This window comes from Besnoitia besnoiti (genome assembly GCF_002563875.1).
Source record: "Besnoitia besnoiti strain Bb-Ger1 chromosome Unknown contig00015, whole genome shotgun sequence".
Classification (NCBI taxonomy): domain Eukaryota; phylum Apicomplexa; class Conoidasida; order Eucoccidiorida; family Sarcocystidae; genus Besnoitia; species Besnoitia besnoiti.
In genome coordinates this window covers 809924-878208 of record NW_021703917.1, presented here as the reverse complement: position 1 = coordinate 878208, position 68285 = coordinate 809924, and the positions used below count along the sequence as shown (strand labels likewise).

The following is a 68285-nucleotide window of genomic DNA, read 5'->3' as shown; positions in this document are numbered from 1 at the left end:
CGGATTGGACGACAGTCCCAGGGCACGGCAATATCCAGCTGCATTGTACACGTCGGCTGTGTCTTTCACCCTTTCAGGCTCCGGCGGCTGCCTTGCCTTCATGCTTTCCACGCTGAATGCGTCGAGCGCTGGCTGAGCGTAAGTCAAAATCGCACCGTAAGAACTGCAGGACGCGATCTGTTGAGTCCTTGTGCATCCCTCCGATATCGTCTTTTTCCTTTCCGTAGATATTCGTTTTTTGTGGCTTTTATGTGTGGTCCAATTTTTTTTTTGTTTCCGAGGCCGCCATTCTTCCCATTCGCATTCAGCTCGAATCTCTCGCTGTTCGTTTTTCTATCTTCCGCTCACAGTTAGTAGCCTTCTGATGGAGCACGAGTGCTGAGGCACCCTCTGACGCAGTAGCCCCTCCAGTTTCCCAGCCCACGGGCCGCAGTGGGCTCGAGTCCTCTACTTTCTTGTTGCCTTTACTTCGGTTTTTCTGTTCAAGTGTTCTGTCGAGGGCATCGTTGATGTGACGTCGTGGCTGCCTTGCCCTTTCCTTTTCTCAGGACCACACAAGTTGCCCTCTGTGCCGCTTCGAGGTGATGAATGGTCTTCGGTGGGACTTGGCGTCTCCTCCGTCGGGCTCTTCGCGTCTCCGCACGGGCTCGACGCCCGCGAACCTCTCTTCGTTCTGCACCGTGTCTCAGACGCCTCAGCTTGTTTCACCCTCCGCCTGCAGTCATCCCTCGTCTCCTTCGTGCTTCTCGGCGGGTTCGTCGAGCTCGACCTCCGCGAACGCAGAGGGAGCAGGCAGCAGCGGGCGAGCCCGCCGCGCCGAGGCTTCATCTGCGGCGTCTGAGGCACACGCCGCAGTCCCCTCGGCGCCCTCGGGGCCCCCGCGACCCCTGCCGTCTTGGTTCCCCTCGTCGGCTCCCTCTGCGCCTTCCTCTTCCCTCCTCTACTACATGGGGTCGCCCTCTGCGCAGCTCGCCCCGGCCTCTTCTCCGTTCCGCGACCCGCAAGCCCAGAACGAAGAAGGAGAGGGTTTCTTCTCGCCCTTCTTCGCTTCCCCGTTGACTCAACCTGCCCCTTCGTTGTCATCATCATCAGCGGCATCTTCTGCCTCCCCGCCCCCCGCTGTCCCGCCGTCGTCGCCTGTCGAGGTCGCCTCCACGTCTGCGGCTTCGGCTGCTTCTCATCTTCTCCTCTCCTCTCAATCCGCCGCTTCCTCCGCGACTGCGTGTTCTTCAGAAGCCTCCCCTGCGGCCTCCGCCGCTCCTCCATCTGCCTCCCGCCCTGCCGCTCCATCTGGCGCCTCCGTTTCTCCGGCCGCTGCCTCGAACGTGTTTCTGCGCGCCTGCCCATCTCCGCCGCTCCCCTCTGCGGCGCACGCCGCCATGCGAGCGAGCTGGGTCGTCCGAGATCCTGCGTTTGCTTCCTCGTCCGCTTCGCCTGCATCTGCATCTGTCTGCCTGGCGCGGCAGCCGCCCAGCAGAAGCGAAGAGAGAGTCGCTCGGGGCGCCGCGCAAAGCTCGGCGTTTTCCTCCTCGTCTGCCAGACACTCCGCTGCGAGTCTCCACCAGGCGCGCGCCGTTCGAGAGGCTCACCCGGAGGCGGGCAGCGAGGAGACGAGGGAAGGAGCCCAGCCGGCAAACAACGGGGCTGCAAGGACCGAAGAAGAGCCGGCGGGGAGTCCGGTGCAGGGGACAAGCGCCCACAGCGGACGCGCATCGGCGCACTCCGTGGGATCTGTAGATGCTTCGCCTATCGCGGAGGACGCTTTCGGAAGAGATCTCGCCCTCGCGTCTTACGCCGGCGAGGTGTCCTCTTGCCCCTCGGTCGCCACCGAGCACGTCTCGCTGGCTGTCGCCGCCGCAGAGAACTCGCCGTCTCGTCGCCCTGCCGTGTCGACGCAGCGCAAGACGAGCTGCTTCCAGGCCGCGCAGCAGCGTGTCGAGGCAGCCTCCGCCTCCCCTTCTCGCGAGGGAAATGGAAAGGCGAGCCTGAGAGGGCGCGTGGAGAGCGAGGCGGAGCCGCGCGGAGAGCGACGCCGAGTCGTCGAGGGCGGTTCCGGAGCGCAGGCGAATCGCAGCGGACAGGAAGAGACCGAAATCCCTCTCTCTCTGTTTGCCGTCGCGGCCGCTTCGTCTTCGCTTCTCGCCTCGCCAGAAGGGCGCCCGTCTGAGGCGGAGGCATGCTCACTCTCGTCTCGCTTCGCTGGCGGGCAGCTGCCGGAGAGTGGAGAGTCGACCCCTCCACGAGGCGACTCGCGCAACGAGGAGCTTGTTCTTCAGCGGGCGCCGCGCCTGCGAGTGCTGCCTCACGGACTCACCCGTTCTCAGCCCTTCCCGCCGGCTGCTGTCCTCTTGTCGCCGCGCGAGGAGGCCGCCGTCGAAAGCCAAGCCTCTCAGCACAAGCGCGAGGTCGCGACCGCCCAGCTGCGCGGGGCAGCAGAGGGCGAGGCTCGCCGCGAGGGGGCGGCGGAGACTCGAGCCCAAAGAAGCACGGATGGCGACGCAGCGCCGGCCGTCGATGCGGCGGCGTCGGCGAGAGGCGCCGGAGGGCGGGGCGGGGAGCTTCTCTCGCATGCGATGGAAGAGGAAAGGAGGAGCTCGTCTTGTCGTCTCGTGTCGCGGGAGAATGCAAGCGTGCATGCACTTCTTGCTAACTCGCTGCAGCGGGACGCTGGAGCAAGCGGCGGAGGCGGCAGCGAGGACAGACCACCGCAGGGGCTGGCTGCCTCGTCGTCGCTCTCCTCGATCCCTCTTCTGCGAGGAGTAGACGAGGCGACGGCGGGCTTTTGCGCGGAGGGCTCAGGATCGGTGTCGCACAGACCAGATGCTGCGGCAGCCGAGCGCCTTCGGGCGGCCGAGAAGGCAGAGGCGCGGCGTGAAGGCGAAAGAAGCGCCCCTGCGGCTTCGTGGGGCGACGGCGGCGACGCGCATGCGCTCGTGGCGCGGACGGAATGCCGCTTGGAGACAAGGAAAGTCGCGAGCGAGTGCGACATTTTTCTTGGCGACTCATGCTCGAAAAGCCCTCAACAAAGCGGCACCGCGAGGCTCCTTCCGTCGCCTCGCAGATGCGAGGACGCTTGAAGGAGCACGAGGCAGAAGCAGAGCTCGCTGCAGATCCGAGGCAGAAGGCCGAGAAGAGAAAAAAGAACGAAGAAGGCCCTGCTCTGGTTGCAACGGGCGACCGCTTCGTGCCGTGTGACTCCACGCACGCAGCGATGCATCCGTCGAGCTGTACCGATGAGCCAGTTGCCAAAAAGGCAAAGGACAGAGGGAGGACTCCGCGGCCTCGACGCGCCGGACAACAAAGAGGAACGAAACGCCTCAGAGCAGTTCGCGTACGGAAGGAAGTCACTCGAAAAGGGGGAAGGTGGGGATGTCACCGCTTTTTAGGTCTGGAGACACCGATGCTCCGATGTTTTTGGCAGGAAAAGAACGTGGGCGACGAGTGAGGGAAATACATGTGCCTTGCTGAGGGTGGATGCGTCGCAGTGACCCAACTCATCCCGTTCTTCCGTCTACAAGAATTTGGGGAATGACGCTCGTAATTTTGCCGTCGCTAGAATTGTCCCCACAAAACTCGACGTCACAAAGGCTAAATTACAATGACTTCACGCCCATATTCAGGGTTCTCGACTTCGTATGTTGACACATAACTCTATCTCTATGGATACAGACGCATATATACTAATACCTCTCAGTGCCTTGCCGCGCACGGGCTGCCTTTCCTCCCGTCGTCATGTGATCTTTCTAGATCGGAAACAGAGGCAATGCAAGACATACGTTTTTATGAATAAAAAGATACTTTTATCTATTTGCGCTGCATGGGATTAGCGCATGCCCTGATTAATCTTAACAGGCTGCTTCTCACATGCGGATATTCCGTGAGCTTCCCAGACACGCTGAAATGGCGCTTCATGGAGACTGGCGCAAATTTTATTTTTCGGCGAGCTGGAGTCCCTCACTGCGAATCACTCGCCTCTGCGGTCGCCCCTACCGTTGCATTCAGAAGCTTTCGCCCGGCTCAGAGCGCCGCTCAACACGCGTCTTTCTGCCGGCACCGATCTCAGCAGAACGCCACCGAGAATGCAGCTTCCTAGAATGCCTCCTCCTCCGCACAGCTGCCATGGAACACAAAATCTCCGCGCAGAAGGGAGTCCCCACGATCGGTGCCTCTGACGGCCAGAAACCCGTCGCGCCCCCAGCAGGCGACAGCGAACACGCACGCCCCACAGATGAATCTTATTTGAATTTTATGTAATTTATACGTGCTCACCCGTTCGCTTGTTTCATCTCGACGCGACTCTACCACTACAAACGCAGATGCGCCATCCAAAGAGGAGCTCACTGGTCTACGCTCGACAGTACTACCCTCCCAATACGTAGCAATAAAAGGCTTTCACGGCCTTCCTACTGGAGAGAGCTAAATTAGGGGGGAGGACATCCAATCTGCTGCAGAGCTGCCCAAGCTCTTGCTCCACCTCTGAACCCCGTCGTGAGCGGCACGCCGGCGATGAGATACAGGCAACCAAGCTCTTCGTGGCTGCAGTAAACCATCACCCGCTGGACTGCTTGCGACGGCTAAAATTGTTTGATTTCGGCTGCGAATGCCTACTAAGAAGCGGACAGCCTCGCACTAAGACTACCCGAAACCTCGTGCCTCACGAGCCCACGAGGCGCTGCAGCTGCGCGCCTTCAACTCGCGTCGTGTCCCTCTTGAGGCGTGGTTGTTTCATATCTAACATATATAAATCTGTACCTATCCATGCCTATATCTATATCATTCTTGTCCATGTCTACATCTATGTATCTCTACCTACCTGCCCAGATCTATACCTATGTGTCAATGTATATCTACCTATCAACATTTATCTATCTACACGGTACAGTCTGCTTTTTCGTGGAGCAGCATGTCCGCTCGCGTCGACCGCGTGCGGCCTCCCTACGCGGGAGCAGAGCGTGAGGGTGAGCCACGAGATTGCGAATCGGATCTGGACGAGAGACGGGCGCCAGTCGAGCGGCAGAGAAGAACAAAGATACAGCAGCGAAGCGAAGAAGGAAAGAAGGCGCCCACTCTGCGCAGCAGCAGTTCGAGGACCCTTTTTCTCGGCGGAGAATGTTCAGGACGAGAGGCAGCGCGACCAGGCATACGAAAACGGATGCATGTAATGCACAACGCGGGATGGAACACGAAGAGGGTCTTCGGTCACAAGCCTTTTCCGGATTCCGGTGAAGTCGGCGCCCGCAGGCCGAGAGAAAGGAACAGAGGAAGCGCCTATAAAACGCCACCGTTTCCACCGCGTTCGCTCTAACTGCGCGAACGCGACCCTCGACGCTCACTCAACGCAGCGCCCCGGGTCTTCCCGACGTGGACCCTCGAGAAAAAATTGGAGACGTAGGTCTGCGGGCTCAAGAGGGCGGACACGAGAAAACGAGTCAAAAAACCTATGGATTGCTGTCAAGACGAACGAAAAAACCTCAGAATTTGCCGTCGAAGCCCTGGAAACCCGTGAGAAGGAACGCAGGGAAGAAAGGCTTCTTCTCAATCGTTGAACACCAGTTCCACGCCGAAGTCAACCGCCCGTCAATGCAGCTGCCTGCGTCAAAGAAATTGTCTCCTCCGCTGCCGTCAAACGCGTGGCGGAAGAAGTCGCACAGAATCCGTTTGCTGCACGGAAGAAAAACAACGCACACACAGACGCACACTCGCCTGCGCTGTCTCTCGAGCCCGCGAGGAGGTTGGATGTCCCCCTCTTCTTCTAGCTCCGCGCCGAGCACGTCGCTCGCCCCGCCGTCTGAAACCCCGAAGACGCCGGCTGGCGACAGCCTGGCGCGCAACTTTTCCCGTGCGCGCCTCCCCGTGCCCGCGGCAGCTCTCAGCTTCTCTCCGCACGCGAACGCTTCTCACCGAAGCGCATGCAGACCGCCAAATTGGTTGTCGAAGTAGTTGCGCATCGCCTGCTTGGACTCGTAGACTTCCGGCAGCTTCTCCAGGCACAGGACCAGGGGCCCCAGGATCCGCGGCACCTGCAGCGAAGCAAACGCAACTGCAGACGCAGAATGAGTCTCCGCGGCCTCTGTGAGGGTGGGGAGGGGGAGGGGGGCGGAGGGGGCGCTGCAGAGAGGCTGCTGGGGCCCTCCGGAATACGTACCTGCGTGTATTTGTCGATGAACATCAACGCGTTTGGCACGTTGTGGTCGCCGAGGTGAACGACGGAGGAGCCCACCCACTGCGTCGTGAAACGCTGCACGCGCTCCAGGATCGCCTGCATCGCGTTGCTCACGCGCGGGCAGTCCTGCACGCTGAAAACGAACAGTCCCAGCGGTGGCGGAAAAAAGTGTAAAAAACGAGTACAATGCATGCATGCATGCCAGGCGCTTTCAACAACGAAAAAAGCCCGCATCCACGCGCCTCCCGGGATGAAAAAAGGGCCGTCAAAATAAACAAGGAAACAACGGAGCCGAGACAAGAGCGAGGACCGGACACACCCACAGAGAAAAACACCCGCCGCAAACAAACCCCTGGAGTACTAGACACCTACGTATATATGTATATATTATACGTGCATGCGTGCTTGTATGCGGTTGATATCTGACGAGCTTCCATTTGAGCACACGCATGTGACGCGACAGAGGCTAGCCGGACTCCTGCCCAAGTGTTTCCCTTCACACGCAGCGACGGGCGTCCATCTGGAAGTCCCTTCCTGTCTCTCAGCGTATACCTATATAAGATATAGATAGACATGGCATGGATCGGGCACGAAGTTGCATGCCTTTGCCTTTTTCTCCGCTACGAGGGCCCCTGAATATACAATCTGGTCTGGTGAGCGAAGAAAATAGCGCCAGATACACGAATATGCGTACCCATGCATGCAGATGCCACTACTTTCTCGCTGCGTGGCGCGCACTCTGGACACCTGTTCTCACCGGTTAAGGCCTTGACCAGTGTCTCTGAGGCGGTAGTAGTTTCCGCTGTGAAGCATGTCGGCCTCTGCCATCTGCCACAGAACGAACATCTCGCTGCAGACCTCCCGCCACAGCGTCAGGGACTGGAGCACGTAGACGTACTGCCGACTGCCGCGCAAAAGAAAGAAAAACAGTGGGCGATAAAGACACAGACTTCGGGACAGACACGCTTCCCGAGAAAGCCTTCTGAAAAAGCCGACCCCACAGTCGGGAAACAAACGCCGACAGCCCGACGCAGAGCGAGTCGCGCTTTCTGCATCGAAGCGCCTCCGGAGCTGTGACAATAAGCCCGCAGCAGACCCTAAACAGTGAGAAAGATGCTTCTGTTTTCCATTTGTAGACAGCACACTCGCAGAAAAGCCGCGGCTGGTCACCCGCAGTGAGGTCGTGGTTTCTGGCTCGAAGCCAGATATACCTAGAATGTATACAACGAAAACTGAGCACAGTAAGCGCGCGGGAAAAAGACAGGATCTCACGAGCACATCCCACCTACGCCGTCGTTTGCGCGTCTCCTTTCAGGTTCGGACGCCCTCGCACCGCAGACCAGACACGAGCGCGTGCCCAAACTCCACGCATCCGACTGAGACCGGCCTGGGGGGCTGGCGCAGCGAAATCTCCCCACAGCCTACCTGTGAGAGTGCGTGAGGCGCGCGCCGCCTGCGCCAGACGAAATCGCGAGGGAGTACCCGTCTTCGGGCTCCGAAGGATCGAAGTACTCCCGCAGAAAGCTACAAACAGCAGAGAGAAGACAAGGAGGCCGACGCTCCTTTTCAGGTTCGGGTGCCCGCTGCGGGAGTCTCGCGAATTCAAGCACGCCAAGCCATCCACAGGAGCTCCCATCGGGGAGGGGGAGGGGGAGGGGGGGGGGAATGGGGGGAGGGAAGCATCTGCCAGCGTGGAACAGGAGAGACGAATGCGGAGACAGAGAGAGACGAGCGCGGCACATAAGGGGGGATACGCCACAGAAGACGGGGATCAATAACGAATGGCGACGAGAGAGGAAGCTAAAACAGAAAAAGAAGCCGCGCAAATGAGAGCGAGCGCAGCAGCGGACAGCAGGGACGCAAACACATCAGCACTGTAGAGAATCACACCAGAGAGCAAAACAGATGTGCGCAGGGGGAGAAGAGGAGGCGGACCTAATCATTCTGTCGCAGGGCTCGCGGTTGAAACGCAGATACGTGTTGTGATCTCCGAGAGAATAGAGGCATTGCTCAATCTCGTCGGGTGTCAGCAAGTCGCTCCGGTCGTCTGCATCTCCGCGTCCGCCGTCGTCGCTGCCGCAACTGTCAGACCGCTGGAAGAAAGAAAGCCCTGCGACAAAGAAAAAAAAGAAAGAGAGAAAACCGCTGTCAAGTTTGCCGTATTCCTCTCACGTCAAAAAGCCACTCTGAACACAATGATAACGAGATCTGCATGGGCACTGACGCATGCATGCATGTATCTGCGTCTATGTCGGACTCTATCCTCCCTGCAGGGAGTCCAGGAGGGCAGATACATGCATATTCCTCTCAAAATACATAGTAATCGAGCTTCAATTTTTTTAGATATGGATCCTACTTTGAAAACATTATTCAGATTCTTTTTCAATTTAGAAAATCAGCCATATGCAGCCCGAACGTACGCAGTCCGAAGAATCCAGGCGAGTTCTTTTGGACGTCTCTGCCTGCGTATTTCTTCGCCAGCGTTTTGATTGCGTTCTGTTTCTCCTTGATTTCGCGTTGAATTTGAGCCCTGCTTTTTCCCTCTGGCATAATTTCTGAAAAGAAAGGCGCCGACATGCAAAACGGAAGAAATGTTTACACGCTGCGAGCTCAGCGCCACATCCCCACTCTCGAAAGAGCGCAGCTGCGCGCGGTAGACCCAGAGAGTCGAAACGAGAACTCCAAAGGAACTCGACGCACGCCCGGCGGCGCGAAGATGCGCACAGATCTTTCTTAACGTACCTTTAGGTTTGCTAAAAATTGTAACTTTGGAGGCAAGTAAGTAACTAAAAATCTGTAGACGCCTTGAGTGTAGACTACAAGGATAGCTCCAACAGTAAAGTGACTGAAATGCATACTAGTTAGACGGAAAATCTTTCCACACTCCGCTGCGGAGGAGCTTACCCATGGTGGCGACTCGAACGAGCGGGTCCTTGAGCAGCTCGAGCCCGTTCTTCTTGCCCGCCAGCAAAGAGAAAACCGTGTTGACTGAAAGAAAAAAAACCTGACGCGCTGTCTAGAGACCAATCCATATCTTGCGTGGGGACGAATCGACAGAGTATGCCCCCCATGCGAGGACCGAAAACTTTTCAGGGTTTAAAAACACAGCCACACGCAAGGACGACGGGTGAGCGCCTGCTGCTGCGCAGACATGCGGGTGTGCCGCGAGGTACGCGAGCGCCTAACAGCTGCGACGTCCTCCTCTTCCTCTAGGTACGAGCTTATGTGATGAAACTGGACTGACCACAGCATGCAGGGGCGGCAGATACGCCGCAGAGTCGGTGACCTCTGTAAGGGAGAAGATAGATACAGCAATCAATGCGCGCAATCCGACGCTCCTCGACACGCTCTACGGCAGGCCGGTAGGCAGCCACACGCCTGCGGGCGAAAGCCTCGGTGACCCGGGTTGCGCAGCCTACCAGGAATGACGCAGTCGAACTGGAGGAGCTGCAAAACTTCCGGCTTCTTCGCGTCCATGAGGAGGTAGATGAGCTTGCCGTACGCACTCCGCATCCGCTCAGGATTCAAAATCTTGTACCGGCGACCAATCTCGAACACCGTCTGAAAGAAAGCCCGGTTCGAGACAAAGTCGTGGTCGCGCACCAGGCGCTGACCCTCCTCTGTCGAGTCGCAGACACACAGACACAACGTGAGTGGCGCAAGCCCCGGATTTTTCTTTCGCAAGCCTGTGTGAATCAACACGGGCGGGGTGCCCACGCAGACTGCCTCGGGCATCGGCGACGGCTGAAGACTCTGGCGGCGAGGCGAGGCTGCACGCGCGACCCTAACTCTTCGCCGCCCCCCGCCCGACACGCACCAGTGCAGACCGAGTGATACACTGAGAGTCTAGAAACGCACAGAGAAAAACGATAACGCCTGCAGCTGCGAGCGGGGGCCCAAGCGGGGGAAGGGCGGGGGAGGCGACTCGCGAAACTGCCTCGGCCGCGCGCTCGAGCTGAGAAGCCCCATCTGCGAAACCAGGAACTGGCAACGCACCGTAGTTGTGCGCGAGAGTCAGACCGGAGAGGATGGCGCAAACTTGCCGAATCTCACGGGCCATCCGCCGTGCCTTGCTCCCCCCGCAGAGAATGTCGATTTTGTCTGTGTACTCCGACACCTCCAGCGTGCTTTCCAGCAGACGGAGGAAGACACGTTCTGAGAAAAAGAGACACAACAGAGGCCCCGCAGACGACTCACGCAAGTGCGCGCCTCCACGTCGCAAACACGCATGCGGCAACCCAAGAGCTTCACTGCATTTCTCCGCGGAGGACAGGGGAGGCGTGTCCACGAAGCGCTGGAAGTTGCTTCAGCTGATTGCGATGCTGTTCGCCACTTCCCAGATAAGGAACGAAGACGCCCACTACCTTCCGCGCGCTCACGACGAGCACTCCCCGCCTCCAACTCCTTTCGCGGAGAAGACAAGCTGCAGGACCCTGCCCTGTGACGCACCTTCGAATGTAAGCCGAAGCGGCACAAACCGGGCAATATGAAGGAAATAGTCAGGCGACGAGGAGGGGTCAGACACACTTTTGGTCATCGAATTCGAGGCGGCGAGAGCCGCGACTCTTTCGTCGTCCAGCGGGGCTTCCGCGTCTGCTTGGCGCTGCTGCTCAGCGACCTGCGAGAAGAAAACGAGACAAAAGGCTTTGAACAAAATGTGCTGACTGGGAGGACAGTAACCGAGCCTGTGAGGGCGACACACAACCCACGAATCAGTGAGTGGGCGGATGCCTCCTCCACATCCCACATCAATCATGCATCCACAGAAACGACGAACTGCCCCCCTTGAGACAGTCGTATTCCATACATCTGTAAGCACGAATAAAGACTGACCGACAGTACAGGCCAAATTTGCGAAAGAAGACCTTACCGGCGTCGCTTGATGACTCGTATCTATCTATCTATATGTATCTGTCTATCTATCTAATCTATTCTATCTATCTATAAAGAGAGAGAGGCTGGCAGTTGTAAACGCATACGAATGAAGCGCTGCGAATCTAGACAGGGCTGAGTAGCCAGAAACACTACATATACATATATATAGTAACTATATATTCATAAATATGAAAAGACGTGAGCACATGTTGCTAACCGGCATCCTCGCAGGATCGCAGCGAGAGAAGAGGCCGTAGGCTCCAGACTGACCTTGCGCACACTCGCAGCGACGTCGGCGGCGACCGTGTCGAGGACTGCGTCGAGGGGATGCTGGCGTTCGCAGATTTGGTCAACAACTGAAAATACAGAAAGGCAATGCAGGCTCGCGCGACCAGAGTTTAGGGGCGGAAGCACGGAGGCCCCACCCCACGAGACACGCGTGGAGATCGAGCCTGAGCGCATTCGACGAAATCTCTCCCGCGCTTGGCGCGGCTAGAACCCATTTAGAGCTTCGCCGCTCTCTACCAATGGAGAGAAAACCCGACGCGCATGAAGGCTAGCCAGCGACGCAACGCCTCGCGCGAGGCCTCAACCCCTAAACGGAATCCTGGAACAGCCATAAGGAAACCGCAAACACCCGCCCCTACGCCAACCAACCGGCCTCGGCAGTCGCCCCGTTATATGAATTAGACTCAGCATCTCTCCCAGTAGAAATACATCTACATAGATATACATATATACACATCCGTACACACATGTATATGAGTACGGGTGTATATTATATATATGTATATATATATATATATATATTCCGGCAGGTCAAGAGCTGCACTCTAGCACTCCGACGCCCGGTCGCGAACGCCACCCTATGCGGGCGCAGAGAACACACTCCGCGTGACATTGGAGAGACACTGGTAGTCGACAGATGGAAACGGAGAAGGTTGCCAGCGTCGCGCCGGCTGGCAGCGGAGACCGGCGCTCTGAAAAGGCCTTTTTTCCTAGTTACCCGCGTCGCATGCCGCAAGCAGCAGGCCTCTCCCCTTCAGGTTCCTCTAAACCCAAGCACGCAGTTCCCTAGCTTTCGCTGCTCACCTTTGAGGAGCTGGTTTTGATTGAGGTTACTCAAGATCGCAATGTGCTCCTCCGATAAGTGGAGGAATCGCCGCCGAGAGGCGTCGTCCGCCACGTCCACGAGATCGTCGTCCTCTTCTTCCGCTCCACGGAAGGGCGCGGACTCCGCCGCAGCTTCAGCCGCCTCCAAAGGGCCATCTAGCAGCCGCGAAAGACGGTCAGAGCGCGGATTCGCGGATGAGGACGCCAGGGACGGCGACCCTCGACACCCATCCATGGCGTCTCCTGGCGGCGCGTAGACTGCCATTAAGACGAAATGGGGCCTTCCCTGCGTCCACACACAGCAGACGCGAGTCGCCGCGGCCAAAGCTGAAGATGTCTCTGTCGTGGGACGAAGCGAAAAAGAAGAGGGAGCGACCCAGAAAAGAGCCGCGCAGCCGCCCAGGGGTTTATTCGTACCCTGGTGAGTGGAGTCGCCGCTTGTCGCTGTGTTCAGGAACAAAGGCTAGAGACACGCGGAAAAGTTCGTGCGCCTCGCGTGGGGAAGGAAACGGAGAAGGACCGCAAGCAAAAAAGCTTGCGGCAGCTTGCGAAAGAAGAAGAGCGAAACGGTGAGAAGCGGAACGCGTAAGATGCAATGGATTTGGTAGGAAGAAAAAACGCCGCGGTGTCCTGCAGAGGGGTGGGAGGTCCCGAAGGCCGAACATGGCAAACAGAATCAAAAAACCCCAAGCAAAATCCACCTCGCTGGGGACTGCGTGGCACCGTGTACGAAAAAGAGGAAGCAAGGGTTCTGTAAAGAAAGCAATTGCGTGCACTTTTTGCTATGTGCATGCTGGCAGAAACGCATCACAGCGAGGCGAGGGTGGAGGGCAGCTAAGAAGAGACGGCCAAGGCATACGGTAAAAATTCGGCGGAGCGACAGGAAAAGACCGCGAACCGTAAATTCTGCGAGAATGTAGATGGAAACCGAAATGCAAACGCGCTCAAGCGGCTTCTGTTTGTGTCGACAAGACTACAACGACGCGCTCGTACGAGCAAAAACGCCAGGGGGGCAAAGAAGCCCCGACTCCTTCTCGAGAGTGAACTTGCCTGTGGAACGCATTGGGGACTGACTTCACCCCTGGCGTACTGACGTCTTGTTGAACTGCAGGCACGGACAACCCGGCTAGGGGCCGCCTCCAGTGGAATGGAAACGCTTGCGACGGCATGGTGAACTGACCAAGCACATTCATTCCTTTCTCATCCTCTGGGGTGGCAAACCCGCGTCACGGGATGGCAGCCGCTAATCGCTAAGACCGAACTGGGGCGTGACTACGCCCCGTCCGCGGCAGAACGGCCTTACCATTCGCAGGGCTCCGGTACAACGGATGTGCTTGTGCGTTCACAGCTGCGCTGCGTGATATCTTGACGCTTAGAGAAAGATTTTCGATTTACTCTCCACGGGGAGGTCAGAGCGACCGATCTTGTGCATTGACCCCCGCAGGGGTACAGTGAAGGCCATCTCACACAACACAAAAAGTGGACACAAGCTCGTGTCTGAGTATCGCTCTCGTTAAGTAGTTACGAGGCTATCGCATAGCCTCTTCAGGTGGAACACACTGTGCCTCACGCCGGCTGCAAACTCGAACCATCTCCCCACCGTCACCGAGGACGGTTGACCGGAGGTAACAACGGGAAGTGCCCCCCCTCCGCTGCCTAAGTACCACGAGGTAGCGTCACTATTTGGATCCAACATCGGCATCAGTCAGATTGAAGTGTATGGAGGCGATGATGCGAACAAGAGCGTGAATGAAGGAAATACAGTATTGACGTTACGGAACCTGGATGCATCTGCTTGTACGATATGCAGCTCTGTCGAGGTCCTACCGCGTGCTCGATGTGCTGTTTTTGAAGTGAAGCAGACGATTTCAGTGAATGGTCTAACAATATCGCTCGACGGCGTTTGTAAAGTACCACTGGACAACTTATGAAAAAAACCGGACCCATTTCTCAATATCCGCCACCGTTATGCGGCCTGTCCTTCCGGGTTACTCTAGGATGTACGCGGTAGCCATCAATACCTGTTCATGCTCACTGCATTGCTCGCGTATACTTTGGTATGCCTGAGTCCTTCTGCTGACATAGCCTATTTTTGAGAATACACGATGTGCCCGAAGAAGTTGTCTGACGGCATTCCCGTGTGGCAAGAAGGATTCCTGGAGCGGCAGCTATTATGTTGCGTTCTCGCAAATGCAAAAGTTGTTCCAAATGAAAAACATTCATTCACACCGCTTCTCTTAGAATACGTCGCTAACTCTAGCTCGCAAGGGGCCGGCGGTGGGCTAGCACATGTCGAGAGCGATTGTGCGGGATGTTCGGGAGAGGGAGCGCCAGGCTTCGAATGACTGCGTGTTTCTTCGTTAACAGCCATATGTGTTTCTAGCGTGTATAATGCAAACGTCCGCGAGCGGCGGTGCGCTTTTCCTTAAAACTCATTGTGCCACATGGACCCCGAGAGCTACGATCCGCTCATGAGCAACAAACAGCCGCGTTCGTCGTGATGGTGTCTTGTAAACGAAGACCCAACTCAAAACCGCTAGGGTACTCTGGGCAGGGCCATCTGCGTCTCTCTGTCTTCTCATATGAATCCATCTTTTCGGTTGACTGTCTACATCACACGTCCACTGTGATGCCCGATGCGGCACGCACACACGACACTGTGCTGTATAACACCTACAGCATGTGCAGTCAGAGCGCCGTTGGTCTCGCGTGGCTGAAGGAAGCCGACGTCGTCCCGAGTGTGGACATTCTGCCGCTACACAGTGACCAAACTCGAGCACGCTGTGGTGTAATAAGAAAGAATCGCTCACCAAAAAGGAGACACCTACCGTTTCCGCGGGAGTCTGTCAGAACAGCTGTATATTGTTCATGTGGAGCACATTGCCGAATATCTTGAAAGTCAACTCCAGTCGCGTGTGGTACCCAGAAGTAGCAAACTCCGACTCCGTATCGCAGTTGAGCGTATGCAAACTCTATTAGTGTGAAGAAAATAGGCATGTCATACAGCCAAATCACGCCACTCAAATGGAATGACGGTTCAAGTACACATCGGCAAGCGAGAACTTGAGAGGATGCTTTCATTCCACACCCTCATGGGTAACGTGTTCTCACGGACCCAGAAATTGGCGTGCTGGGCCTGTGCAACCGCCTTATCCTTAGCAGCATCGGGGTCCTTGTTGCGGTGTGTCGGCGGGAAACGGGCGTGAAACTCCACAGGGTGTTCGAACATGCCGCACCCCTTCGCCCGCACAGCATTCATCAGGGCCGCTTTTCCGGTGTTCCAGGCCCATCGAGGGCTATGAGATATTGAGTCACTCATACGGAAAAAAAGCCGACCTGCAAAGCGTAGGTTGCTACGAGCCCGCGGACGGAAGGCCAGAAAAGAACCGATTGTCACTGATGGCGTACAGACCATCAGCTGCCGACAACCTGCAGGGCAGCGGAGAAACGAGCCGTGGCTACTCCTTTGACTCAGCCGAGCGGCCACACGAAATACACAAACAAAAAATGACGTCGTTCGCTTGATGGCAGCGGAGACGTCCCCAACACACCAATTACTACAGTCGCCGCAAGCGGCCCCTCAAGTACGCGAACTGGGCTGGAGGCCACAGGTGTCGGTGATGAGGAGCGAAGGAAGGTGAGGGCACGCTCGAGACGGGTCGACTACCACAAGAGTCGATTGCAGGGGTGCCGGCGTTCTGTATATTCGAGATGGCGGCGGGGGCCCCTAATCGGCGTCACCATACTCCTCGTACCGGCCTGGCTACAGAATGACGATGCGCTTGTCACCGCCGGTCTTCTCTCTCCGCTTCCTTGACCCCGTCGACGACTCGGCGCAGCACGTGGACGACAAGCGTGTCTGACGCTTGCTGATGCATCTGCCTGTTCTGCTCTTGAGCACCTGTGTCGGAAACGGTCTGTGCGCCAGCCATCCAATACCGCTGCCATGCAATGCCTGCGCCACTACTGCGAGCGTGAAAACCCCCATGGATTGCAGCTAAAGACTTGCCCATGCCTCGCTTGAGGAAGGTGACCCTACTGTCTGCTGCGTTGATCTCCTGCGTCTCTGCTCGTTGTCCAGCACAAGAGGAAATCGCTCGCGTTGGCGTGGCATTCACCGTGGTTTCCTTTCCATATCTGCAGCAGCTGGGCGCTGGGCGGCTGTGGCTCCTGTCCCCCTACGCAGGCCATACGCTCCAGGCGCGTCAAAGTGACCGCTGCCACAAGCCGCGGATCCCCCTTCGGTATGCCCTCCAGGTATATGCTGCTTCGTTTGGCACTGCTCCGCTGACTGTTGCCCGCGGAGTTTCGCTTCTGGCAACCTTGTCTGTCTTCAGATGAAAGTGGGGAGGTATATTTGTTTCCCGCCGTGTTGGAGAGGAAACCTTTCTTCCATCTTCATGTCGAACCGTTGCAGTAGAGCGCGTGAGCATTGAACCAGTTCACTAGGTAGGGATGGCGGGGGGGGGGGGGATGGGAGCGGGGGAGGACAAACCGTCCAGATCTTGGCTGCTGCGCGGAGACAGGAGGCAAGCAGCGACGCACGGTTTATTGAGCTGGGAAGGGTCATTGGAACCTTAGCTTCGGTGCCTGCCTCGCGCTTGGCGGAAAGACGCTTGAGTGAGGCATTCTGGACGTAGTTCATCTCTTGTAGCCGATGGCTGCACCGTCCGCCTGCCGGCTCGCAAAACGTCGACAGACAACATGATGGTGCATTTGACCCCTGCTCATTTCCTTCGAGAAAACACAACACAGGTCGTATCTGCGTTCTGAGTCCTCCCCACCGCCTCACTAGTTTTGAAATGTTCTGAGGACCCGGCTCCTGGCTGCTGCATAAGTGAGTATGCTAACACGTGAAAAGGCGATTCACTGTTTCATCTCAAGGACGTTTCTTGCCGTACCGGTCTTCGAGGCGGGTGTGCCACAACTTGTTTGCTCAGGAGTCCGGTCAGGAGACCGCTAAGGCCGCCTCTCTGGCGGGAGTTCTTTTCGTACGTGAGTTTCTGGGGTGCTACAGTCACTACTAATCTCCTTTCTCCAACACCATACATAGTACCTTGGTTACTCGATGGATGTTCCACCCTGTACTTTAAATTCCAGTAGACTCATGTCCTTGTCGTCTGTGTAAATGTATTAATGCTTGTCAAGTTCCCTGTATCTAGTTAGCTCATTTCGTACTGGGCACTCCATTGTGTTGAACACGACTGCCCCAGGAGGGAGTTTCTCCTTGCACAACTACGGCGGGAACTTTATTGGGCATTCAGTGCTTCGCGCTACTTGTAGAACAGGCCACTCCGGTGTGAGCGTGCCCGTCGGCAGGCCAGAGGAGAGACAGTTGACGCGGCACCTGCTTGCAAGGAAGATGCACGAGAGGGCTTTTTGAGGAAAGACCATATCTCGTTGGATGAACAGGAGTAGAGCGTGGAGCGGGGGACCGAGACGAACGCGTTGTGCGCTCGCTTTTATTCTGTTTTGGCTGCCGGCAGTGCTCGCAGGCCACGAGCCACCGGATAAGACCGATTGCCTTCCGTCAGCACTCGTGCGTGTGCGTTGTCAGACTTTCTTCACTGCGGACCGTATGCGAATGACCGTCATTTACCGGTGGCCATGCACAAGCCGTTTCTCCCTTTCAACGGATGCGGGGGCTGGAGCGCCACCATGGCCGGTGCGTTCCAATTTGTGGAGTTTAGAAGACCCCGTGCGATCCGCAGCCGGTGGGCGGCTGAATGAGGAAACCGTGTCGAGAGCCAAACAGCTGAGCTCGGCTTGGACACCGAATCCATTTTGACGAAGCTGCGAAGCCTCGAGGGACAGTGAAATGGATTAGGGATACGTCCAGTCCAGTACTGCAGCGCACTCATTTTTTGTTGCAGAAAACTGAGGATCTCGGCTTGACGAACAGTGTGTTAGATAGACCCCGCTGGAGCACCGGGCGCAGCGTCGCAGCGCGAGGGATGAATGGATTTCTGTGTTGAGTCTGTCTCTCGTCGCTCAAGCAACGCTTCTCTAGAGAGACGGAATGAGGCAAGGCAAAGGCAAGCCCAAGTAAGGTGTAGGAAATTGCAGGCTTCTGAGTTGAAGCTTTTGCTGTCGACTGCAAAGGGCACGACAACACAGAAACGTTCACTGGTGTCCAATGCAGACAACCAGGAAACACCACCAGCTGACGCAAGAGTACGGGGCCAACCAGTTCGTTTCAGAGTGGATGACGACAGGAGTTGAGGGTTGATGCACGTGGTCTGACTTACTGGCGGAGCTGACGACGAGGCGAAACGGCACCGGAACCCGGTAGGATGCAAGGGAGCACTCCAGAAGGCGTAAATCATGACAGATTTGGAACTAGATCAGAACATTCGTCCGAGCGTTCGAGTATAGATAACGAAGGAGAAGGCTCAAAGAGAGACAACAGCTGCAGGCCCAGTGAATGACTTGGCCCCAAACATTCCAATGACGCGGGGAGTCACATCGATAGAAACTTGTGAAACTACGTCTGTGTGTTGGAGGGTGTGCTCAGGACCAGCGAAACGGAAGACACACTACGGGGCAGCGATCCGCAAAGAGACTGAGTCATAAGGAGAGTCGGGAGGCCAGCGACTGGCGCGTTGTTTTGGTTTCATGCACGCGTTGAGCTGGGGGTTGCGTATGCAGAAAATGACTCATCAAAAAACCAGAGTTCTGGTTCAGTCGCAGAAGAGCATTGCATGAGCCCAGATGCCGACACGGTCACCGAGCTAGCTTCTTCCTGGCCGCCACCGGCCGCGATGCCGAAGGGGGAGCCGCTCAGGGAGCTACCAGCGAGCAAGAATGAGTGAGCAGTTAAGTACTGATGATGGCAGCTGAAACTTGTCTAGCTAGCTTTGTCCATCCCTGCAGGTGTTGCAGCACGTCTGTCTTGGTGGCCTCAGACGGTAGTACCCCTGTCGCTCTTGACGGTAACTAGTCTGCCGTACTCTGTTCGAAGATGGAAGATGAGCACGCGACGCGAGGACTACCGAAGCACAAGATGTAGATAAAGATGTTAGATGTAATAGGCATATAAAGAAAATAAGTACATTTCGGAGATATGAGCTTCGTTTGCCACGCAAGGAAAATGACCACTGGCCCCAGGTTGCCGGACGGTCGTCCGGCAGTATTGGATGCGATGCATATTTGCTTCCAGTTCTTCGAAATGAACTTGGGCGATGCATGAACGGAGATGACTCGCTCGGTCGCAGCCAGCATGTCGGCTACCTTGCTTATTTTGCGCGCGTGTGCGTCCTTCCAGAAGGTTCCCACTGAGTGCTGCTTCAAATACTTTATCCAGGACAGACACCGCACCTGCCTGCACACGTTCCGCCCAACTAGCAGTCTCATGTTCGCCAGAAGGCTTAACATTCTTGTAGCAACTTAAAAGACTCTCGCGCTCTGACGTGTGAATCCTGGGGCCAGCGGTCATTTTCCTTGCGCAGCAAACGAAGCTCACATCGCCGAGATGTACTTATTTTCTATCGAAGTGAGAATCATGGAGATGTCCACCGGATGAAGCCCTGTGATACGCGTTTTCGTGATGCACCATCAGGAGGGTCAATAGCTTCACATCCGGACGGCACCATCAACTTGAAACTAGTTTTTCTTCTCGGTCAGGCATGCTAAACAATCCGCAGGCCACGGCATTTGGGAACACTTCCGAAATTTTGGTATCAACTGAATCATCAAAGATTGTTGTGCGTGTGCAATGACGCGACGCACAATAGCGAACAGCCAGCCGTTGGTTTTAGGGGGACTGCTCACAAGCCGGGTCGGTCTTCGGCATGAACATGCTTGAAATAGACGCATATTTTCTCACTCGCGGAATTCCCATGGCAGTTTATCAAATACTGGCGCACCACGAACCTAGCCGCGTGAGGCTCCTCCCTTAAGACTATTGGCTGCCAGGAGACACGTACGTACGCGACGCAGCTCTGTCTGAATCCGTCACTATAGGTGTCGATCTGGATTCGGGATCAGGCATGAGACAGCCGCTCAGCTCTGCCTGCTGGGTTACGCAGGGTTCTCTAGAGATGAGTCATTGTGCGAGGCTGCTTCGTGCTAGCGCCTGCCCACCAAGATGCGTCGGGAGCGAGCGAATAGTGGCACATTTCCGTATGGCGAGCGATTCTCCGAGGGATGTGGGATTCCGGAGCGGAATGAGATGGAGTTGGGGGGATGAGCCCGGGTTGTTTAAACATACTTCCTCTCTGTCGTAGTGGCGAAGATGCGTATATATGTACATATCTGTTGTACCGTGCTGTTAATCTGGCTTTCCTGTCATTGTGGGCCGTTTCTCCGGCCTGATCGCTAGATTTTTGGCGGGCCTCACGAGAGTGCCTGCAGGCCACAACCTCTTGCAGGCACTTTCATGGGGAGGGGTGGTGATAGGCGAAGATAAGAGGATCTGGAGGGCACCCCGCGGTGTCGAAAGCTGCGCAGGCGAGTAGGCGCCGTACTCTCGTCTGCCGGCTCCGCCGGATGCGTTGGAGCTTTCGACACTGTCGTAGCCGAAGTGAATCGACTCTGCACATATGGGCAAACACGCAGTACTTCTTCAATATCGACAGTGGCCCCAGGAAAGCAGTCGTCCATGATGCCGTCCAGATCCACTAGCGAAACAGCATCACGCGGAGTCTCCACGGACTGCGGAGCCACCGCTTCCGCCCGCTGTTTCGAACGCTTCTGAACCCTCTCGAAACTATATCCACGGTGGACGCATTTCTTCATTGCTGTCTCGCGCAACCTAGTGCGCCGATTGTGCACTACAAGCTCGTCCAACTTCGGTTCTGATGAGACTCGCCCTGTTTGCTTGGAGGCGGATTTCCCGTCTCGACCCTCACTCGCACAGTGCCGCTGGGGACAGCACCCGAGCGCGAAGGCAGCCCGCATGCGAAGGATTCAGCCATGCAGCTAAGCGACCTTCGAGCAGATTTCCGTACTTGTATTAAACGATTTTCAATAGTCGCAGAAATTGTTTTTTTCCGGTTCCGCAGCGAGCGCCTCTAGGCGGCGTATGCGAGGCAGCGTGCAGGCCTTGCCCGGTTTTCCTCCCCGCTGCGCTGGCGCCGCCGACGATATGATCTTTTTTGCAGACTTCGGGGATGAGCCTTCCCCTTTTTTCGTCCTCATCCGTCAACTCACTTGAAGAACAAACTTGTAAATGATTCTGAGTTGAATGGTAGGGAAACTCTCGGGGAGCCGGCCTCAGTTCCTTCGGATACATGCAGGTCTGGGGTCTCTGGTGAGCGACTGCCAGACACATTTTCTCAGTTGAGCGAGCTCTACGGGGCGAGAAAGTACGGGTGGGAGGCCTTCGTTTCTCTTCTCCATCCTCCACGGGTGCCTCCGTGAGGCACAGGGACGACAAACACGAGAACGAAGACCGGCGCTTGAGTGTCTCGGGCGTGGAGTCGGTCGACCCAGCCGACAGGAGCGAGCGCTTCGGGGCTTGCTCGTGGCTGTTTTCTTCGGCTGCCGCGCCCCTCGATGAGCAGAATTGTTCTGCAGGATACAGGTAAGAAGATGGAGTTTCTGTTCGCTCTGGCACAACTCTGCGGACTGCACGCCTTGCCAACCCCCGGCGTTTGCGCCATGCTGCCCATGCATCACGCAGTTTTCAGTCGCGCACGTCGGCGCCCGTTGCCTGAGCAAGTATGCGTAGTCTTGCGATTCGTCCAGAATGTGCGTGTGACTGCACTCCCCCAACCCCGTCCTCCCCCCCTGCCCCTTCACCCCCTACACCTACATCCGGAGCAGTCATCAAGCTCTCTCGACTTCTCCTGGTTGCGCTTGGTTTTCAGGAGACACGAATGCAGAAAAAATGCCGTCACGACGCATCTTCGAAGAGGCGAAAAAAGCGCTAAGGGCCGCCAATGCGGGTATGGTGTTCCCTTCGTTGTCCTGGGGGACTTCCGAGCCAGAAAACTGCTAGTCACACGCTCTCGGCACAGCTCACACGCTCTCGGCACAGCGCTTCATCATATATATATATATATATGCATGGATGTATATGCTCATGGACCTAGAGGCCTTGCGCTGCAAAGTGACGCAGTGACGCTGGTCATGTGTAGCGCTCTTGGCATTGATCTTGGAGGTGTTGCGCTTCCCTCATCTTCCCGCTTGCCCGGCGGGGTTGAGCGAGGAAGCCTGTCTTTTTCACGCGCGTCCTTCACGTCCAAGTGCCCAGCCGTGAGACCCCATTGTGAAAATGCGCTTCCGAAACCCGCTGAGCAAAGGCTTGGTAGGTTTTCTCTGCAGAGCGACCCGGGAGCTAGAGGAAAACCGTTTCGCTCAGCTTGTGTCCCGTCTTCTTCCAGCGCGTCGGCAGCCGCTGACCAGAGGCCGAAGAGGAGGAAGGGACCCCCGTGTGGCTGTTCGAGACCTTGTGCGAAACCGAGGCGCTCGGCCGCGCCGCATGGAGAGCTCAAGCGGAGCGCGATAGAGTGCAAGATGAAGTGCTTTTGCCTGTCTTCTTTAGTCGGACAGTTGGTTCGGCGTTGCACTTGACCCGAACCCTAGAGTCTTAACTCTACTTAGCGCACGCGTTTGTGTGGAGTTCTGCCTCGCCTCCTGCCTCAGTAGTCGTTTTTGTGCGCGTGTTTGTCTCCCGCTTGCTTTGTCCTGCCGTGACCCTCGTTTGCTGTTCGTCAGGCTCGACGCGCGAGTCTTCGCACCGCGAAGATAAGTCAGAGCGAGAGAAACGGAGAGAACGTGACAAGAAAGGTGACAAAGGCTCGGCGCCAACGTCGGGACCTCCGGCGGCTCGCTCTGCGAGCGCCGCTGGCAAGAAGATAGATTCTGCCTCGCGCGAGCGAGCCGGCGGCGACCGAATGAAAAAGGTGGCGAAGCTCCCGTGCCTGGCGACCGTCGCCGGAACAGTGTCCGCCACGGACCGGAACCACTTGAAGAGCCTCTCTCGAGTCGTCGGCAAGCGGGGCGAGCCTCTCGTGTGGTTCAAAAAATCAGGGTCGCCCTGGTGGGCTGCCCTGGTCTGCAACCCCGCCGACCCGTACCTGAATCCCCCCTTGGAGGCCAAGGCGCGTGCGGTGCGCCCGAATCGCGTCCTGGTACGCGGGGTTGTCTCCGCCCAGCGTCCAGACAGGAGAGAGACAGGGCCGCACGTTTCCCGCGAAGCGCGCGTGCATGTGTGGGTCCCGAAACCCAACTCGTGCCAGGGGCAAGAGGCCGCCTCGGAAGCAGACTCTCGCCTCCGGACTTCCCAAGCCGCGGCCGGCCGCAGGCGAGCGGACCCGAGAATAGCTGCTAGGGAGCGGTACCCTCATCTCGGCGCTGAGGAAATCTGGCCTCCGAGGGAAGATGGCGGGGCGCTGCCTGCGTGCAGCGGCAGCAGTTCGAGGGCTGGGGCCTTCCCCGTGTCGCTCCTTTTTCGATTCACCGGTCGGCGCCAGCTGATTTGCGTCTTCTGCGTTTCTTTCTTCCTCCGCGCAGGTGCTCGCCTTGGGAATCAACACGTACTACTGGGCGCAGCCGTCGAATATTCGCGACTTCCGTCTGGCTTACGACGAATTCGCCCCGACGTGAGTTCCTTCCTGACATGCCTGCTCGAGTGCGAGAAATCCAGGGCGTACGTGTGTATGTTTGGCGTGCATGACTGGCGCATGCGCACGTGGGTCTGCCAAAGTTTTTTCTTATATACAGTTCCATCCCTCTGTGAGAGTCACCAACTTCTCGTCCCTCGTTCTTCCGACCCAAACGTGCACCCCTCTCTGCCTCGGTTTCACCGCGCTCTGCTTTTTTGTGGGTCTCTGCACTCCGTCGCGCGGGCGCGGCGACGAAGATCCGTTTGCGCCTTTTTTTTCTACTTTGCCTTCTCCGCCGGCACGCTCTCACTGTGTCTGCTGCCCGTGGCTGGTGTCTCAGAGCAAAGAAGCTGAACAAGGCGGCTCGCGTGGCGCTTCAGACAGCGCTGGAGGAATGCAACTGGCGCGACAACCCGGACTGGACTTCGATGACCATTCTGCTGAGTCAGGGCGACCAGCTCTCGGACGACGAAGACTGGCTCACTGACCACGACGAGAGTTCGGATGGAGAGGCCACGTCTGCAGCTCTGTCGCCCGCGGCGCCGACGCCGCCGCCTCTCGCCTTCACCGGTCCCCATCCGTTCCCGCCCGCCTCGCGCCGCTCCCGCCCGAATGGCGACGCGCCCGAGGGCAGCAGGGGCCGGGGCGGCGAGACGCGGAAGCACCGCAGGGACGATAAGAAGCAGGGCGAGCGTGACGAAAGGCGGGCGGAGAGAGGCGAGACCGCTGCGAAACGTGGCAGAAACAAGTCGCGGAAAAAGGAGCGGAGACGCGGCCGCGAGGCCAGACGCAGCGACAGGAGCTCAAAATCGGCGAAACCTACCGAAATAGTGAAGACAGCCCAAGACGCCGCATCCTCCCACTCGTCTTCACACCGACACCGGAACTCCAGTCGAACAGAAAAGAAGAATCGCGAGCGAGACGAAAAAGCTAAAACTGAAACTGCCTCGGTTCCCTCGTCCCGGTCGCGTGCCTCTTCGCGCTCTTCGTCACCCCGCTCTCGCTCTTCCGCCTCCTCCTCGGGCTCCTCGGGCTCCTCTCGCGCTTCAGGGGGGCACAGCAAGTCTTCTGGTGGACGCCAGTCTCGGTCGAACAGAGAAGACAGCGAGTCCAACGGGTCGTCTGCGACGCGTGGGAGATCTCGAACGCACTCGGCGAGCAGAGGAAGCTCAAGCAGCAGTGAAAGCCGGTGCAGCTCGCGCTCTGCTTCGTCCCGGTCTTCAGCCTCATCGGGCAGCTCGTCACGATCGCGCTCCCGCAGCTCTCGCTCTGCGTCCTCCTCCTCCGCCTCTCGATCTAGTTCCTCGTCAGCGCCTCGCCGTTCGCAGGACGGAAATGCGGAGAAGGACATCAAGAGGCGGCGGGAAGACAAGAGGAAGGAACGCAGAAAAGTTAAGCAACGAGAGAAGACCAACTCGCGGAAGAGAAAAGAAGTGAACAGGAGGGAGAGGGAAGGCGACAGGAAGAAAGGACAAGAACCCGAGAAAAAGGGGAAAAAAGAGGCTCAGAAATATAAGGACGAAGAGAAGAAGGAATCGCCAGACAGATCCAGATCCGCGAGCGCGAACTCAAAAGATGAGAAGAGCGACAGCAGCGCGTCGCGGTCTTCGTCTCGCTCTCCTCGCTCGTCATCGTCTTCCGCTGGAACAGGGTTGACGGCGCGGAGCAACGCCTCCCCTCGACGTCGTTCGGCCGCCGCGGAGTCCGCGGTCTGGAAGAAAGCAGAGGAAGAAGTGATGCAATGCGGGAGGGAAGGCGCGGAACTGGAGTCCTCGTGCTCGTCGTGTGCAGAGAGAGAGGAGGGCTGTAAACCGGGTGACGAGGCGGATAAAGAGAAGGCGGCAAAAGTGGCACGCGAAGAGGGAGAGAAGAGCTCGCAGCCCGGGTCGCAGTCGGTAGCCTCTTCTGCGTCGCAGAGGAAAAAGTCGGCGGACGGCGAGGAAGAAAGCGAGAAAGAACCCGATGCTTCTGCGTCTCGGTCTGTCTCCGCCTCGCGCTCATGCGAGAAGAACTCCGAGGGAGGATCTTCGCAGAGCGAGAGTGGCAGCGAGAAGGGTAGCGACAGCGAAGGCGGAGACGGAGAAAAAGAAGGGCGCAAAGCGAGCGACGCGAGCTCCTCGTCGTCCTCACGCGCGTCTTCGCGAGCCTCCTCGTCGTCCTCACGCGCATCTTCGCGAGCCTCTTCGCCGTCGGCACGCCCGTCTTCAGATGAAGAAGGCGGCAGCGGAGAGGAAGAGGATAAATCCGGAGAGAAGGATGCGGAGGAGGCGACTTCGGTCCGAGGCTCCTCCGAGGCATCTAGAAGCCACCGCAGCTCTGTCGCCAGCCAGGCCGTCGGCGAATCGCCGAGCACGAGCCGCAGCTCCTCTCCAGCGAACAGTGAGCAGGGGGAGGAGAACGAGGAAGCGATGGAAGAAGAAGCCACGATGGATGCCGCCCACGAGGGAGCCCGCGAGACGAGCAGCTCGATCTCGCGGAGCCGTGGCGGAGACCCACCCGCGTCTGGGATGGAACAAGCCGCGGACGAGGGCAACCCCGGTGCAGAAGTTGAGGAAGTGCTGGACGATGACAGTGAGAAGAAAGATGATCCAGGCGAGGCAGTGAAGCCGAAAGAGAGCGCTTCCGAGAAGGAAAGCCGCCGACGTGACAGCAGACGCTACAGCAGCAGCAGGAGGAAGAGAGACGGGAGCAGAAAAGAGAAGCAAAGCTCGACGAGCGGAGATAAAGAAAAGGAGAAAGCGGATGCCAAGAGCAACTCTTCGTCAAAGAGAGACTGGGAGAAAGAGAGGAAAGAAAAGGAGAGCGAAAGGAAGCGCGACAGGAAGACGTCGCGCCACGAGGGGACGAAGGACGACAAAGAAAAATCGAGCTCGAAACGGAAGGAGGAGAAGAATAGAGACGGAAAATCGGCCGAGGCTGAGAAAGACAAGGAACGATCGAGAAGAAAAGGCAGAGGAGACCGCAGAATACAAGAGGAGGCACAGTTTACACGCGGGAAGCGGGAGAGAGACAAGGGCGAAAAAGAACGAAGAAGCAAGAGAACAAAGGGAGACCAGAAAGACTCCAACACAGCGAGACAACGCGAGAAGAGGAAAGAAGAGGATAGCAAACACGAGAGAAGAAGAAAGCTGCGGAGAAAGTCGCCTTCCAGACGCAGCCGATCGCCTTCTGTAAAATCGGTTCATAGCAGCTGTCCGTCGAGAGTAGGTTTCACTCAAAACACAGCTTCTCCCCTAACTCCTTAGCTAGCAGTTAGCTCAGGATCAGATGAAGGAAAGTGCCGCGGAGGAAACAAAGACGGGAATCCTAGGGCGGGCGGACCACAGACCAGAGGAGGGGGATCGCCTCCTCGACAAGCCGTGGCTCTCTCTAGCTGAAGACGAGCTTCGTTTTGCGGTGCTTTTTTCCATCGTCTTCCCGCCCGCGTTTCTGGCTTTCGCGTTGCGTCTGCTGCCCATGAGTCTGCTGGACTGTCTACTAGCGAGTCGAGCCTGACCGGTGATAGATAAATCTATCTCGGAGGATTGTGCGGAGGATGTGGTAACGTCTCTGTACGGCTACTTATTGGTGCAGCTTCCGTCGAAGCTCGTCTTTTTTGGGTCGCCCCTGGTTTGCTTCTCCTCCGTCCTGTGTGCCTCTCGCAGTCGGCGGTCTGCCTGTGTTGACAAGTTTTTTTTCTTTTTTTTTTTCGGTTTTTTTGCAGCAGGGCGCCAGCCGCTCTGCGTCTGGCTCGGCGGGTCGTCGCGCGGAGCCGAGCGGATTTCGGCAGATTCGCTCGCGTCGGCCTTCCGGACGTCGGCTGCCGTCGTCGTCCTCGCTGTCGCGCTCACCGCGGTCCGTCTCGCCGGTGCGCGCGCGGCGGTGGGTTTCCTCGTCGCGGTCGCTGTCACGGCCGCCCGCCTCGGTCCCTTGGTGGGAGGCGATGGCAATGAAGCGGACTGAAGCGCGCGGCGCGAGTGCGGCTCGCCCCTGGTGGGAGTCGATGACGGAGGAGGAGCGAGCGCGGAAGGAGGAGAGAGACCGGGAGCGCCACGAAATGAACCGTTGCGCGCCGTGCATCTTTTTCTTCTCGCGGGCTGGCTGTCGCTATTCAGGCACCTGCAACTTCTGCCACGACGAGGCTCACCGCCCCGAGATGGAGGCGTCGCGCGGCTTCGCCACGCATCGGCGGAGCTTCTTCCCGCCGCCGTGGCGCAGCGGGGGCGGGCGCGGGCGCGGCCGCTACTACAGCCGCTCCCCTCGAGGCCGCCGGAGCTCCAGAGGGCGCAGCTTCCGCCGCCCGAGTCGCAGCGGGGGCTCCTCGTCCTCCTCGAGCTGGGGTCACTACTCGTCCCGCTCCCAGTCGTTCTCCTCGCTCGGCTCCGCCTCGCGGTCGCGGAGTCCGTGGAGCTTCCGCTCGCCGTCCAAGCGGCACCGCAGCTGGACGCGCTCGGTCTCCTTCTAGTCGCGGTCGCAGTCCATCTCGCGGTCCGCAGAGACGACTACGGCGGCAGCTGGTGGTCGCGGCGCGCTCTCACGGAGACCGGCGCACGCCGCCTCAGGTCTTCTCGCAGTACCGACACAACGAAGGCAGATGCCGGCCCTGTATATTCATCTTCACCCACATTGGCTGCAAGAAGGCGGAGGAGTGCGAGTTCTGCCATGACGCGTCGCACAACATCGAAGACTTCTATCCCTTCGAACACCGTTCCAACATGCCTTTGAGGAATATCATCTGAAGAGGACGGTCGGGGCGAGAAGAATCAACGCAGGCGGCGGAGAGCGACGCTGATGCCCAGGCGACAGACGCTCGCTGCGCTGTCACGACAAGGCGAAGCACGAAGGGGTTTTCCCGTGAGATATGAGCAGAGGTTCTTGAACGGAGCGAGACCCCGTGGGGTCTACGAAACTCGTGAGAAGATATCAGCAAAGCTCTGACTCACCCCACTGTAGTCCGTGTGTTTGTGAACCAGTTGTAGGAAGTGTTTTTTCTCGTCCACCGCCGAAGCGACAAGGCGCGCCCTCCTGGGAGATTTCGCGCGCGCGCCGCCGAGGCAAGTAAAAAGCAAAAGGCCGTTGCTTGCATGGACGACGAACCGCATGCCGAGCTGTTGTCAACTCCGTCTTTAATCATTTTTAAGCATCCGCTCTGAGGTTCTCTATCATTTGTCAACCTACGAGGCGAGGATTTACCGCGCAGACGCAGTCTCGCAGCGCCTTGAGTTCTTTTTTTCATTGGCTTCTCTTCATAGCTACCACTTGCGAGCTTTCGTACGCGAAATGTGAACACGTAGCTGGATACGCGACTCGGGCAAAAAACCTAGAGGGAGGCGGCCTCTGGACTCACGCAGAGCCCTGTATCAGGCTGCCCTATGCATATAGATACATGTATATATGGATATATGGATGTTCAGATATATGCATGTATATATAGATATGTATTTAATTCGTGGGACTAGGGCGTGGGAGAGGGCAGGTCGAGCCCAGGCGGCGCTCACGTCTCTGGGCGTCTGTCCCGTGCGCGTTTCGCAGTCTGTCTGCGTGTGCGGTGTGCCGAATATACCGCAGTCGTGGAGAACTTGTTGTCTGTATCTCGTAACAGGAGTTCCGCGTGAAAGCGTTGCTTGTGTGTAGGTAGGAGCGTCCCCCCGCGTAGTTTTCCTTGAGCAGGTAGAAAGGGACTTCGCCGATGCGCGACCCTCCTGCGGTGGCTTCTGTATCGCTTTCGTCACTTCGTGCGTCCTTATCGATCGGTGGCTCGTCGATTCTGCCATTTCGCAGCTCTCGTCGTCGCGTCGGCCGCTCTCGTGGCCTGCGTGGGCGCGGGGCTGATACACGCCCCTGTTGCTGCCGTTTCGCGCATGCGTTTGATCTGCGACGCGTCGTCGAGTTGTGTAGAACCAAAGTGTCTTCGCTCAATCGGCGGTCTAGAGTCCCTCCCTCGTTTCGCTTCCGTTCGCTGTGTGTGCTGGAAGTGGATAGGCGCGCGGTCGCCCATCGCCCGAAGGGCAGGACACACGCAGACGAATCTTTTGTTGACACGTGCATATTTGTGAAATATGGTGCACGTGCAATCCTGCGCAACGTGTGTGGCGTCTGAGCACCGAGCGAGGGCGATGTGCGGATCCGAATGCGAGAGAAGCGAAGCAACGCTCCCGGGCGCCGGCTGACACAAGCGCTGCCTCGGCGTGCGAGCAGCGCGCAGGATTTGAAGCTGCGTAGCAATCCATTTTCTCTGTTTCCGCTGCCACCCCCTCGCGGGGCAGTTTGTGAGGCTCTTGCCGCAACGATTGTCTCCGACCCGAAACGCGTGTCTTGTTGTGGTCGCTGGCTGGAACAAAGCCCCCAGCGCGGAACCGCACAGCGAGAGAGAGGAAGAGAAAGCGACTGCCAACGCTGGTGCAAGAAATCACTTTCTCACCTGTGGGCTATCGTCTTCACTGCTCCTACGTTAGCCTTTGCTCTATGTTTTCTCCGGTGGACTAGTCATGATCCTTCTTCATCTACGCGGAAGCACTGAGTTTCAAGATTCTATGATTCTGGGCGTGATAGCGCACTGTATCGACATGTATTCTGGTTGCTGGGACGTCCTCAGGTACACCTTCTATTCTGCCTGCTGTCGTCTAGTATCTGAGACACTATCTGTGTATGCTTCTCGCTGTCTTCCTCGGCGCACAGTCTAGCAGTCCAGACAGATCTAGCTCGAGAGAGCGACTCACGCTCCTTTCGTCGCCGCGCCTGCAAGCAAGAGACCCCGCGGCAGCCTGCATGATTCTGCCGATATTTGGCGCGTGCGCCGCTTAGCTCAGACTCCCTCGCCTCCCGATACCAAAACTGTGAAAACACGCAGCTCTGGTTCGCGAGAGCTGGACACAGGGACTGCCTTCACCACTGGAAAGAGAAGGCCGGCGTGCGTGTTGCGTGTGAAGCCGCGCCGAGCTCTGCTTGCAGGCGGCAGGGGACACGCACTGCGGTCGCTAAATCCGTATTTATCAAAGCAAGAAAATCTCCTTGCGGGTTCTGTGTGACCCGCCTTCACTAGAGTGGGGTGAAAAACGAAACGAGGAGCCATTAGACGGTGAACAGGATCCACTGCTTGCCAAAAAAAATCGCCGAGCCGCGGGCGGGCAGCGATGGCCGGCATGAGCAGCTCGAGGAGACTTGAACGCAGCCAGCCGCCCTCCCTATTTTCGCTTCGACTGTGGAGTCGCTCCCTTGTTTAGGAGAAAGCACCTATCAGCTGCATCGGCGTTACACAACAAGGCGGAAAACCAGGACGACATGCAACCGCTGCTCGCTGACAAAAGGTCAAAGAACTGTTCAACTCAGAGAAAGAATTCCTACAGAGAAGTCACACCAAACTTGCAACAGATTCGCTCCTCGTCTCCGCTCCTGAGCGCTCGCACAGCACACGCCGCTCTCGACACTGGTTGCCATAATACGACTTACACGCAGGAAGCGCCCTTCGCTCTTCGCAAGAGGTTAGACAGATATTGTTTCTGTTTCGCAGACGCATCTCGGATTCGTGGTGCCGCTTTCCCGTCGCACTGCCCGCAGAAAAGCCTCGAAAAAACGCGCGGAGACTCCCGCAGCTTGCTTTCTGTCCGCGTGCTACGTATGATCCCTCCTGCGTCTCGCTCTATCCAACACCTGTTAGAGAAAAACTGACTATGGACACAACCACCGCCCCCCACTCCCTGCCTCTGGCGTCCTGACCCCTGCGTGCTGCTTTCTCAAAGAAAAACCGCGCGGAGCCGCGCCGGCGAGAGGCGCAGAGTCGACCTGCGCCTCTCGCCGGCGCGGCTCCGCTACTCGGCGGGGGGCGGCGTTTCGCGGCTCGCGCAGACTTTTTTGAGTTTTTCACCGTTTGTCCACAGCAGATTGCGGACGCTCTCGACGAGGGCGTCAAGCGGCACGTCCGCGTGCATGCTCGCCTGCATATGAAGGAGGGCACTTTGCTCGAGAAGCTGGATCGCAGTCACAGTTCGCCCCTCAAAAGGGCCTGTCGAGGGCGTGGCACATGCGGCCGCTGCGGAGACCGACGCAGCGGCGGACTCCCCGTGGGCGGCCGACTCTGGGGAGGAGGCAGGCAGCGAAGCGGGGGACGAGTCGGCGGCAGCGCGCGGGTAGGGCGAAGGCCCAGCAGGCGATGAGGAAATTGCGCGATGCGTTGACTCGGGAGACGAGGCACGCAGAGTCGAGGAAGCCGCGAGCTGAGGGGGAGGGTACTTGATCAGGTTCGCGAGGTAATGGACCTCCCTCTCGAAGCGCGCGAGCTCCTGTCCCATGATCGCGAAGAAGCCGTGGACTAGATGCCGCGTCGTGGCGTCGTGTGCCCGCGGGGCTGCGCCCAGCCCTGTGATGTCGGCGAGCGACCAAGGAGAAGACGCGCCCAAAGGCGAGGTCGTGGAGAGAAGAGAAGACACCTCCTCGCCCGCGGAGGAATGGCGACCCGCAGACGAATCCGCTGCGTCGGCTCGGGGCCTGAAAGACGACGAGCAGAGAGAGTCAGCAGCCATCGCGGAGACGGCGAAGCCGAGGGACAGAAAAAAGAGAATAAGGACTCCACGGAGGGCCCCTAGCTCTGGGAGTCCTGGGAGCAGGCTCTCGAGGAAAGAAAATGGCAAGACGAACTGAAGTGGGGTTTTCCCCTGGGGGTCTGTCGCCTGGGGCGTGGAGAGTAGAGGGGAGAGACGAAGATGAGCCCGCAGGAGGGTCATTCCTCAGAACACCGGATTCGATGCTGGGTTTTGCTCCCTGCGCTATGTGGCCGATGGAGGGGAAGAACGGGAAATGAAGGAGAAGGTTAAATCGCCCCCATTTTCTCACTCTCGCTTGTCCCCCGGGTACCAGAGACAGGCGGCAGGGGCCTGAGGAGAGGGAAAGCGCGTACGAGTCCAGATTCGCGCGTTTTCTTACATTGGTGACTCCTCCGCAGCTCCTCTCAAGGAGGTGTGGAGGGCAAAAGAGATGGATAAAGCCATAAAGGCTGACAAGAAAAGGCTCAGGTCTTCGCAAGTGCGCCGGAAGCCGCTAGGCCACCATTGGGTGTAGATACACCCTGGAGTCACCACCGCTTCCGTGCATACACGCGAAAAAAAAGGAAGAGAGAGACTCTCTACTGCTACACCCTCCACAGAAGACTCTGGGCGTAATTTTGACAGCTTAATTTCGATTTTGTGGGCGCCGAGGATCCGCGTGGCTGCCGCTCGAGGCTCCGAGTCGCAAGACAAAGTTTTCTCGATGAACGGGCATGGGGCACGTGCAACAACCGCCCGCCAGCGTGGTCTCTTGTTCGGTTCTCGGTGAGACACACACGACATACGGTCCCCAGAGTGAATGCCTCTTTTCGCGCTTGCGGCGACTGCATTTCTGCAGACGCACCGCGACACAGAGAACGAGTCACCGGGAGACGGAGGACGCGACGGTTTCTGTTTTCTTGAGAAAAATCGCGTTCCTTTCTACACACCTCGCGCGACTGTGCGCGTACGCGAGCTCCGCGATGCAACTGCGGCTGAAATCTCGCTCCCTTTACTCCTATGTTGTCTCTTTTGCGCCATTGTTCGCTTCTTGCCGCCTCTCTTCGTTTACGGCGAAGCCGTCTCACAGACGAATGGATCTGTCTAGAGAAAAACTGCTTTTTGGCGTGTTGAACGCACCAACACCCCGTTCAGCTTCTTCCATCACCGAGCCGCACCAAATGCGGCTCAGTGATTCCCTCCGCCTCCGCAACAATGCCGGCGAAGGTCTGCGTCTCGCTCTGCGATCGTCATGCACTCGAAATCGTAAGGTTTTAAAGCTTTTTCGGGTCACTTTTTTTCCGCGGAATTCCGCATACTCGCAGCCGCGCTTCTCCTTCTTTTCGCAGATAGAAGCGAGTGGCTGTGTGCCGCGGCCTCGCCCCGCTGCTGCGTTTTCCTTCCGCTTTCCCTGACTTTTCTCTCGTCTCAAGGCATCGAAGGCCACAGAGGGTTGTGTGGAAAACTGCGCCGAGAGCGTTTCGCCCTATGCACATGTGCGCACACGTGCGAGTTTTTCTGCTTTTCGGCCTCCATCCGCGAAACTGCGGCGGCGCCTGGAGGAGGGCGTCCGTGCCGGTCAAGCGACCTCGGTTGCGATCTCGCGGCTACATCGAATCAAGGACCAATTATTCTCCAACACACCTTGACATTTGTGATAGGCGTCCTCTGCGTGTTTCGCCCGAAATGCCTTGCCTCAGGGGGCTGTTCACAGTCAAAGGCGCGGCAGTCAAAAAGGAATTCATGCGTCATTCAGTCAGCGCTCTGCTGCCCGAGCTACGGCGGTTTGTCAGCCTCGAAAAGGGCGCCGCATAGGGGATGACGTTTCAAGCAGGAGAATTCATTTTCTGTTGCCTGATGCAGTTGCTTGTTTCTTCCTGATCTTTGGCGGCATATTCCCCGTCATCTGAAATGACGCTCAGCGCGTTCAGGCGCGACCCTCCCACGGCATCGTGACTACGGGCGCGTATCACGCAGGCCTCGACTACCCTACAAGGGCGGCGGTTGATTGTCAGAAAGGCTGGGTCGAAAATAACGAAAATCGACATCTTCTTGCGGCTAGTCATGCCGCGAGGGGTTTGTCAGGCGGGCCTCCGAGTACAGATATCTGAGACGGAGGCAGAGAGAATGCGTTCAGCCGAGCACGAGATAGCCTCAATCCGATCTGGCGGGCTTTGTTTTTCGCTTTCTAGCAGGGGTTCGAGGAAAAAGCTAGTTTCACGAGGCATCGCTTCATCGTATGCGGTCATTTCGAACTCGCCTTCATCCTCCGTCAACACTGCATAGACTCATCCCGGCTGAAGCCCTACTTTCGCGCCCTCGCAAATCCAGTCAGTCTTTCCCGCTTTTCTTCAGTCTTTTCTCGCTGCGGCGCTGCAAGCGCCTCTATTCTTCGTCCGACCATTGGTCCCCAGCTCCTCTTGCAGCTCTCTTTCTGCGTCTGCCGCTCCACCAAATTTGTCGCTACAGCTTGACGTCTCCACCGCTCGTTGTCTGCAGAATTTCGGAGTTCTTTTTCAGTTTTTTCACAGGCCTACCAATTCGCTTCTGTCTACTCTGTTTCGTCGTGTAGTTCTCCGGTTGTCTGGGCGCCTCCGTCTCGCGCAGGCAGGTATCGAGCCTGCTGTTGCGTCGATCCCAGTCGTCGGTGTTGAAGCATGGCGAGATTTGCCGGAAGCGTCTGTTGTCGATTTTTCGCTTGAGAAGCTGGGCTTTCGCCCCACTTTTTCGTGCTTTCTCTTAGCAGGGAGGACCGTCCTACTTCCCTTCACGCGGAGCCAAGGTCGGAAGCGCCACTGCAGGCTGATCGGGCAGACTGCTTGCGAGGGAGCGCGCCGTCTGCATCATTCGACAGTCCATCCTGGAGTCGTCCACTCTTCTCTGTTAATTTGTCATTCGTTTCGACTCGATATAAGCTGTGCCTTTATGTTCGCACCCCGGGGGGCTCGCGTTCCACGCAGCCGTCATATTTCTTCAGGGTGTATTCCATCTGCACTGCTGAGGCCATTTTCAGCCACTCGTTTTTGTGTTTTTTCTCTTCTATCGGTCGTCTCACCCTCTCCTCTTGTCTGTCTGGCTCATCCATACTGCGACGCCTCGTCTTTCTCTCTGTCCTCTCTTTTTCTCGCTTTCGTTCTCTCTTCCGGATGGCGAATCAAATCACGATTTTCACAGAGGCGCAGTGCGCCGCGTGCCGCGAGGCGAAGCGGCTCCTGCAGGCGCTGCTGCTCAAGATTCAGGGCGACGACGGCTTGGCGCGGCTGTCGCCGTCCAGTCTCTCCAACGTCGGCTTTTCTCTGGCTTCGCTGCGCTACGCGGCGTGCCTTTGGTCTTCCTCTTCGCCGTCGGGCTCTCACTTTGCGCTTCCCGCGCCGGGGTACTGCGAACGCCACCGGCGCAGCGCCCCTGCCGCCTGCGTTGCGTCGACGCTTGCGACGCTGCGCGAGGGCGAAGAAGGCGACGCCGAGAATCCGCGCGTCCTGCGCGCTGCCTCGAGTTCGCAGCGGCTCGCCGCGGAGGCGGCGGGCGCGGCGGAGGACGGTGCAGAGGACGTCGCGGCGCGCGCAGCCGCAGAGGGCGCGCGAGAGCCCAGCGCACGCAGGCGCCGGACGGCGGTCGATGAGGGCCTCGAGGAGGAGGCGCAGAGGTGGAGGCTCGTGGAGATCTCGCTCACGCAGTATCCCGAGCGGCGCAGTGAACTAATGCAGCTCTCCAACAGCTTCGCAGTGCCGCAGGTCTTCTTCAACAACTACCTAGTCGGTGGACTGCAGGCGCTGCAGCAGCTCGAAGCCGCGGGTGCCCTCGAGCCCCTCCTCACGCAGTGCCGCGACAATTACGCGTATCGAACTCTGCCCGCGGTCTCCAGGGCCCTCTGGAAGGAACGCGAGACCGAAAAGGACCGCAGCAGACGGGTAAGCAGACGGAAGGCGAGAGCGAGGAGGGGGGGTGGGAGGGGGAGGAGTGGAGCAGCGAAGCATCTCAAAGCTCTGCGCAGGAAGAGCGAACAGAGAGACGGGCACGCGAAGCAAATGACATCGAGATTCGTCGCGGAGGGAGCGGCAGGCCTGACATGAAGTAGAGGACGGCGCGAGCGGGCTCAAACCCAGCGAGCAGAGAAGTAGTAGAAAGCGCCAGACTTTATTTTTAGGAAAATTATTTTTCTCTAGATCAAAATTGAAACAATCTGTAAAATATGCGGTGGGGGAGCCCCCGTGCACATTTTTAGAGGAAAAAATGTGCATGAGGGGTCTGAGCGCGAGAACTGTGTAGAGGGGCGGTTAAGCCTCGGATGTTTCAGATGCCCGGGATAGAGGCACGCGTGAGACAGCAGAGACTCACGGCTCCGACGTCTGCCCTTCTGTGGGGTAAGATTGCTCTTCCACTTTGCCGAGAGTCGCGCGTTTGTTTTTCTATCTCTTTCTCTCTCGTTCTCGCCTCTGTCTGCGTGCAACGCCGGATTTCCGCGGGTTCGCTTCCGCCTTGAAGGCGGGTTTTGTTCCGCTCAGCGCGGTCTATGTCTCCTTTCTTCTTTCTGTGTCTTGCTTCAGTGGGACTGCGGCGCGAGCGTGCGGCTCGCTTTGCATCCGCCGCCGCCTCATCCTTTTTTCGACACGCCGCTGTCGCTCTACCAGCGGAGTTCGATAGCAGGGCGCGTCGAGGAGGCGCGGCGGGCCTCGGAGGGCGGTCTGCACCGGCCGTCGTCTACTCCGACGAAGGAGTCTTCTTCTTCGCGGTTTTCGCTGCGCTTGCCGCTACACCATTCGGTGCGGCTGTGCACAGGGCCTTCCGCGTCGCTTCCGCCCTCCGCAGCGGGCGAGTTCGCCGCCGCGGACCTTCAGACCTCCTCAGTGCGGGGAGAAAGAGAGAGGCAAGGGCCTGAGAGGGTACCCGCTCGCCGGCGGCGCTTCTCCGCAACCTCGATGGAGCGCAGCCGCCGGGACGACACGCCAGAGGAAGGCGAGACGCAGAGCGAAGTTGCCGAGGCCGCGGTGCCTGCGGACGCGCTCGAGCACGAGCGACGCACGCGGCGGATTCGCGGGTCGTTTCGCTTCGTGGGGAGGAGGAGTTCGCACTCGTCGCCACCGGCCGCGGAGCGCCAGCAGGGCCTTGTCGAGGGCGGCGCCGGGGCGCAGGAGACGCGCCCGAGGACCCCTCCCCTGCTGCATCCCTCCGCAGCGTCTTCCTGTCCCGCCAGGTGTTCACCGAGCGGCACGGCGTTCGCGGCTGCTCAAGCGCAAGGCGAAGAGAAGAAGGAGCCGCCGCAAGAGGAGGAGGAATGCGCCAGCGAGGAGGCGAGGGAGGGAGAAGAGGGGGAAGAGGGAGAGAGAGAGGTGTGCGGCGGAGATCGCGGCAGAGAGGAACTGCAGGGCGAGGCGAACGGGGGGCGGCGGATTTCGTTCCAAAGCCACCCGGCGGTCGCAGAGCTCGAGCGGAAGGCGCTTCTGGGGATGTCTTTCCAGTCGTCGTATTTCCTGTCGCCCTCGTCTTGCACTCGCGTCGCCTCGCTCTCCCCTCTCGACCCGAGATTCGAGCCGCCTCTCTATTCGCCGAGGAAGTCCGCGTCCTCGAAGGAGGCGGAGGAAATCAAAAATAGGTGAGAAACTCGTTTTCTCCTCATTTTCGCGCGGCCTTCGCTGGCCTGCGCCGTTCCTGTCTTTCGTCTGTGCGAATGCCTCTGAAGCGTCGGCGCTGTCTGTGCCTGGCTGCGTGATCCGCGCTCCTTTTCTTGGGCTCCAGCTTCATCTCTTTCGAGAGAGCGCCTGCATGCAATCTCCGGCATCAACCAATCTGAGGGGGGGAGGCGAGGGGAGGGGAGGAAGGCTGGGCTCCTTCCTCCTCTGTTAGCGGGGAGTTAGGCGGCTGCGCTCGCCGGGAGGCCCCCTCGCACACTGTCTCTCTGCGCATCTGCTTCTTTTTCGTGCGTAGCGGCTCACTGTCTCCCGATTCGTTTTCATTGTGTGGACCCGCAGAGACCCCTTCTACGCGGGCGCGTTCTACATTCCTGCGACGGAGGCCGACCTGGCGAGCGGCGAGGCGACGGTCGTGCGAGATCCGCTCACGGGGCAGAAGATGAAGAGAATCACATACGCGACGCTTCTTAGAATTCTGCAAACTCTCCTCCCCATCGCCGAACGCGCGGGCCTGCGGGCGCAGAAGCACACCTTCGTCGCGAGCGAAGCGGTCACCGTTTTCTGCAACAAACTCCACTTCGCTTCGCGGGAGGCTGCCGTTCAGGTAAGAGTGCCGCACGGAGCCCCCTTCTGCGATCTTAGTCTCCTTCCTGGCATTGGCTCAATGCTTCTCGCACGCTGTCTCCAGCTTGCGAGAAGCATGCGACGAAAAAGGTCGAGCGGCTAAAAACTGAAGAATCAGCGCCGAAGAGCGCAGAAGCGAGCGGCTCGTGGGAGTTTCGGGGCTCAGCTCCGTGGCGGGGAGGCAGTCTAGAGTTTGCGGAAGCCCCGATTTGCCGTTAGAATTTGAGTCGCGATGTTATCCGAGAGAATTCATCTCTCTAATCTCGAAAGCGCGGCGCGTCTTGTGGTCAAAAGAAATGACGCTGAATGCAGCCATCTATGCGACGTTGTTTCTACATGATTAAGCAGACGGGTATATAGATGCATGCATCCGTGCCGAGATGTGATCACGGGCGCTCACGATACTTAGTTCAACAAAGGAGAAAAACGATTGGCGCATCTTTGCTGTTGGCGTGAGCCAGCATCGCCGGTGCGGCAGCCCTCGCAGATACTGACTCGATTCGCTTTTTCTTTTTTTTCAGTTTGGCGCCGACCTCGTGCGGCGCTCGGTCATTGAGCTCGCCAACCAAGACCAACTGGTGACGTTCGCCGACTCGCCGTCGCTCGTCTACCGCCTGCAGATGCATCAGGAGCCGCTCGTCCTCAACTGGACCGTCATTTGGACAAAACCAGTCCTCTCGTCATTCATGGGGCTAGCCAAGTTCCTCCACAACTTCTGGCTCGAGCTCGAGGTCAGCCGACTCTCCGTGCAAAGGCCGCCCAGGCACTGGCTTCGACAGGAAAGCCTTGCACGCCCTTACACATGCATATGTGTATATATTTATATGCATACATATGTGTGTACATGTGTGCATATATATATGCATATGTTGATGAGACGCGGGCTCGCGGGAGTTCTCGTGCGTCTGTGTGTTTTTAAACAGTTAGGCACCGAGGTCTGTGTGACGCGGGGGTCTCTTGCAGCCTCTTCTTTCTCGAAATCGGGTCCCGCTCGTTGACTTACATATATATATATATATATATGTATATATCTATATGTTTATGTATCTGTATGTATACGGAGTGGAAGGGGTAGCGTGTTTGTGCGCGGAAGATGTCAAGACCTCGTGGGCGCTGTGCCGCGTGTCTATCTCGATTGATTCCGTCGCAGGAGGCTCACCGAGAGGTAGGCGGCTTGGTCAATGCGGCGGAGGTTAAGAGCGATCCGAGGTACCTCGAGTTTCAAATTGCAGTTTGCGAGCTGCAGACGGTCGACTTGCTCAGTTTGAAGAGCGAGACTGTAAAAAAGACGTTCCTAATCAACATCTACAACCTTCTCAGCAGGCACGCCCTCATCGAGGTACGGAATGCGGGAAACAGACCTGCAGCGGAAGGAGCGATGAGCAAGCGCATGCAAAGAGAAGAACGCACGATTCAACAGCACCAGACAGAGACAACGCGAAGCGAAAAACGAACGAGCGGAGGCACGATGCTAAGTGGACTAACGCCTCGATTCTTTCCATGCAGGAATTTCCGTATCTGTATAGGCGCATGCGCATGTAGCGGAGGTTGTATGCGTCTGTTTCAGGGTCTCCCCGGCCTGAAGCGACTCTCAACCTATACGTCTTTACTTCTTTATACTTTCATATACATATAGATATGTATATATTGTACTGTGTATCCAAAGCTGTAAAGAGACGAGCAGGCCTCAGAGTCAGTTTTCATTTTTTTATGGTAGGTTGTTCTTGTCTTCAGGTGGGCGTCCCGTCGGATACCATGCCGCGGAAGAATTTTTTTTCGAGTGTTTCGTACTGCATTGGCGGGTACCGCTTCACACTCAACGAGCTGGAGAACGGCCTGCTGCGCTGCAATCGACGCTCATGCTACTCGCTGACCAAGCCCTTTGGATTCCGAGATCAGCGTCTTCGCTTCGTTCTGAATGAAGTAAGATCCCCTTCGCTTTTCGCCCCAGTATCCTCTCTGAAAAAAGAATCGTCCGTCTGTCGCTCTCGACTGGCGACGCCGAGGGCGTGACTGCCACGGCGTCTAGACTTGGTGGAATCGCTCGTTCTCCTCTTCTCTCTCGTGCGACGCAGTTCGACCCGCGCATCCACTTCGCGTTAAATTCGGGTGCGAGATCCTGCCCCCCTGTTCGCTTCTATGAGGCCGAATCCATCGAGGTGAGAAGCGTCTAAAGCTTGGCGCGTAAAAGAGGAATCGACCTCTTTCCTGAGGGCGTTCCACAATTTCTTCTCTACGCATCCGTGTGCCTGCTCGAGACGCGTAGAAGCGATAGGGCCATCCGGCTCATCTTTCTGCCGCATGTCTGTCTACCTACAATGCATACATGCATACGCCATGTCGTAAGGTACGCCGGGAATAACAGGTCAGATAATATTGGGAGTTCTAATCCTCGGATTGTATCAGCACCTCCATGTCGGCTCATTACTCCCTTGTTATTGAACAAGATTCAGTTAGGAACGCTAGTGCATATATATATTTATATTCGCAGGTGTATGCATATGTGTATGGATATTCCGTATACCAGTTTAAGGTCGGGGAGCGGCAGCTAAGCGCATCTTATGATTTTTGTTACAACTCAAACGCCACAGCGGCGAACGACAGACGTAGCAGTTTTTTCCCTGCCGGCTGAATTTCTTCAGTAGCCGCACGACGGCATGCCTCGCGCGTAGATTACATCCTGTGTGTCGTCACCGTCGCGCATCACTGCCCTTACACCGAGTATGCCTCTGTAGCCTGCCTGTCATTTCGCCTCTGCAGTTCGCGTTTTCGTCATGTGTGCGGGCGAGTTTACAATGTGTGGCTGGGATTCTTCTGATTTTTTCGCTTTTTTGTATCGGGTATGTGAATCTCTCTTAGGAGGAGCTGCGTATCGCTGGAGAGGCGTTTTGCGAGTCTGACTCGAACGTGCGCATCGACCTCCCAGGCAAGACGCTCTGGCTCAGTAAAATCTTTAGCTGGTATGAGAACGACTTCGGCTCGAATGCAGTGAAGGTAAGCTGTTTTCTTCGGCACCCTGAAGAGCTACAGCAGCGGCAGGCCTGTCTTCCGCGTCCGATCTCAGTTCCAAATTCACGCATGTGCAGACGTCTGTGTATAGTATATCTATATGTCTATCTATATAAATAGCTGTATGTGTAGGTTGGCTGACGCCGTGGTTCTTCGCATGCACGTGGAGGTGTTTGTATATGCCCCACTGTCTCTCCCCTCGTGGTCATTCCCTCGTGTGCTGTCTTCATTTTTGGGAAGCCGCCGCGGTTTTCGCGTTTTTCAGGTGGCGCTCTTCCTGCTGCCCTTTCTGCGTGGCGAGAAGCGCGAAGACCTCGGCGCCCTCCTGCGAGCCGCAAAAGTTCGCATTCCGCAGCCCGAATCGCCGCGGGAAGGCGCTGCGGCCGCCGGTGAGTTCTGCGACCCTTCTCCGCAGGCGGACGCGCCGTTCGCGACCTGCGCGGCCTCGCCTCGCTCGCCCGAGGGATGTGTTGCGGCGGGACGCGGCTTCTCGCTGCGAATCGGCGGGCGCGACGAGAGTCGCCCGCAGACTGCGCCTCCGCGGCCGCTGGAGCCTTCTCCCGCCTGCGCCGCGTCGCCTGGGGAACGCGAGCAGCAGGCGGAGCGCGGCGACCGCGAAGACAAGAGCGCGTCAGAGCCAGGCGCGGCGGATGCGCTGGCGGCCGCGGCGCCCTCAGGGGAAGGCGGCGGGGTGTGCTCGCCCGGTGCACGCACACCCGGCGGAGCCGGCGGAGGCCCGCCAGGCACGTTTTTTCAGAAGCTGCTGACGCGGAGCCGAAGCTCGATCGCGGCCATCGAGAACAGCCCGTTGGCGCATGCAGCCAGTCTGTTCACGCGCTCGGGGAGCAGCATTTTTCTCCCGGGGACGAGCGGCGCGGCGTTCAAGATCAAGTACCTCGAGTTCGATTGGACGGCGGACGTCGACCTGGCGCAGCGCTACCGCGGTAGCTGGATAGGAGACGTGGTAGGACGCGTGCAGACGGCGTTCCCTGCTCATATGATGAGTCTGACTGGAGGCAGTGGCAACCGGGCGAAAAGCCCCCCCGCAAGCGGCGGTCCGCGCCATCCGAGCGGAGGAGGAGGAGGCGGGGAGACGCAAGAGGAGCGAGGCGAAGGAGCTGTCTCCGGCAACACCTCTCAGGCCTCACAGGGGAGATCCACGCATATCTCTGCACTCAGCACGGGTGCCTCGTGCGCGTCTGCGCCTGGCTCGCATGCGAAGGCAGGCGGGGGGGGTCGTACACTAGAAGCCGACGCAGAGCGGCACGCGGGCGAGACGGGCGACGCGAGGGCGAAGCGACACGAGGAGGAACGGCGAATCACGTCCGCAGCGCGCGAAAGGGGAGCGCTGGCGGGCGCGTCAGATGACGGAAACTCCAACAGCGACAGCCGGGGAGACGGAGGAGGCAGGAGGAGATTCAGAGCGAGGATGCGAGGCGGTGGAAGCGACCCCAAGGGGAAGGCAGCAGGCACAGATCACGAAACCGGCAAGAGAGAAGACGAGAGAGACAAAGAAGGACGGCGAACGGGGAAAAGCAGGTTTATCCGCGGAGGGCAGAAAAAGACCAGCCGAGATCGAACGAGAGAGAGAGAACAAGAAGGAAAACAGGAAAGCAAAAGCAGATGACAAGAAGACCGAGGGAGCGCTCGCGCAGCGCGGAGCCACGGAGGAGGAGAACGGCGCAGAGCCTGTGCCTAAAAAGAAAGGGATGCCGAGACAATTAAAGAAAAGACTTCAAGGGAAAGTCACGGATAGAAACTAGACCAAAGGCAAAAGGCATTTCTGCGACAACGTGAACACGCTTTGTTGGCTCATCCAGAAACTGGCCTGCAGAATTGTGATTATACGGACGCTGATACAGGAGAGAACGATACGCCTTTACTTGTGAGAAGAGAGATTCAAAAACAGGATACGCGTATGCGTCCCTTTCTTGATTGGCATACGTATTTTTTGCCAGACCACAGGCCCCTTCACTGTATATATATATATATAGATATATATATATATATATTTGTATAAGTTTAATATAAATTTTAAACACTATATAAATGAATATATATGTATTTTGCGAACCTTTGTCTATACACGATGGGCCTATCAGAGAGACAGTTGTGTTGTGTCTAAGGCAAATGCAGCGAATGTATTTCCTGCTTGAAACACAGAATCGCCACGTTCGGCTCAGAAACGCCTCGTATGCATGCGTGTATATCTTTGTTTGAATGTAGCCGGTGCATGTCATCGCTTTCTTGGATGCACGAGTGTTTTTTCTCATGCGTGGCCCGAATTCGGGGAGCGTCATGTGCAGCGTACACGGACTGCGTCAGCTGCAAAGGGATGGAAAGGGAAACAAGGCGACACAGAGAAAAGGCTTTTTAATTTTTTTGCTCTCCTCTCGAGGGCATCTCCGGGAGGCTACACGGGCATTCACACGCCACAGTTGGCCGCAGCGCCCTATATATAGCGGAGGGGAGAAGTATTTATCATCAGCATTCGCGGATGTCCTCCTGGAGCGCCGGAGAACGCTTTCACAGGTCGATAAAAGAACACGAGCTCGAACAGATCTGACAGGCAGATGACCCGAGCGGAAGAAGCACACGTTCCTGTTTACGATCGTGTACATCTTCCTCGTGTAAAGGCTATAGTAGGGCGGAAAAAAGTGTGGGTAAGCGCACGGGGGTCACCTCCGTACTACTTTTACGCCGGACGGGAGCGGTCACACCGTACGCCATTGGGGACGGTGGGTGGGTGCTGTCCTCTTCGATCGTTGGAGCAGTCAACATCTTCGCTTTTGCCTCTCTGCCCTCTATGGTGAGGTTCGCATGGTGATGCTGCTTCTCCTCGCGCGTAACAGAACGTGAAAACAGATGCACGTTTTTGTACGCAGGCATCCGTGGGTGGGACTACACAGGAAATAGATGCATCTGTCAGAAGAATGGGAAGGAGTTCGTTTGCTTTGTCCGTTCATGTACAAAGAGTCGGACTGCTTTGCGGTCCGAGCCGTGTATGGAAGTATTGTGAACGCCGAAATGCATTTTTCTTCAATTCAGAGCTGAACTCGCTTCTCGTGAAGACTACCCGTGGCTGGTGTTACTGCGTTTCAAATTCTGCGGTAAAGGCAGAACAGGTCGTTGGCCTCACGGAAGACACGTCCGCCTTTCTTGGAATATCCTCCGTAGTTCTATAAGGAATCATGGCAGTCTGCGTTCGAGACGACACATGTTCAACAACGTACGGAAAACGGTTTGTCTAACTATGCTAGATGGCGACACGAGCAAAACCACGTCTATTTAATATGCAGGGAGAATCGGAGAAAGGGGAGGCTCTCTCGGACCGTTGGCTGAGGCAGCAGCGGTTCTCGACTCAACAGAAATACATCGGTACACCACAGAGGAAGTCAGACGCTTGTTGTATTCAGTCTTGACTAGCTTGCAAGGTCACAGGAGTGTGCATGGCCGCAGGTTTCCCGGCGTAATGTGCGTCCCATAGCCGTCGCGCGCATCCCTTCGTGTGGAGAAGCAAGGGAATAACGCATGCCTCTGATGTGAGCTTTTTGTGAATCTGATCTACATACTTCAGTCACTGAGATGGTGGAGGTAGCTTAGTGACGTGATGCGCGCAAAGGTACTGAGCTTTCCGAGGCATCTGTCAAAGAACAGACGTCTTTTCTCCTGGTCAGAACAGGATTCTCGTGGTTATGGCTTAGCGCCTGGGGGAGGCGCGCAACCACGGTGCGGCTTTTTCGGCCTGCGCCAGTGGGCTACTCCGGAGGAGACATAGAGAGTGAACTCCGCAATTCCGATTCCTCCTGCAAACCTCGAAAGTCGCACTCGCAGAATGCATCAAACAGCCAACAGGGCTGTGGTTTCTGTCGTGCTCCCCCTGTGTGTTGCTTCTCGTGGTGGATGCTTCCCAGGATATTAACGCTGCAGCAATAAGCTGACAGTGCAGAATAGAACTCAAAGACCGGAGGATGCAGCGCTGCTTGCTTGCTTCCCTTTGCATCCCTTAAATCATAAACAGGATCAAATCTTCCTTGAGCGACTCGAATAGCGTGAAAGCTCTTTTGATTTCCATGAACGGAGCTCATTTTTATTTGTAGTTATTAAACGAAGTTCTATTGTGCTAGCATGGTTTCGAGAACACACCAAATTTCCATGAGTCTATTCCGATTTTCTAGTACCAATAGGTTCGGTGTTGTTGACTCAAAGTATTTGCTCCGAGTTTGGTAGTGGTCTTGGTTGGACAATGTATCCTCCACTAAGTACTAGCTTGATGGAGTTAAATCCAGAGGCAACTGATTGGGTCTTTGTTTACCGGATCCAAGTTCTCTTGTGCTTTTCATGACCATCATGTTAAGTGCATTAGCAGAGAACATGGTTCACGTAGCCAATTCTTCCGGGCAGCGACCTTTGCCAGAAGAGATTTCCAAATAGAAATGAAGACGATGCGGTGTCGCCTTTACGATTGTTTCACTGATCCAACATTCGAAGAATGTGACACAATTTTAGGCGAGCCGCGTTTTGTCGTTATATCTCAATGGCGCAACATGGTCTAGTTGCATTCGAATCTATTAGCGACACAAGCACGCTTAGTTTTCTGACAGGTACTGCGAAAAACAGTACAGCTGGGTTGTGACCCAGCTGTAACGGACTGCGGGGTGCAGCTGTCCCTCCCACAACGCGGCAAGCCCTCCCACACATCGATGCTTCAGGGAAACCTGGCTGGAGAAAGAATCAACGACTGACTGACACCCAGGAGATTGACCGGAAATTGCAGTGGTGACTCAGAGGCGCAGGATTGTTCCAGAGTCCAGCGAAGAGAGACTCTGTGGTGCCCTGCTCGCGCTTCAACACACGCTAACGAAATCATTATACAGCATGCAGAAAGCGAAGCAACGAACAGTTGTGATAAGCAAAGCAGACGATTCCCCAACTTGGATGAGCCTCTTCATCTATGGGGACCTGGCGGCAGCTCGCTAGAGTTCGGCGTATCAGATGTCGTCGTCGTTATTTGAACGAAAACAACTTGCACTATAGTCCGGCTTCGAGGTGTCTACCTCGTAGGAATGCCGCGTGCGGGTTGGCTCTCTAAGAGCACAATGGCACGGTTTTTTCCGTCATGTTTTCGTTATACCGTTCTAATTCCACCACTCCTGGTTTTGCGGGCTAAAAGGTAGTCTGTGTGTTGCTCGTAACCGATCTTTCCGTCCCCGGGATTTTTTGTTTTATGACGAGCCACATTCCGGAAATCCAGCCATTCCCATGCGGTAAAACGCTTCACACTCATGTCAGTAAGATGTTCACGCGTCGTCCAGTGCTTGGCTAGCCAGAGGAGAACCTGTCCGCGGATTTGCTGCGAGAATGGAGGATCCGCGGAGTGTGGCTGGAGTCGACTGTTCGCCTTCCATTGACGGCAGGAGGGAAGACGAATGTGGGGTTTCACACCAGCCCGCAGAGCCACGCGAAGGTAAAACGGGCCCCGGCATGCTTGAACCATCCATGAGTAACCCAGATACGCCGAGACCGGGGGGATATTCTGGAGATTTAGATAAAAGTCAGGAAGGGACCGTAGCTGGCGAGAGCCAGCTGACATCTCCGCAGGAAACGCCTGGCAGGAAGGGGAGACTTGAAGTCGCGAAGGGAAGAATTTACTTTGCAGACGACAAGGAGGAGCATATCAACGGCGCTCGAGACGGTCATCAAAGAGCGCTAGATTCAGAAGGAGCCTGTGCAGAAATGTAAGCGGGGTCAGCGCCTGCGCGGAAGACGCGAAGCGTCTTCGTCCCGCAACGGAAAATCCGCCCGTTGCCTGAGAGCGACGCATGGTCTGTTAGGAGCAGCCGCGTGGAAAGTAGGAGAGGGAAGGGGACCGGGGCAACGCACGAGCTGTGAGAGAGTCATTTGACTGAATGCCTACACCCTGCTAGGTGAGGGTGTGTGGCAGCCTTGCTGAAGCAGACAGCAACAAAGACCTCGATGAGACATTCTTGGTCTGGCGTACTCAAACGCCGCCGTGCTTCCCTCTACCGTGAAATGTTGTCTGATTTTACCCAGCGATCCAGTTCCATTAGTCCGGCACGCCGCGTGAGGCGAGCGCGAGGAAACACTGACACAAGCAGATGTATGGCCCTTTCCTGGGTGAAGCTGAAAAATCTTCTGAGGACTGCCGGGAGCTGAGTGCGTGCAAGTACTCCCTCTGTTTGTCTCCTAACAAACATGTGCAGCTCTGACACGTCTAAATCTCGAGACGCTCAGGATCCGCCGTCGTCCTTGGAGAATGGTAACGCCCAGGTGGCTGCTCCAGGAGTGCCTGTCGATGCAGACGATTTTGTGAGTTCTTCCTTGCGATATACGACTACTGCCAGGCATTCGTCTCTTTCACAGCTTTTCGTTCTTCCATTTGATCTAGAGAATTTTCTACAGCGGTCCGCGCGTGAACCTGACGACGAGAAAAAGGACAAGGATTCATGAACAGCGACCGGGTGCATGCAGTGCCTTTTCCTGAGAGAGAGTCTTACAGGAGTCTGAATGCATACATACCCGAGCCGGCATCACGACAAGGATTTGTCTTCTTGTGCGCAACCCCCCCACCGTCCTCCCCCGTGCAATGTATGCTGCCTTTTTTTTCAATTCTAAAGTGCATGACGAGGTCACGGACTTCACCTGCGCTCTGTCCACTCTTTCGTTTGTACGGTACGTCGGTTCGTTTTCCGAGTAGATGGGTCGGCCGCAGCCCTGCCCAAGGCGAACTGCATTGAACAGCTCTCCAGATATCTCAGAAATCCGCGTTTCTCGCGTGCTCGAACCCAGCTCCAGCCTCACAGCGTCTTCGCGCCACGCTCGGTCGCTGGCTCCCGGTCTCGGCCTCAGTGACTCGATTCGCGAACGCAGCACCGTAGACTTCCGAGACTGCACAGCGGAGAAACGTATGGAGGCTATCCGACAGCTTCATGGAAGCATCCTCCACAGCCTCTCTCTAGTGCAAAAATCCACCGCGAAATTGATTGGAGGTGAGAACTCGGACTGAGAGAACAGGAACAGAAAAGCACTGCGCCTCATAGGGCACGCCACTTTCCTGCTCGGGGGTGAGCTAAGGGCTTGCGTGTTCGACGTTTGCCTCTCGTGGGAAACAGCAGCCAGAGGGTAGGCAAATCCTAGACCTCAGTTTGCGAAGTACAAACATATATACTTATACACGTGTATTTATGTGCCTGTATATGCGACAATAGTTCTTCTTCATGTCCACGCGTTGGTCGCTCTCACAGTCAGGATATATAGCGCCAGCTAGACGGTATTTCAATGAGTGTCTTTGTCTTGTCAATATGTCCGCTTAGAGCAGGAAGAACAACACCGGCGGCAGTTTCGCATGCAGTAAGACATTAGCCACGGTGCCGTTACAGCGGCTCTGAAGACCGGGACGCTGAAGACAGCAATACCTGTCACAGAAATGACTGAGAAGGGTCACAACCCCCGGTGAGAGTTTAGCGGAGTCATGTGATTCACGGCTTTGAAATGACAACGCTTTTTTCCTACCCACGGACGGCTGACAGCCTCCGCCTCCTCTTGCAACACACACGTAACAGAAATTTCCACATATATCTGTATGTCTAACCATTCATGCGGACGTGCAAAATTTGAGCCTGGAATAAATTCGGTTCACTCTGGGCGTCACTGTCGCTGAGTTGACAGCGTTAGCAGGAGCTCGGGAAGCCGGTAAGAGACGAAAGACTACAGACTTCCCAGTTCCCTTCCTCGTGGACTCAGGTCTCTTTACACTCCTTTTCGCATTATCTATGGACAGGCTTCAGGAGGTGCTTGAAGCATCCGTGCGAGCCACGCAGGTCAGCAGCTTATACGCGAGGGGCTATGAACAGACTCAGAGGAATGTTTAGATTCTTCAGCTTCAATTCTCATTTCGTCCTGAGCCCTCGGAACCCTAAAAGTAACGCGTAGCCACACGCTCGCGATTAGGCCTCTCGTATGGGGTGACATACACTGCTGGTGTTCGGTCACCACGCCGCGCGAAACCACACAGCCGACGCATTCAGGAAAACTATGATTTCCCACTGTTCTCGAACGCGACACTTCCAACAGGACTAGTGCTTTCCACGCATCAGCGAATTAGAACCGACCACCACGCAGTATCCATAAGACATCTGCAGAGTTGACAACGAACGACCAACGCCGCCACGTTATCGCCTTCAAACATAACCCCAGTCCCTGCAGACTTGACATCGGCAGTCCGCCCCTGTAAGGCAGACGCCACTGCAAGAACTGACCACATGTTTGAGGCTTTTCCCTAGAGGTCGGGTATCACTGCTGTGTTGCGCCCCCAGCAACAAAAACCCCCTGTGGAGATCAGCACACTGCATCGGATCCTTCTCCGCGACGTCCAGACAGCGCAGCAATTTGCAAAAGATTCAGATCAAATGAATCAGGCTCTGGTAAGTGACTCCAGCTTCCATCTGCACACGATATGAAGCAACCAGCCATCCAGTCAATGCAAGCTATGCCTGCCGCGACAGATAAGGCAGAGCCAGCGAGTGGTTTATACACCGTATACATGCATATACACACAAATGTCTACGAGAGTATATATAGGCGTACGACACCTTTGACGGACTCAGAATCTCACACAGATACACGTATTTCTACAGATATGTCTCCCACCGCTCAACTTGCGTACCGCATTGTTGACTATATGCGCCTTCTCGCACGACAACATGCGAAGAAAACATCGTACAAAATGTATCTGCGTGTTGTGCTCATCCACGACTCATACTAACTACCAGTTGTGCTCACGTGGCTCCGGAGGCGCTGCCCTCACGGTGTGCGTTGTGTGCATATTTTCGGTGGCACTCTCAGAAATGTCCTTTTTGTTCATTGACATTCAGCAAAAAGAGAACAGGAAACTCAAGTTGGAGTTGAACTGCGAGAAGGAGCATGCGGAGGCTCTAGCGAAAGAGCTCGTATTGACGAGGAAAAAACTCGAAAAAGAACGAAACCGCGGTAAGCACCCTATTGACGAAACCTGACGTTCCAGATTCGTGTCGGCGGAATCAACGGCAGTGCTCGAGTGTCATTGTGGAGAGGTGTGCTATCTATGCATCAGTGAGTCTGAAATGCGTGAAAGTCATGGATTACCTGATACTTTGCGCACAAGGTCAATTTCGAGAAGACATGTGGAAGTCCAATGGTTTGGTGTAACAACTGCGGATTCCAACATAAAGTCATGCATATGTATGTATATATATATATACATCGGTTAACCGCTACGTTTGGGATGCAGACATGGACATGCGTGCATGCATAGACTCCAGACAAGATCACCGCCGCCTGTGAGGTTGCTTCTTTCTGCTGGCCCCGGAATGAATTCCGTTCTTTTGCACGACAGAGCTCTCCGTTGCTGGCACAATCTGCCGCAAAGAACCCGCGCTCCCTCGTGCATGCCGAGTCGCGGGCAATGAAACTGCGTTTAATGTCTCTGCAGCGCCTCAGCAAACCAGGGGAACGGCGGACTGTAGCGCGGGCTCAGCAGGAGGTGAGTGAAAATCCAAAAAGAGCCAGAATCTCACGCGGACGCCAGCAGGACTTCTGTTCTTGACTGGGTGTATCAACCGAGTCGAACATATACAGATATATACAGACATATCTGCATCTCTGTAAGAACGACGGCGAAGATTGTAGTTGGTGTAAGGTATGCGTTCTCGCATCGCTGACTATCCGGACAGGCACAACCGCCTTCCATTTATTGTTTTGCCTTCGCCTGCCTTTTAGCTGCTTCTTCCCTCGCGACGGTTTCGCAAACGGGAGTGCAAGGGCAGGATGATATAACACTTCGATGCGTGCTGATGAATTGAATGATGAATTCGGATCCTACAATACAGCGTAGTCATCGCTGAGCCCATACACGTGCTCAAAAGCTTCCAAGCGTTCCCTGCGTACAACGCGGATCGCAAACTACGCCGGTGTGAGCAGACATTGATTTCCTGCGTCGATACAAGTGGGATTATCTCTCTCTGCCAAGCCGCGTCCCGCTCCCGTTTTTTATCTGTAGCTGCATCGTCCCCGCCCTCGGTCGGCAATGAGTGTCGAGGGCCTGGCCACGACTCAGAATCAGGGAAAAAATGCCGTGAGAGGCCGGACCGCATACGCATCAGCGACCTTCAGCAAAATAAGATGTTTGGTGAGTAGACGCGCGACGGGGAGAACCCAAGCTAGGTGTGAATCGGTTGCGTATGACAGCATTTCGCGCCTTGCTGTCTCTTCATCTAGAACCATCGAAACCCTACACCTTTCGCATGTGCGTTAGTGATAGCATGTGATCCTAGATGCCTGTCGTTGTCTCGCTTGTAGAGAGGGGAGTGCGCCTTCGTGAAGAGAACCAACGATACCAGAGGATAGTCGAGACCCAGAAGAAAGAGCTGCACCAACTCCGAGAAGCCCAAAACAAAGCTGTTATTATGAGAAACGAGCTCGTGGCATTCCTTCAGCAAGCGTGAGTTTTCGGAAAGACGTATACAGCCACATGCACCTCCGTGCTGAGGATGACAACACCTCACCACGAGCCACACGACAGCTGGAGGCGAAAATGCTGTTCCTTGATTTCATGTCAGAGCAGACCCCAGCTATCATCGACGTTGCGGCTAGAAGCTGTGCATGCCCGTATTCATATGCATACGTATATGCTAGCAGGGAGCGTAAACGCTCTCTTACAGAGTAGAAACACACAAAAAAAACATATATATTCATCTATCTACTGCGTACACATACGCCGTTTTTAGGGAGGGAATGCTTGAGCGGATCTTATTGCGTTTCTTGCAGAATAAACGACGTCGGTGCCAAAGTTGCTGGACTCCGAAGGCTGGTAAGCGTTTCGTCCAGATGCTCAGCTGCTGTGTTAAACTCCAGTGTGATGGATTCATCGTGTCAAAGAATAGAAAGACGCCGTAACTGGCGATGGGTTTCCGCTGTGGTTTGTTCAGCGAGCCTTTTCAGCCGGAGTGGTTCGGCGGCGGACGTTGCGTAGTTAAACGTTGCGTATCCTAAAGGATGCCGCGACTTCGCGCTGCCTATACAGCGGGGAGACGCGTTTGTTTGCTACTTCGTCCGCCGCACACCAGTCGGGGGCCACTTCGCTGCCCGTTTCACGTCGTTTTTTCGAAAAACCGAACTTGATGGGCCCTGATTGCGGTTTTTTCAGTCCACTGTTGAGCCACGGGGGAGTGCGCCCGGCATTCACCATGTGAGCGAGCTGACGATGGCAGATCGCGACGAAGTCCTGCGGAAACTGCTCTCGGAGCAAAAGTAAGAACACAGACCTTTCACCGACTGCATCAACTCAACAGATATGATGCACCGTCGCGCCGAAAGCACTGGAAGCTGATGCCGGTATCTAGCGAGGACACTCCTAGCGAAGCGGCATGGGTTCAAACCACGATTTTCACTTTCCTGTGCGCCTGCCATACAGGGTCATCAAGCTGCTCCACGACATCGTGGCTACTCACGAACCCGCCGCCGCCGCCGCTCTGGACGTTTCGTGGCTAACTGACGATCAGTCCTTTGCTGCAGGAAACCGAGGATAAACTCGTTCGCAGGTTTTCCGTCTCTTCGAGAAACACGGCTGTGTTCAAGCCTGCGCATCGATATGCATGATGCACACAGTTACTTGTAGATGCATACATGCGCCTTTCCAGCGCATACATCCAAGCAGCCAAACAAACTAGTATGTATCAATCCGCAGTCACCCACGCCACCCGCGTCGCTGCAATGTTTTTTGCAGACACAGAGATCGGAGTCGTTCTACACCGACCAAGCACCGAAAGCGCGTTTCGCACACATATCGTTCTCGCTCTTCGCTGTTTTCCGTCGTGTGAGTGTGCCCCGAGTCTTACAAGCCTGCGAGTGTCCTCGAATGCGCATCTCCGGGCGCTGGTCCTCGAAACTCAGCTGCTTCCCTTTACTCGCAAACAGAGAATAGATGTGCCACTCGCAGTCTGACGGTCGCTGCTGTCTTTTGACGTGAGCCGAAGACAACAATCTGGCTTCCCTCAAATCGCAAACGGGTTCAGCCACTGCACAAGGCTACTGTCCTGCCTGCGAGAACAGCGAACGCTCTTCTGGCTGAGCAAGACACTCGAAGAGAGTGCCACACGCTGCGGTACTCTCATCTGAAAAACGAGCTTTGGAAAACATCCAGACACGACTCGGTGTTGCGGACTCTTTAGAGAAACGACCCCCTGTCCAGAGTCGTCGGTTCGCAGCAGCGTCACTCGCTTCGAGTTGCGGACTCTTTAGAGAAACGAGCTCGTGTTCAGAGTCGTCAGTTCGCAGAAGCGTCACTCGCTTCGAGTTGGGGACTCGTTAGAGAAACGAGCCCCTGTCCAGAGTCGTCGGTTCGCAGAAGCGTCACTTGCTTCGAGTTGCGGACTCTTTAGAGAAACGAGCTCGTGTTCAGAGTCGTCGGTTCGCAGAAGCGTCACTTGCTTCGAGTTGCGGACTCTTTAGAGAAATGAGCTCGTGTTCAGAGTCGTCGGTTCGCAGAAGCGTCACTTGCTTCGAGTTGCGGACTCTTTAGAGAAACGAGCTCGTGTTCAGAGTCGTCGGTTCGTAGAAGCGTCACTTGCTTCGAGTTGCGGACTCTTTAGAGAAACGAGCTCCTGTTCAGAGTCGTCGGTTCGTAGAAGCGTCACTCGCTTCTGCACGCAACGGTATCACCAGAAAACACAGAACTACCGTCGCACATATTCCTGACCAGGATGCGAATATCCTATTCCAACAACGAAACACCAATGCATATTCTGGACGCGGTTACGCTCTTACCACAAAGAAACACACGCTGGATGATACACACATGCGTGTGCCTTTCCTCCCGCACGGGCGCAGGAAGAAAACCAGAGAACTCGAGATACAATTCACTGCGTAGAGCCGCAGAAACCCCCATACGCACTACGCAGCCGTGGAATTTGAGCAGACTCCATGGTTCCCTGTTCACCAGTCCATTTCATGAGGGTTGACCAGACGAGCGCGAGGGAGAAAGCAGGCTCGAGAGAACAGACAGCAACTGATCCGGGAACACAACAACGCCCTTTTCTAAGAGGATCCGGTTCTACACGCTGAGCCGGTACTTTAATCGGAGAACAGACCATGTCACATTACGCGTCGTTGACTACCCTGAGTATCTCTGCTCAGATTGGCTCACATACACACCGGCGCAAACTCGCCCGTGTAGACCATTCGGATTGTGGATGACGAGATACCTCTGCTTGCCGATATGAGGGGGCGGCACGGCAGAAAGCACGAATCGAGTCAGGGATCAAGAGCAAAAAGAGGAGTTGCGCCACATGGTCGCTGGACGCTCTCCGTACCGACACAGAAACGCGCAAACACTTCGTGTTGGCGCGCCTACACACTCGATTCATTTACGGATACAAGATCGCACCTGCCGCCAAAACGATGTGGGCACATTTTGTCTACAATCAGTGTTTCAAAGAGGTTCCTGCGCAACTCCGCAGGCCAGGAAAAAACTGTCGTCAGCCACTTGGACGGCCAGCGGACACCCAAAAACATAAAGGCTCCCCTCTGCACTCGAAGGCAATTCGAGTCCCTCTGTTCGACGTATACGACACCGTTGCCGTCCGGTGCAGACCGTCAATCTCCTCACGCGGTCCCTCTGCAAACCCCTGTAGGGTTTTTGCCCTTCCTTCTTTCCCTATCGAGTTCTAGCGTGCTTTGCCTGCGCGCTCTCCTCTGCGTATCACGCGCGAGTTGCTGCTGCGCACTGTCTCGGATCGACATCCCCTCGGCTGGCGGCGCGTGAAAACGCACGCCGCAAGCCCAGACTGAGTGGAAATCTCTCTATCAACATATAAGTATGTCTACCTATCTGTCTATAGTGTCTACATATTTTCGCACAGTGTCGCCAGTCTTTCCGTCCCTGCCCCTGGACGTTTTTCGTGCTCAGCGGAGCGAAGGGATGAGCTCACGAAGACACAAATCGCTCGATGGCCGCCAGCACAGGCGGCATGAAGGCGACGACCCCGTGGTGTGCCCCGGGGCAGTACAGACACTTTACGGCGGGCGCAACGAGGTCGATGAAGGCTTTCACGTTATCGGCCGGCGAAATCAAGTCGAAGCCGCCCAACACGACCATCAGCCGCTCCTCCAGCCGCAGCAGCCCCCCGCGATCGAGGTACTCGTGCCCCTGGAGCTGCCGCGAAGTGGTAATGCGCGTCCCAAGCTCGCGGTAGACTACCATCCAGTAGAAGAAGAGCGCGAAACGGTCGATGGCGCGCAGAATCCGCACGCGGAGGGCGACCTTCAGCTGCTCCCACCTCCTCGCGCCGCCGCCCTCTTCCGCCGCCGCGGATGTCCAGCTGAAAGCAGACAAGAGCCTAGACAAGGAGAAAGAGGACGCAGCCGCACAACGCGTGATGCTGAACGCGTTCGCAGCCCCCCCACCGGCCGAGGCTCGCCCCTCTGCCGCTCCAGCGGAGGCCTCGTCTTTCCGCTTGAGCGCATCTGCCGAATCCGCCTCGCTCGTCTGGAAAAGTGTGTCGTCGTTTGCGAGGCGCCCTGCTGCTGCACCTCTCGCGCCCGGCTCGCGATGGTCCTGTGGAGCCGCGCGCCCTTCTTCTGAGCACCATCGCTCGGTCGCGGGTCGCTGGGGCCTGGCGGTGTCATCGGCAGCCGAATCCAGGAGGCTGCGCGCGCTCGCCTCGTGCCGCGAGAGAAGCCGAACCTCCCAGGGTTGACTGTGGACGAGCTGCGCCTTGACCGTGCAGTTCGGAAAGAAGCAGATTGGGTCGACGAGGACGCAGCGACGCAGCAGAGACGGGTGGCGCATGTTCAGACAGGATGTAATGCCTGTACCGTACGAGTGCGCGATGACGTCAACTTTCACCCCGCAGCGCTCCAGATAGCCCGCCTCGGCGTCTCCCTCCTTCTCGAAGGCCACTGCTTCAGGCGCCTGGGCGTCGCCACCCTGCGCCCGCGCGCGGCGGAGACTCGCGAGCTGCGCCCGGTGAAGGTCTTCCAAGAAATCTGCGAGAGCTCGACAGACTGCAGGCATGATCGGGACGATGTCGGTCCACAGGAGAGGCGGAGGCAGGCATGCTTCGTCGTCCTCCGCGCCCGCGTCTTCGGAATCCGCATCGGTTGACTCGGCTCTTTCGCGCTGGCGTTGAGGCGCATCTGCTGCCACGTCGTCCGCTTCTCGCTGGGCGCTGCAGTATCTGCGGACGAGGTCCTTTTCGTCTCTGCGTTCCCTCGGTTCTCCTGCCTCACGCGCCGCCTCTGGGGGCGCTCCTTGGCGCTCTGGGGGACTCCTCTCCTCCCTCTTTCTCGTGCGGTGCAGGCAGTCTCGGAGTCGCGCCCGGACCGCCTCGATGCGGCGCGCCTGCCGCATCACTTCGGCGCCTTGCCCGTCAAGGCCCAGCCAGGCGAATTCGAGAAGGATGATCGGCCGACGGTCGTCCGGCGCGGTGAAGAAGCGCTGCCGCAGCGCGAGGAGAAACGCATGCAGGACATAGGGCAGCAAGCCGAATCCGAATCCGTGAACGAGGACGACCGGCGGCCTCACTCCGCTCTGCGCAGCGGCCGCAGCAGGCGGAGGCGAGGCGGAGGCCGCACCCGAGGCGGCTTCAGGCGACGCAGACACCATCGCGGCAGGCAGATAGACAAAGAAGCGCACCGACTTGAGGCCGCCCTCCAGCATCGCGGCTTCGTCCTCGCCACTCGTCTCGTCGTCGCCGAGCCCTGCCGCGAACTCTGGCCTGCCGCCGAGCGCGGCCTCCGCCTCGTTCGCGGCCGCTGGCATGTCGCCGACGGCCTGCGCCGCTCGCTTGCGACCAAGGAAATCGACGCCTAGGCTCTGGAAGAGACGCTCATCCGGGCGCTGCCGCCGCTCGCAGCCCTCGAGCGTGCTGCTGCACACGCGACACGCACAGCGAGGCCCGACGGACACGAAGCCCAGCTGCCGTAGACACAGGCGGAGGAGAAAATGAGAGAAATCCACGAGAACTTGGAACAGGAGCGGACGGTAATGCGGAAGAATCGGCGCAGCGCCGTAGAGCCAGCCCTGAATGGCCTCGATACTCGTCCGCACGGGCGCAGAAGAGGCGGACACCGACGCAGAGAGGTGCGAGGGAGACGAGGCGGTACATGCTGAGGCCACATATGCTGAGGAGGCAGATGCCGGTGATGCGGACGACGACACGGCTTTCGAAACATGCGACGCAGGAGAGGACGAAGAGGCCGGAATAAGGAGCGAGCCCGCTGGACGCGTCCGCGAAGGGAGAGGTATCGGAGTAGACACACCAGAGGAGGCGACGGAGGCTGTGGACGAAGACGAAACAGAGTGGCACGCGGCGCGAGAACCTGAGGTCGCGGGCAGCGACGAAAGCGGGTGCGATCCTTTGTCTCCTCCATCTTCGTCGTCGCCGCACCCTTCTTCTGCCTCTTCTGCGTCGTCCAGGAGGAAGCGGAAGCTGCCCCGCGCCTGAATCTGGCGAATGGCCGCGCGGCACTCCGCGAGCGAGATCTGCGTGTGAGCCTGCAGCCAGGAGGCGAGGAGACCGACAGAGACTTCTGTGGGGTGGACGCGTGTGAAGAAGGCGTAATACAGCATGGAAGCCAACACTTCTTGGGGATGGCTGAAGAGAAGACCGCGCGCCTCGCTTTGCCCGGCCTCCGAGAGAGGCATCTTCCCCAGAGCCTCGGGATCACACGACGCAATCTCTGCGAGAACTTCCGTCCCGGCTCCGCCCTCCGCAACTTCAGACGCGCGCTTGTCTGCCTCCCCCAAGCCGCCGTCTGCGGCCGCGCCGTCGCTGGCGTCCTCTCTGTCGCCCTTCCGCACCTGAGGCGAGGCTCTTCTCGCCGGGGCCGAGCGCTTCGGGGGCACCGGCGGGACGCCTGGAACTCTCACAGAAGGCGACGGCGTCAACGCATGCGGCGGCTGGGCCCAGGAGGCGTGGCCGCAGCACGGGGATGGCGCCGCCCCGCTGCAGCTCAGCGCCGTCGCCCGGGTGCTGTCGTCCGCGACAGACGCGCAGAAAGCAGGCGAGCTGCAGGGCGAAGGTGCCAAAGCGCGAGGCGAAGCCAGAAACTGAGCAGACAGAGGACAGCGCAGCGCGTGCGAGCAAGACTCGGAAGGCGCGGCGTCGGCCTCCAGAGAGTCCAGACGCCGCGGCGAGGACGCCGAGGACGGCGCAGGCTGAAGAAAAGCCGGATCGGCGTCGTTCACGCACGCAGAGGATTCGTCTGCTCGCGGCTCTTCGGGGACACGCTGAGACGCAGCCGCCTCGCCTGTCGGCCGGAGGAAGCTTTCCTCTCCCCGGAGCTGCGGGGGGCTCGGCTGATCTCCAGTCTGGCTCTCGTTGCCGTTCTCTCCGCCGCCCGCCGCGGCCCGGGGCTGCCCGACGGACGAGAGCAGCAGCCTCGCGGCGACCGCCGCAGCTCCTCTGCGCGGCAGGTCGTCCCCTTCTCGTGGCTCGCCCGCGGCTGCTGCGTGGCTTTCCTCCTTTTCGGAGACAAGTGTCGCGTGGAGGCGGGCGCAGGGGTAGTGGACGCAGGCGCGGAGAATGAAGGAAAGGTACTTCTTGTCGGGGAGCGGCCGGTAGAAGGGCAGGTCCTCGAGCCACGACGCGACCGCCGCGAAACGTGCAAACGTGTAGATCTCCAGCGACACCAGCAGGAGCAGCGCGACGACACACAGGAAGACCGGCAGGGAGGACGGAAGCGCAGAGGGGGATGCGAGAGGCAGCGCGAGCCGCGCGGCGGCGGAAAGAGGAGAGAAAAAGAAAGACGGGGACGTCAGGGAGAGGAGACCCACAGACAAGAAGATAAAGGACACAAATGGGACGAGAAAAAACGCGTGACGCGCCCGGATGTGCGGAAGGCGAGAAGACAACGAGGCCGTCCACCACACTCCCACACGCAGGGCGCCACCAAGCGGCCACGGAGGCGCGGCGCGACACGCCATCGACGTCATATTCACGACTTGCAGAGCGAGGGGAAGGCGGGGAAAAACGGTGGAAAGAAGAAACAGGAAGATCAACAACTCAGGAACGGGAAGCAGGCACACGAAAACATACAATCCAGTCCTTTCTGCGTGCCTGACGAAGGGGAACGACAGACAGCGAGCAGGGAGACACACACACTGCTGGCGACTAGAGGAGCGAGAACAGAGGATGGAAACCACAGGAGGACAACGGCGGCAAGCTGAATGCGTCAAAGGCTGATGAAGCGAGGACGCATCGAAACGACCACGAGGACAGAAGGGAATCAAGTGACGCGGATACGGCGAAGAAGAAGCCGAAAACGAAAAGTCGAGTGGATGAACAACTGAAGACACAGACACTCCAAGAGACCGAGAGACAACCGTGCAGTCCTGTGACGCCCGCGCGAGTGCATGGGTATCCTCCTCGTAGATTTGAAGACACCACGGGAGGCGTCAGCGCGAAAAACTCAAAAATGTCTGCGGGAAGAACCGCCACGCAGACCAACAGCCGGAGTTTGTAACGCTGCTCGAACCCGGTGCGAGTTGCGGGCGAAGGGCCCTAGCGAGGGAACACACTCAGCTGCGGTCGGTAGAAAACCTCGAAGAAAAGAGTTCTCCTCGTGTGCAGATATTGCCTGCCGTCGCCTTTACATCCCTTCCTCTCTCGTGTGAGAGGCTCCGAACGTCCTCCTCTGGACTAGAAACACCAATTTACACGGAAAATCCGCGTGTGCCGAGGACTAGAGACACGACACTTACGATCCTCGGGAACGAGGACGAGTGCCCTCCAGTGCAATTTGATGAACGGCGTTTCGCCGTGCTGTATTCGGCGCTGAAGATAACCTCAAGACGGCACACCGACGCAAACTTGCGCCTGCAATTAACCACATCGGTTACTGAATGCCGTTGAAGAACGAAAAAAGACAAGGACACAGATCATGCAGCGCGTCGGCGGGCCGGCGGAGAGGGGCGCGATGCGTTACCGCAAAACTCCCGAGTATTCGCTGGCAGAGCGAGAAATCATTCTATAAGTGAACATGAAACCGGTAGAAGCACCTTACTACAGAAAAAATAGTTGGAGCGGCATTCACGGTGGCTCTGTGCAAGAAACCTTAGATGAACACGAGTGTTCATCCGTCAGCACAGCACACAGTGGGAGCGCGGCGGCACCTGCCACCTAGCTGCGACCTCTGCAGGCTCCCAAAAGCTTCCCGGTTCCCCTCTCGTCGGAAACGGTCAGTTTCTGCCCAGCAGCACATTTCAAAAAAAAGTGATGTGTCATAAAACACGTGGAAAGCGCCTTGCTCGGGCATACCGGAATCGCGCTACAGCTCCAGGTCTATCACGGCTGTCTTGCAGCCCAGGGTCACTGACACGGAGAAGCCCGTTGAAAAACAGCGCGGGACCCGTAGACCAGCCATGTGCCAAACAGTGCGTAAGGCCAAACGCATGTGACGAACGCTTAAGCAATCCGCATACGGTGAAACTACCAAAACTCCTTCAACGGAAAAATAGAGGAGAAAAACCTCTCTTGCTACGCCCCCCTCAGGGGTTTGCATGTTTTTGAAGTGTACGTACACCTCAAGCGACGCTAGAATTCGACTCAGGAGACTCACAAAAGTCCGAAAACGTGGTACGACTTCAAGTTTGAGTGCCTTGCGCGTCTCAACCCTACATTCCCTCTAATGAGTGTGGAGTTAACTCAACAACTGCCTTGCTCCGCGACGCGTCATGACCACCCAGGGCGAACCGTGGCAATGGCTTGGTGGTGGTTGCGGGACGCAGGTGCAGTCTCTTCAGCAGAGAACTCCAGCTTCCTGGTAGCATTCCCTCCTCAAAACAATGTCATCTTAAGCTGGAAGAATATGTTCTTTGAGAGCGAACTAGCCGTGTTTTCCTTGAGCGGATGCCTGAAGGGAGCGTCAACGTAAGCAGCTGATCCCTTTGACATGCCAGCTAGCGCATGCGCCACATCTATTGGACACCTTAATCTATAGCTACGTGTCTCCGATTTTTTTCCTGGCCTCCTTGATTTTCTTCTCGCGTTCGTTTTCACTTCCAGTATTCCGCAGCAGAGTGTTTGTGTCTTTGTGACTCGAACGTGGCTCGTCACGCACAACATCCTGTCGCGCGAGTTTCGTCGGCTGCACCATATTGCACATTCCCTTTTCGTTACACATTTCCAAGTCCTGCGTGTATCTGCGCCTTTATCAGCGACTCTGCATCATTGTTTCTGAGTCAACCCTCCTTCAAGGCAATGGGTTAGAGGCGTCGGGAAGCGACGATTCGGGCGGTAACTCAACTCGCGCCGATACGGGCAGTAACTCAACTCGAGCCGATACACGAGAGGAGAGTCGAGGCCGGAGAACAGTGTCCAATAGAAAGTCGTATCAACATTCATTTCTTCTAGGCTTTCGGCCACGTTCCGCCACCACGATGTTGGCTGTCCCGCAAGAGCCGGAAACAAAGTCAACTGGGCACTCTGACAAACATCCAGGGGGGCTGAGTCTGTCGGAAGGAAGCAATCTAGCCACGTGTAGGCGCGCGAAGAGATCGCGGCGAGGCGAGCGCGGCACAAACTCGCAGGGAGAGTTTTGAAACGTGTGTTGTCCCCCCTTCGCTTTCCACGAATTTGCTTTCTTCTCGCTCCTCTCTGCACTGCTTCGCATGTTCCTCGTGTCCACGGTCTTCCCCCTTCACATTCGCTTTCCCCGTGCCGCCTCACAGCTCTTCCGTCGCTGTACCCCCCTCCATTCCCTTTGTTGCGTCTTCATCGCCGGCAGTTTCGAGCCGGTCCACGCTCCTCTACTTGTTTTCGGACGTGAAATTCACCTCTTCTCTTTCCTTTCTGTTGCCCGCGGCTCGGTCAATGTCTGTCCCGAAGACTCAAAATGGCGACGGGCGCTGACTTTCCTCTCTTGAGGATCACCTTCTTCGGGGGAGGAGGCAGCGGGAAGACCTCCATCATTAACGCCTTCGTCAATAACAACTGCCAACCAAACACTACATTCACAACAGAGTGGCCGGCGTACGTTCCATTCCTGTAACAAAATAGGCCTTCATAAAATTAATATGATACAATTAGAACTCTTGCAAAAGCTCAACATGGTCCTGCTGTATATTCCTCTCCTCGCCCGCCTCTGTCGGCCTGCTTCCAGCTGTACGACCCCGGATTTTCTTTTCTGGACTGCCCGGGACAGGCCCTCCCTTCCGGTGTACATATTTATTTATTTATTTATTTGTCTGTCTATCTACCTATCTATGTCTATCCACCTATCCATGTATATCTATGAATCTATCGACGTGTATATATACAGATATAGCTGGAAGGGCCTGTCTATGCATGTGGCAGCCCTAGTGCTTCAAACAGCATCATGTGTGAGGCAACTCATCGCCTGCGCGAATGCTGATTTGCGGTGGCGAAGGATCTCTTCTTGCCCATGGGCCGTCTGAGCAAGTTGTCTTTCTGCTGCACTTCGTCCTGTTCCATGCCTGGATGTTGCATCGGCACTCCTAAGTGTCGGCAGCTGCTTTCACGCGCGCGAATGTCTCTCTTTGTTCCGTTCAGCCTCTACTACAGAGTGTGTCGCATTCCAGAGGAAGAAAATGGGTCCGCGGACTCACCGCTGCGCTCGGTGTGCATCGAGCTGGAGGACACCTACGACGTCGGACGAACAGATGAAGGCCGCGACATTCGAAAATTCATGACCATGAAGCGGAGAGTCAGTAAGTGTTCTTTTGGCTCGTCTCTTTCGCTTAGTCTTGTAATGCAATGTTCTGATGTCCACGTGCTTGTTGGTTTCTCCTGAGGCGTGCACTGCAAGTCTTTTCGCAGTTTTTGGATGCGTTTTGAGGTCGTTTCTCTTCTGCCGCGCTGCGCCCGTCGGCCTCGACTGCTTCAGAGGGTCGCTCGCGATTCACTTTGCCGTTCTACGTGTGACGGCCATGTGCGGCTTTCTGTCTCAGTGACAGTCAAGGAAGGCGTGACGGACTTCACCCCGTTCAGCCTCTGGAAGGCCCCCGAAGTCCCCGTGACCTTTCGCGAGCCCTACCGCCCCATCACAAACGGTGAGTCTCTCTCGTAGCTCAGTTTTCGTCGTTCTTGGTCTGCCTTTCAAGCGCCTCGCGTCGTCGCTACCCATCCTCGCGTTTTGACTGGTTCACGCATTACAGCAAACAGCTTCATCTATTTTCGGATGCGTTGGAACAGTTCGCCCGCGTTCTTCCACGAGCGGCGATCCGCGCGGTGCCGCGCGAGATGCGCTCGCCCTCTTATCGCCCGTCCTTCCTATTTCGGTCTCGCAGCATCTAGCTGTGCCGCGCCCTTGATTATGTCAGGGTACCTGAGTGAGGCAGTGCCATCGACTCCCATTCCATCTGCGTGGGGTTGTGTGCTGTCGCATTCTGAACCGAGGCTTTCGCCTGCTCAACGACTAGTGTTTCGTCGAAGATTCTCATTAGTGACAGGGCGTTTGGTGATGATCGCTCGTCTCAACTGGCGTACGTTTTAGCCCCGTTGCGGTGGACGCCATCCGTCTATTCTTCACCCGAGGAGTCAGGCACGTTTCTTGCGAAAAGCATGGGCGTTGCAGCCGGACTCGCATGCGTCTTTTGTGCGTGTTTCTCCCCTGTGTGGCTTCTCAAACAGGGCGAATGGGCATGGTAATCGTCTTTGATGTGAACCGAAAGGCGACGCTTCATAAGGCCATGGAGATTTACGATCTCATTGAGAGCGTTCACGACTACAAGCGCGTAAGGCTTAGGGTTGGAAGGACAGAAAGTACAGCGGCTAAGCGGAAAGTTCGCCTCTCCACCTCGCGTAGTGTCTTCGGGCTCAATGCCTGCTCAGGCGAGTTCTCTTCCCGCCTCCGATAGAAAGGCTGACGCGGATAGGATCGCGCCAGAGGCGAACCGCTGCAACCGCGGGAAGAGCTTCGAATAGCTGAGTAGGGGTAGCGATTTACCCTCACGCCCTTGAGATGCTGCATGCGTGTCTGGCAGCGGGCATGGTTGTGCGGAACTAATGAGGTACTTTCAGGTCACTACCTGCGGAGTTAAGCGGGAAGGAGGTTCAGTTTCAGCAGAGGATTTCATTTTCCATTGCTCGCGAAGGAGGCGTGCTTGTGTCTTGTGGGTTTTAGGAGAGTCTGCGCCCGATCGTCTACCTTGTCGGGAACAAATACGGTAGGCGAAACTACAAGAAGGGGGGGTGTCGCAGGGGGGAGTGGATATGTATGAAGTGCAGTTGCATGCGCAGCAGTGTCTCACCCCGCGGTGTTGAAGGATGCGCGCTAAGTGCGTCTGAGACGCAGAGAAGTCGTCTCGGCGGATGCTGCGCATCTGAGACTCTCTTCCGAGATTGGGTCGTATCCCATCATCCCCCCAGACACGCTCAGCAATAGTTGTTTAGAGTAGCGCCTCCAGGTCTGTTGCTGCTTTGTCTTTTTCCTCCCCGTCTCTCCTCGCGGATCTCTCGCTGGCAGGTTCCGTCTTGCGTTTTCTTGCAGACGTGGATCCGACCTCAGAGAGAGTTCAGGCAATCATCGGCGAGGCGGAGATATTCGCGTAAGGGAATTTCCTGGGGCGTTTTGTTCTTTTCTTTTCATCCGCTTTGCGGAGGGATTCCTATGTTCATATATAAACTACCTTTCTGGGAAGTGTATATTACGGGGTGGACTGCTGGTTTAGATCTTGAAGGTCTTTATCTACTGGATCAAAGGATGCCGTCACGGCTGAGTTTGAGCGTGGCAGGGCATTACGCCATCGCTCGCGAATGCTGTGTGCGCTCAAAAGTATTCACGTACGTGCATATGCGAAGGTATTTGTTTATATTTACGGATGTGTGAGGAACCGGGTTTCACTTCGCATGCACGCATACATCAATCTGCATTACAGACATTGCTGGCTTCCTTGTCTGTGCCTCGGTCGTGGCTGTGTGCAGACAGACAAAGTTTATCCGCTTCTGGAAGGTCTCCGCGGTTGATGGCAAAAATGTTGAAAAGGTAAGGCCAATTAGTCCTCGAGACACTCGGAGGAATAATACACTAACTTCACCCACTTCCGTCCCGAGAGACATTATTGAGCCTGAGGCAGCGCGCATCGAGGTAATTGTGGAGATATGCAGATGGATAGGTAGATGTATACCTATCCATAGATGTAAAGATTAGTAGATAGATGTGACAGATATAGGTAGGTAGACAGATAGACAGGTACACAGACAGGTAGACAGATATAATAGCTACACACAGGTAGTCAGATAGAAAGATAGATGTATAGAATGTGTATTGATGGATGCATGGAGAGGCAAGTTGTCGCGTTCGGAGTTAAAAGGAATCTGGAGCAAATCGGCGCTGCGGACTGCGGCTCGCTCGCTGGTGAAGTGTGTTCATACTAGTATAGGTTGTGTTGGCATGCATTCGACTCGGGATTCGCATTAACGTTAGTTCCCATGTGTTTGTTCGCGGTGTTTGTTTGCAGATGTTCCTGGAGATGGTCTACCGCATTTTGGGATGCGTCATGCTGTGGGATATTGAATACGAAGAGGTAGGTTTGTGTTGCGCCTCAGTTTCGGTGTGACTGTCCTCTTCTTCCTCATTCCGCGCATCGGCAGTTGTCAGCAGCGTGGACGTTTCTTCCTCCGTCTTTGCGAGAACTGCGCACGCGTTCATATCCATGGCTGCCAGATCTTTCGCGCGTTGTTTTACGCGGTGTGCCTTCTCGCGTGTGTCGACCTATCTATTAACCTTTTTGCATGCGCGCGAGGGTCCGCGTGACGCGGTCTTCGTTTTCCTTTCCTTCGCACTCGTGCTCCGTGTTTGGGCTTCCTTCTTTTTGGTGCTGCTACATGGGGGTTTATCTGCGTCTTGGCTGTGTGCTGTTTTCGCTTTTTGTGAAGGAGTCTGCATCCGAGGAGGAAGAAGAGGGCGGCTGTTCAGTCATGTAGACGGCTGAAGCACAAACGAGAGCCGGCGCGCTCGCAGAAGGCACCCTGCGAAGGAAGAGAAGTGCTGAAAGACGCTGGCAGGCATGAGCAAGGAGAGTCACGGCCAGTACTCCGAAGGCGACGCGGAGTTGAAAAAGCAAAAACGCCAGAGGGTACATTGAGGAAGACGGCCGAGCAATGCAAAGACGTGTTACATCGTGGACTGCCGCGGCGGTGCCTTGTCGCCACAAGTAGCTGCTGCGCGTTCGTTCCGGCGGCGTAGTGGCGAGTTTCGGTGTGTGGAGGGCATCCGTATCACCTGTAGAAACGCTCACCGCTTCGTGTTTTGTCTGTTTGGGTCAGGGAGTGAATCCGATGGAGAAGGGTTTGTGAAGCATGACGTCAAGAATGCTAACAGGTGTTTCTGAATGCTTCTCGGCGTGAACGTTTGCTGGTTCCCTGGAACAGAGGCCTGGTGCGTACAGTAAGGGGCCTCGAAATTTCATTTACCAGGCAGACTTGTTCAGATCTGGAGTTCATGGCGTGCGAGAGGAGATACCCGCTGTTTTGCTGAAAATTCATTTTCACTTCACTTCAAATCGCTTGTCTCCATTCCAGTGGTGTGGAGGGGGACGAACTTTGTCACCAAGGAGTGCCGAATCGATGCGCGCCTTTGAAAAAGCTGAGGCAAGTTTTTCGAGTTTGGCATTCACAGGCCTTTTTCTACGCGCACTTGTGAGAAGACGGGTTCGGGCGTTTGTAGTGAAAATGGCTTTTTGCAGGTGGCTCATGTGGTTCATTCGCCACATTGGAAGCAGGCAACCAGTGCTGTTTGCAGGCAGGCTGGCATGTCCACACTCTATCATAAGTGTCACTTTGCTAACACTGCAAAGCAGCATCTCAATGAAGACGGTTGCTCAGCCACTCTTTGCTGGTCAGGTTAGGTTGTTCGCTGCCAGTTGGCACCTCGAGACACACCTCGCTATATAGGGAATGAGACAGCGACACTTTTGAGGTTTTGATCGTCAGTTTTCGCCCCCTATGACCGGTCGACAACACTCCGGTGCGGCAAAGCTCTTCTCGTGCCGCAACGCCATCGAGCAGCCAAGGAACAACTCTTTACAATGTGCGTCGTTGCTTTCAGGAGCGCGGTGCTAAACTGAACTGTCTGAACTGCCCGCTCAAATCGTTCTGTACATTCTTCACATCTAGCTCTGTAGGGGAATGCATTCAGTTGTGTGAGCCGCTCTGCAGCCTGAGATGAGGACATCAGGCAGCGGAGACCCATGCATGCCTCGCATACGGTTTCTTTGGCGCTCCTGCTTTCCTGGCCTAAGGATCGGTATCTACAGAGACCAGCCCAACGATATCTGCGAAAAAGACCTAAAGAACAATCTTTCTTGTCAGACTTGCAGTCATGTGGGCGTACACACTTTAAAGATGTTCTCGAGCCAACTTGAAGGCTCATCGGAGGGCAAGCCGAGGGGGTGGTGGCAGGATAGAATTTCAGAAAGAAGTCAGAAGTCTGCCATGTCTCCCCCCCCTCCCCCCCCTGGTCCTCGAGGCAGCAACGGACTCTTTTGAAGCGCGAAGTCGGGGCATGAGCGCCACGGCGCACGGCACGCTTTCGTAGCTAGCTGCGACAACCCTGGGAGGGTAGGCGGATGAGGCTGAGCACGTCATGCAGGCGGGTAGGACGCGGAACCGAGAAACGAGCCGTTGTCGATCTGTTGACCAGCGTAGCAAAGACGCGCTCGCTCTGCAAGTACGGGAGTACGCGTATCGTAGGGGAAGCGTTAAAACTGTGAACCGAGTGGCTCGTTCGGGGGCGGTCTCACTCCACCCAAACAAAATCGAGAACGACGTGAGACGTCTGCGGAATGAGCCCTCCCCCCGAGCGC

General features: G+C 56.6%; 8 protein-coding genes across 8 annotated transcripts in view; 5 read left to right on the top strand and 3 right to left on the bottom strand.

Annotated features, from left to right (window-relative positions):
• The window catches only part of BESB_028250 (zinc finger, C3HC4 type (RING finger) domain-containing protein), a gene marked incomplete at both ends in the record, with an annotated part of 6647 nt that extends 3570 nt beyond the window's left edge, over positions 1–3077 (top strand). The window contains 2 exons of the mRNA XM_029361499.1: positions 78–138; positions 549–3077. Of these exons, the coding sequence (XP_029215399.1) occupies positions 78–138; positions 549–3077 (2590 nt within the window). The remainder of the gene's footprint in view (positions 1–77; positions 139–548) is intronic.
• Positions 3078–5471: 2394 nt separating this feature from the next.
• Positions 5472–12416, bottom strand: BESB_028240 (putative adenylosuccinate lyase; the record flags this gene model as incomplete). Its single annotated transcript, XM_029361498.1, has 13 exons — positions 5472–5661; positions 5902–6020; positions 6146–6296; positions 6921–7067; positions 7589–7687; positions 8099–8273; positions 8584–8718; positions 9068–9151; positions 9583–9783; positions 10160–10318; positions 10613–10781; positions 11309–11394; positions 12131–12416. 13 exons carry the CDS (start codon positions 12414–12416, stop codon positions 5472–5474), a joined length of 2001 nt encoding a protein of 666 aa, XP_029215398.1.
• A 9564-nt stretch (positions 12417–21980) lies between these two features.
• BESB_028230 (uncharacterized protein) lies at positions 21981–28144 on the top strand (the record flags this gene model as incomplete). The annotated part of the gene is made up of 5 exons (XM_029361497.1): positions 21981–22038; positions 22811–23226; positions 23609–23697; positions 24041–26903; positions 27404–28144. The coding sequence occupies 5 exons, from the start codon at positions 21981–21983 to the stop codon at positions 28142–28144; spliced, it is 4167 nt and encodes a 1388-aa protein (XP_029215397.1).
• Positions 28145–31487: 3343 nt separating this feature from the next.
• On the bottom strand, positions 31488–32663 carry BESB_028220 (zinc finger, C3HC4 type (RING finger) domain-containing protein; the record flags this gene model as incomplete). The annotated part of the gene is made up of 2 exons (XM_029361496.1): positions 31488–32163; positions 32599–32663. The coding sequence occupies 2 exons, from the start codon at positions 32661–32663 to the stop codon at positions 31488–31490; spliced, it is 741 nt and encodes a 246-aa protein (XP_029215396.1).
• A 2681-nt stretch (positions 32664–35344) lies between these two features.
• Positions 35345–43088, top strand: BESB_028210 (uncharacterized protein; the record flags this gene model as incomplete). Its single annotated transcript, XM_029361495.1, has 9 exons — positions 35345–36109; positions 36746–37791; positions 38168–38432; positions 38974–39183; positions 39603–39791; positions 40187–40375; positions 40528–40611; positions 41312–41446; positions 41727–43088. The coding sequence occupies 9 exons, from the start codon at positions 35345–35347 to the stop codon at positions 43086–43088; spliced, it is 4245 nt and encodes a 1414-aa protein (XP_029215395.1).
• Positions 43089–48389: 5301 nt separating this feature from the next.
• Positions 48390–53046, top strand: BESB_028200 (uncharacterized protein; the record flags this gene model as incomplete). Its single annotated transcript, XM_029361494.1, has 10 exons — positions 48390–48471; positions 48796–48832; positions 49263–49302; positions 49798–49905; positions 50356–50470; positions 51519–51647; positions 51818–51959; positions 52286–52328; positions 52665–52768; positions 52932–53046. The coding sequence occupies 10 exons, from the start codon at positions 48390–48392 to the stop codon at positions 53044–53046; spliced, it is 915 nt and encodes a 304-aa protein (XP_029215394.1).
• Positions 53047–55442: 2396 nt separating this feature from the next.
• Positions 55443–59453, bottom strand: BESB_028190 (uncharacterized protein; the record flags this gene model as incomplete). The annotated part of the gene is made up of 1 exon (XM_029361493.1): positions 55443–59453. The coding sequence occupies one exon, from the start codon at positions 59451–59453 to the stop codon at positions 55443–55445; it is 4011 nt and encodes a 1336-aa protein (XP_029215393.1).
• Positions 59454–62353: 2900 nt separating this feature from the next.
• Positions 62354–66777, top strand: BESB_028180 (Ras family protein; the record flags this gene model as incomplete). Its single annotated transcript, XM_029361492.1, has 9 exons — positions 62354–62490; positions 63031–63188; positions 63429–63530; positions 64111–64214; positions 64604–64646; positions 64970–65027; positions 65404–65464; positions 65940–66005; positions 66748–66777. The coding sequence occupies 9 exons, from the start codon at positions 62354–62356 to the stop codon at positions 66775–66777; spliced, it is 759 nt and encodes a 252-aa protein (XP_029215392.1).
• Positions 66778–68285: the final 1508 nt, after the last annotated feature.